Source organism: Hydra vulgaris, chromosome 11, assembly GCF_038396675.1.
Source record: "Hydra vulgaris chromosome 11, alternate assembly HydraT2T_AEP".
Lineage (NCBI taxonomy): Eukaryota > Metazoa > Cnidaria > Hydrozoa > Anthoathecata > Hydridae > Hydra > Hydra vulgaris.
The window spans coordinates 48,237,478-48,309,566 of record NC_088930.1 but is presented as its reverse complement, the minus strand read 5'-3'; the positions used below and the strand labels follow the sequence as shown (position 1 = coordinate 48,309,566).

The window sequence follows — 72,089 nt, the reverse complement described above, 5'->3', positions numbered from 1 at the left end:
TTTTGATTTTTAATTTTTTTTTTAATTTTATTTAGGTGCTCCAAGAAGTCCCCACGGTCTTATCACAGAGCACCGCGGATGAACATTTAACTGGAAGTTCATGCCTCCTTCCTAACCGATGTCGCAAAACTTACCCAGAGCACAGTGGGCCAGGTATATGGGACTTGGTGGACAAAACCTAATTATTACCCAATTGCTCCCCAAACCCATTTAGATATGTAAATAATCATTATATATGAAATAATATTTATTTTTATCAAGAATGTTTTAGTTTTTAATAACAAAATTATAATTAATAGGCTTAGTAAAACTTTTTTTTTAAATCAACCTCTTTTTCAAAATTCTTAATGATGTTATAACAGGATCACTAGATACAAGTAGTCTGTTAACCAGGTCGCGATTTGTATCTATTCTAGAAGTCTTTCTACTGAAATCTTCCCTAAACTTTTTAAAATCCTTGTTACGTGCCTCTTTGGCCTCCTCTGACATCAGTCCAGTTGGCAAGTACTGTCTAGCAATGATGGCACAGCCATGAACTAAAATTTTGTGTACTGATTGAAACACATATCCTTTGTTTCTGAGGCAAGTGCACTATCACTGTGCCACGGCTGCTCATTTTTGCAAACTTACCTGTTTATTGACTTTGTTATTTTTTTTCGCTAATTGCAATTTATTCACTCTTTTTTCTATGATTATATAAAGATTCCTTTGTGTAATCCTTAAACAAGTACTAATACAAAAAAAAAAAAAAAAGTGAATTTAAAAAAAATAAAAATCATTTAAAAAAATTTTTCAGAATTGAAATTTAAACTTTCTTAAAAATTATGGATTAAAACTTATTCATAAACATTTTTGTAAATATGTACTTATCTTATTTGGTCGCAACTTTTTAGAAGAAATTTATATACTTATTAACTAAATATATTTTTAATATTTTTATTTTAAAAATATCATTTTAACACTTAATGTTTACAGAACTTGTTAATATTTATCTGATGTTGTCAAGTTCTTTTTGTACAAACGTTTACTCTCAAGTGTTTAGAACAAAGGAGGGGTAATTAGTTATCTTTTGGAAAATATACCCATCCTTAACGTATTAAGATTCGTTAAATTCATTCGTTTATTAAATTTCACTAATTTCCAATAAAAACTATCAACTGATAAAAATAAAAACATGAAGTAATCAGGCTTTAAAATGTCAAATTTAAACTAACTGATCAAGTTGAAAACTTTCATCGTCATCAGCTCTTAACACTATACAAGAATTCAAATAGTTAATGAGAATTTGTATTGAAAAAAGAATAACTTGTGTTATTGTTGTCATACATTTTTGAGTTGTTTGTCCGCATTCCGATCCTAGAATCCTTAGTTTTAATTTATTCAATGTATGCGTGACGAAAGCAAAACAGTACCTTATTATAAACTCAAATATAGAAAAACATTTAACACCTCAACAGTTAAAGGAAACGATTTTTTAAACAAAAAAACTTTGAACTACTTTAAAGATCAGGACTACTTTGAAATACTTTAAAGATCAGGACTACTACTAAGATCTATCTTTACTCCATCAGAATCATATTGATTTTAATGACAATGAAAATAACATCTAATAATAATATCCATTTGGAAAAATAGGTAAAAACATAAAAAGAAACTACTGTTCTTAAAATTTATTATATACATATTACTAGACAAACAACTGTAGTTTTTTAAGGTGTTATTTACGTGTTATTTTAGACGAAAATTAATCGTGGAGGAATCATATAAGCATTCTTGAAAGAAAACTTTCAATAAAAATTGTAATTATGTACAAAGCAAAACCATTTTTACATATTTTTATATTTTTGCTTTATACCTAGCTATTTAACTTACGATAATATTGTATAAGCATGCACTAGCTACGTACCAAGCATGCACCAGCTACGCTAAGCTAAAAAAAAGTTATACTTAAACTCAATGCATTAATTGTGTTTAAAATCAACATATTTCTAGTCATACAGTTCATGTATAAAATAAAGCATGGACCGTCTCCAACGATATTCTATCCTTATTTTAGAGAAGTAAGCCATAAATACCCCACCAAGTTTTCAGAAAATAATTTTATTACTCAAAAATATAATCAAAATCTATGTTCTTATTCTATTCAGTACCAGAGACCAATTATATAGAAAAACTTTCAGCAAATTGTTAATATTAAAGAAAAAATATTTTCGCAATTCAAGTTTAAATTAAGACGTTATTTAGTACTTACGGATTTTAATATAGTAGATTTTCTCTGTCACTTTTAAAAGATATTAAACTAAATTAGCACCATAAATTTAAAAATCTAGATTATTAACTAAAAAGAACAAAATAAATATTAAGAATTTCAATGCTTTTATCAGACTTTAATTGTATTTAAAGTTTGATGTAAAATATTTACTTTGGAAGTTACCTACAATTTACTTTTATATAAGGTGAGTGTAGGTATTAAGGCCCAGCGGGTAATAAGGCCCACTTATCCAAAGTACGGGAAAATATAAAATGCGAAACTTTTTTTTGGCATTAATGTATTAGAGTTATCTGGTTTTGTCACTGGCAGCAAAAAGAAATCAGCCTTTCTTTACCGTGCGTTCGACAAAGCAAGATTACTTCGTTGGTTCCGTCAATAACTGTTCACGTCTAATTTTTAAGGTAAGTATTTTCACATTTTTAAATATTTTATAATGCTTCTATTCTTCTATATCTGGCAGGTCCAAAGCGGGTAATAAGGCCCACTAATAATTATACATCTACATATCTACATATGGTTTCAGTCGATCAACCCAGTCCCTCAACAGCTCCAGTCACTCAACCCGAAATGAATTTTAATGCAAGTTTCACTGATTTAATGCTGAGTCCTGCTAAAAAGAAAAATATGGCTATGGTCGGCCGCAAAAAAGTTTTAACTATGTTACTAAAGCCCTGACGAAAAAAGATTTTCCATTTCCACTTCTAAAGCTGTTAATAAAAAGAATAACGACAAAAGAAAAGCAAATGTAAAGAAAAGAAAGTCTATAAATGTGGAAGTGAATGATTGGTTTTGTTCGTTGTGCCAGCAAAAGTCTGTGGAAAGTATGCGACAATGTTGTAAATGTAAAGTATGGAACCATGAGGCGTGCATAGGGTATGATTCTGAAGATGAGGAAAAGTTAGTATGTCCATTATGTGAAGATTAATGATTTTCTTTGTAAGATTTTTTCATTGAATTTTTAAATTTTCTGTTGTTATTCAGTGTTGTATAAAAAATTGCCATTATAGTATTGTATTTTTGAAACTATTAAAAGTTTACATTATGTTGAGATATTATTAAAGTTAAAAGTTGTTACATTTAAGGCTGTTAATGGTTCGGGTTAAGACCCATTAACCATCAGAGTTGGGTGTGGCTCTCATAGTATTAACAGCCGTTTTACCCAGACCCGACCAAAACTTTCTTCACAATGCTATTCATAACTTTCAAGTTGCGCAAACTTTCTAATATTATTTATTATTAGACATATAATGCCGATAAAGATTTAGCCTGAAAAGGTCCGAGATTTGATTCCTGCTCTGACCATGTTCGCGAACTATTGAGAAAAAAGGCGCGAAATTTCTAGATGAACGGTGTTCTGCGACAAGACCATTAGAGCTTCTTGAAGCACTTAAATAATCTAGAAAAAAAAAATTTTTTATCCACTTTTTTCATAAAAATAAAATAAAAGCTGCATTATATTAAAAAGACATACTGAGCGGCAATGCCCCATATAAACAATCTATTGGATACTTACTCATTATTGTTTTTTTATTATGGCTACCTACTTAAGTTTTTAAGAATTTTCATCATTGAGAGCTGAGAAACATTTCAATTACATCTTTACGATTTGAGACGATGATGACACACATGATAAATGAGATACACACACGATACGATAATGACACACACGATTCATAAGTATCAGTTGATAAAATGCTAAAATAAAATTTTTATACTTTTTCTTAATAAATATTTAAATAAAAAATGTACTTTCATTTAATGCGACGAAAAAAAAAAACGAAATGTTTTTGTTTAACTTTCTTTTTTAATTTTAAATCTTTTTTTATTTTTCTCCTAAGATCTTCAATTATCCTATTTGCATCTTCAACTCAATTTTTAGGTGAGAATTTTTTTTTCTATTTTAAAAAATCTTTGTTTTATTTACTTTTAAAATTTTATTTAATTTAAAAACTTATTTGAAATTAAGTTTACCATTTAATTAATGTAGATTTAACCGAAGGATTAAATATGTTATCAAATTATTCGCTAAATTAATGATTTTGACCATTAATTGCTGAATTAGGCAAATCTCTCTTTCTCTCTCTTTCTCTCTCTTTCTCTCTGTATATATATATATATATATATATATATATATATATATATATATATATATATATATATATAAATAATAAAACAATATGTCTGACAAAAAATGTTGCATTAGATTATCAATAGCACCTGATGACTCCATTGCATCAGAGAGTTTATCATGATTTATTTGACAGTGGTGAACCTTTTTTATTCTCCATATTTTGCATCCAAATTGCTTTGACTTTAAAACCATATTTAAACACTTATCACCTATTGTCACTACCCCGAAAACTAATTACAGCTCGGGCATTTACATCAAATGTTTTGTGACCTTTGAAACAATTTCTGGTTTGTTATCTCACCTAAAGACAAAGCTAAATTGTTTGCTAAGAAACTTTCATTAATCTCATCTTTTGATTCTACTAATTGCAACCTACCTAATCATCATCATCATCATTATCATCATCATCATCATCATCATCATCATCATCATCATCATCATCATCATCATCATCATCATCATCATCATCATCATCATCATCATCATCATCATCATCATCATCATCATCATCATCATCATCATCATCATCATCATCATCATCATCATCATCATCATCATCATCATCATCATCATCATCATCATCATCATCATCATCATCATCACTTAGACTCGTCTACAGCTTGTGGTCAGCACAATATACCTTTATAGTCTTGCAGAAGTGTTCTCCGGAGTTGTCGTATATACTTTCGAAACTATTTTCCATCCTGCTGAAAGGCGGCATTTGATATTCCTATTTTTAAAAAATTCTAGAGAGCAATCTGACTCGTCTAACTACCGTCCCATTAGTCTTCTTACTATCCTAGACAATCTCTCATCAATCATATCACTTACTTTCTGATAATGAATATGGATTTCAATTTTCTCGTTCTAGAGCTGATTTGTTAACGGTAATAACCGATAGTTTTTATTGTGCATTCGATAGATGTGGAGTGGATAGGGCTATCACTCTCAACATTTCTAAGTCTTTGATAAATAGTCTTAAAGGTGTTATCTGATAAGGTGTATCAGGTAACATTTTAAAGACGATTGAATCTTTTCTTACCAATCGTAGTATAGAAGTTATCTTCGATGGACAGCACTCTTCTTCATTTCCTGTAACATCAGGAGTTCCTTTAGGTTCTATCCTTGGCCCTATAATTTTTTAATTTACATTAACGATCTCTTAAAAATGTTCACATCTAAGGTGGTATTGTTCGCTGATGATACTGCCATTTATTCCTGTCTTGAAAAGAAGCCAACACTCTTTGATTGGGAGGGTACATTAGAGCTTGAAAAGGATCTCACTTCTGCTACAGCATATGGTTTTCAGTGGCTGGTGAACTTTAACTCAGATAAAACCCAATTTTTTTCAGCTAATCGTTGTTGCAATAATCTATAACTTCCTATATTTATGAATGGTAGTGAAATCGATGAGTTATCTACCTTTTGTCTTTTAGGATAAACTTTTAATTTATACTAAATTTTAATTTAAACTAATTAATTAAATTGACTCATTGACTACGCCACATATTTGTATCATTTTATCAACGTTATGACAAAGAAAACGAGATTACCCGATTTATAACTATCGAGCATTAAAAGTTGTAAAGGTTTAAATGTTAGATCTGCAACTGCTTTTATTAAAAGTTTGCAAATCGAGTCGAACACTTTTTTATTACTAACTGGAAATAAATGTAAATTTGATGATATTGTAAACCATGGAGTATGGTGTTGAAATTTCGCTTATAAATTGAACTTTGCTTAAGGTTTTTAAATGCAATTGTGTTGGATAAATGATGATTTGAATTAAATGTGTAAAAGTTAAAAGCAGCATTGAAAAGTAATTGTTGAAACTCTTCAATGCAAATTTAACAATTTTTTTATTGATAAATTTATTTTTTGTTAATATATATTTCAAAGCATCTACAATAATCGGCATAAAACGTTCAAAACATAAAAAACCAAACTTCCTTTTTTTTTCAACAAATTTACCATCATGATATTCAAACTTTCTTATCACGCACATTTTATTGATTAAAAAAAAACTGAATCAGATATAATTTTTTCATTATTTTTCTTTTTAATTATTAATGTTTTTTCTTTTTTAGTTTTATGTAAAAGCATTTTAACGTTTTTCTAAGTCAATCACTTCTACCAAAAGTAAAAAAAACTCAATTTTTAAAATTGAATATAAATTGATTAAAGATATTTTTTTGTTATTTTATTTACATTTAAATTTATTTTTTGTTCCTCAGTTATACAACTTCGTGATTACATAATAAAGATTCGTTAACAGCAAATACACACATAAAAACAAAATTTGACAAATGTAATTTCACATAAATAATAAATAAACTTCTGTAACAATGTAAAAAGATCGCGGAAAACTTGTACAAGATCAAATGGTCTTATCACCAAGAACCGCTCTATATCGTCATACATATTAAAACATATTCACAAAAATTTTATATTAACTTTATATGTATGTCATGATAGTAAATGTTTTTGCAATTTCTGAAAAATCATGATTGCAAAGTTATTGCAATAATATGATGGTGGAATTTTTTTATTGTTTTTAAGGAGCTCTCAGATGTCAGTTTTATAAGAGCGCATCGAAGAAGAGCTTTTATCTATGAAATTTACGCTAAAACTATATTTTGAACATTGCGTTAGCAATGTTCAAAATATAGTTTTATATAATAAAAAATGTTATTTAAATTAAGTATTATGAAATTTATTCCAGATAAAAGGTGCACGATAAGTAATTTTAAATTGCTCAAGCTTATTTTTACAAGACGGGTCTAACAGGGTACTATTTGTGCGCAATAAATATTTATACTTGAACTTTTTTTTGTGTTTAACTATAGAAAACTGACGGACTTTTTTTCATTTTGTTATTATACATAAGACTTAAAACATTATATACATTTAGTTCAAAAAATGTTAATAAAGACATTTGTTCAAAAAGAGGTTTTGAATGTTCTTTTTATTTTAAATTGATCACTCGCATAGCATGCTTTGCACATGCACTCGTACATGCTTAATCACTCGTTTAGCATGCTTCTGTTTACGATAGAAAGTTTCTAGTTTACTGTTATAGGTACTATCCCAAGTTAACCCATGTTACCGTAATTTTGATAACTTTGAACATAGCTATAGCAGATTTGTTCGAGTAGTGGTTTTTTAAAAATAACGTGATTGGTAATATGCTACAATACTTTTGGATACTTTACTACCTGAATAGGCGAAATGTTTATACCAATTTAGATTTCCGTCAATAAGACTTTGCATTAAAAATTTGCGGCCGTGGCGCAGTGGTTAGAGCGCTTGCTTTATAAGCAGGAGATCCAGGTTCGAAACGAGCTCGAAAATTGAAAAAAAAAAGAATACCCACAAGCGAAATTGTTCTTATCTATATCATATTTCTACTTACATCATATTATATAACAAAATATTATTTACTGCGTTTCGTAAAAATCTGATAAGTTAACTGTAAAACTGTAACTGAGTAAAATGAAATTTAGAAAAATATTTTCTAGCGTGATTTCAAGATCCGCGTTATAGTCGTGATAAGTATGATTTCGAGATCCACGTAGTAATAATGGTAAGCTTAGTTTTGAGATCCACGGAGTAATTGTGGTAAGCGCAGTTTCGAGATCCATGTAGTAATGAAGGTCAGTTAATTTTTTTATTTTTTATTTTTTGTTGTTTTCTTAAATATTCAATAAATTTATACAATAAGATAGGGGTAATTCCGCATCAAATCACCCAAAATTTAGAAAATTTTGAACCATGGGTCTTCAAATTTTTTAAAAACCTCTTTGGCTGTTGCATCTTAAAAAGAAAAGTTAACATTTAAATTTTAGCTAAAAATGTTGAGAGGTTGACAAGATACTGCAATTTTATTACTGACCTGGTTTCCTAAAATGACCCGGTTTTCATAACACTCTGAAAAAACATTTTCCTTAAAATAATAAGAAACAAAAATGGCAAAAACATGAAAATAAACATATATCATGTTTTTTTGATGCTGAATTCAATAAATGTACTTAAAATGCTAAAATATAAAAGGAACATGCTTAAAAATTAATAAAACAACTAGTTTCTATAAAACAACTTTGGGGCCCAATATCTCAAAACACCCCCATCAAAAAAATTTTCTTTTGCTGTTAATATTTTCAGCTGTTTATAATCTTACTAGGCACAAAAAATCTAACTGGAAAAACGACTGAAACATACGGAACTTTAGTTTCAAAGATGTATCAAATTTTCAATAAGCTATTTAAAAAACTTTTAAATAGAATTCTGTAAAATATTATATTTAGTTAAAAGACTCCTTAAAAAAAACAAAACAATTTTGTTATATTTAAGGAAGTCTTAATTATATGATAACTTAGTTATTTGAACTTAACAACTGAAAAAAACATCCTGTTTTGTTTTATATAAAAACTGAATTAGTGTGATATGGATGTGCATTTGTTTTTAAAATTTTGACAACTTTTGTAAAAGTTTATAATAACTAGTTTATAAAAAGTTCAGTTAAAAAACAGCATTCGTAAATTTTATTTAAATTTAAACAAATTAACAATTTGATATATATATATAAATTGTATATATATAAGTATATCTATAAAGAAAATTAACAATATCTATCAGTGTAAAAAATTATACAACAGTGGGATTCTGAAAAGGTTTGAATTATTTCTATATTAAATTTTTTTTTTTACTAAAAATTAAGTAGGAAAATTCTTTTATTTAAGTAGGAAAATTCTTTTAATTAAGTAGGAGAATTCTCTTTTTTTTAGGAAATACATTTATACAAAGTAGTTTATTATAAGATGTGTTCTATTGGGTTAATGACATCAGATGCATGCAAAGGCCAACAAGATGATATTGGAACTTTAAGCAATGAAGAAAAAATAGCTATATCATTACGCTGTAACATTGAACTATCAAACTTAACAACATTATGTGAAAAACATGCTACAAATTATTTGAAAATGTATCCTATATGGCAGAAAGCATGCTGTGATCCATTCAAAAAACATACGAAGAAAATTACAAGTAAGTAAAAGTGGAATTTAAGTATTTTAGTATATATATTTTTTTAATTTGTGTTTTCCAAAACATAACAATGTTTTAAACAATTGTGCAGAAAGCTATTTACAACTATACATACAATTATACTATATACAAAATACATAAAGCTATATGCAATTATATATACAATTCAATTACTTTTAGAGTAGTTACGATAAATGAGTCACAAGACATGATGAGAAGTAGCTTAAATATTGCTCCTGGGAAGAAACTTTGCAAACCCTGTAAGCAAAAGATTGCCAAAAAAAAAAAGATTGAAAAAGAAGAGAAGCAAAGTCAGGGTGAACAAGATGAAGATTTTCTAATATCATCATTCAAATCAAAAAGACAGGAGATCAACGAAGAACTTGAAAATTTTAATATATCTCCTCTAAAATCTCATTCAAAGTCATCAAAACATATACTCTCAGAAGGAAAGCGAAAAGTTGCGCGCATCAACGAAATGGTAAGTAACCTTACTAGAAAAACTGAAAGTCAATTCAATGTTCCCTCAAAATTGTGTTATGAACCAAATGACATTAAAAAGAAGGCTGAAAACTTTGATTAAATTATGAGCTTGATAAAAGAAAAAATTCTATGTTCTGACAAAAGAACTATTGTTCAACTTCTAACACTGGCACCCTCAAGTTGGTCAATATTAGAAGTACAAAATAACTTTGCAGTTACAGAATACCAAGCAAAAAAGGCTAGACAATTTTTTAATAAAAAAGGATTGTTGGCTATCTCACCTTTGTATAAAGGGAAAGTCTTACAAAAAGTAATAGAAGATTCTGTTAAACTTTTTTATGATTCAAGTGATTTATGTAGAACTATGCCTGGAAAAAAAGATTATGTTAGCATTCAAAAGAACGTCCATAAACAAAAAAAACTGCTTTTGTGTAATTTAAAGGAACTATATTTATTATACAAAGAAAACAATCCAGAAATACAAATAAGTTACTCAAAATTTGCTTCACTTAGACCAAAGCGGTGCATTTTGCCAGGTGCAAGTGGTACACATTCTGTTTGTGTTTGTTCTTATCACCAAAATGCCATATTGCGAGTAGATGCTTTAAATATTGGACTAAAGTATAAGGACTTACTTTCAAAAACCGTTTGCTCAGTAGAAAAGAAAGAATGCATGCTTGCACAGTGTGATGATTGTCCTGGTAAAGAACCCCTCACCGAAAATTTGTATGAGATTTTTGGAGAATACGAAGATGATTTTGAGATACACTACAAGCAATGGCAAACTACTGACCGTGCAACACTATTAAGTTAAACAGCTGATGTTCCAACGTTTGTTGAACTGTTAGCATCTTGTTTTGAAAAGCTACCAGCTCATTCTTTTATTGCTCACTCTCAATCACAGTACCTTAACCAACTGAAACAATATATGGATCAATCAAACATTATCATTATTGGCGACTTTGCTGAAAATTATGCTTTTGTTGTCCAAGATGAAATACAGAGCTATCATTGGAACACCCAACAATGTTCTTTACATCCATTAGTCATATACTATAAAGATGATAAAGGTGAACTGAAACATATTTCTTACTGTTTTATATCAGATGACATTATACATGATGTAACTTATGTGTACAAAATATTCCAACTAATCATACCAATATTAAAAATAAAATTTTCCAATCTGTCCAAATTACATTTATTCACTGATGGTTGCGCAGGACAGTACAAAAATTGTAAAAGCTTTTACAATCTATGTCAACTAGAGAGCGAATTTTGCCTTAAAATTGAATGGAACTTTTTTGCCACGTCCCACGGAAAGTCACCATGCGATGGGATTGGTGGTACTGTAAAAAGATTAACAGCACAAGAAAGTTTAAAACGACCGTACAGAAACCAAATTCTCATATCAGAAGCTATGTATGAATTTTGTATTGATAAAATCAAAGTTGTTAACTTCATTTACATAAAGGGATTAGACTTACAGTTGTAACGTGAAGAGCAAAAAGAAAGGTACACTGGTGTAACAACTCTACCTGGTACTCGTAGCTTTCATCAATTTATACATCTTGGAGATAACAAGGTTGGGGCAAAGAGGTGTAGTACAGACACTAATTATACAATAATCCACAATCTTAAAAAGAAACAAGACATATCTCAACTTGATACTGTCACTTTAGGTTGTTATGTCGCTGTAGTCTGTGATGATAAGTGGTGGATCAGCATTGTAACTAAAACCATTTTAGAAGAAGTTCATGCTAAAGTTAAGTTTCTTCATCCAAATGGTCCATCAATCTGTTTTAACTGGCCTGAAAGAGACGACTACTGTTTTATTCCAAACACCAACATATTGAAAAAACTATCTGTTCCACAAGCTTGCTCTAGTTCTGGTAGAAACTATGTGTTTGAAAATGCTGAAATACAGGAAGTACAAGTAAAATGGGAGCAATATTGTAAACTATTACAAACACAGTCAAAATAACTTTCATCTTTGATACCTTTACAAATCTTGTATATTTAAGTAACTTTTTAAATTACGATTAACTTTATTTTATTTACAAATATTTTTTGGGAATTTCTTGAAAAAGTAATACATCTTTGAAATTAAAGTTCCGTATGTTTTAGTTGTTTTTCCAGTTAGATTTTTTGTGCCTAGTAAGATTATAAACAGCTGAAAATATTAACAGCAAAAAAAAATTTTTTTTGATGGGGGTGTTTTGAGATATTGGGCCCCAAAGTTTGTTTATAGAAACCAGTTGTTTTATTAATTTTTATGCTGTTCTTTTTATATTTGAGCATTTTAAGTACATTTATTGAATTCAGCATCAAAAAAACATTATATGTGTTTATTTTCATGTTTTTACCATTTTTATTTCTTATTATTTTAAGGAAAATGTTTTTTCAGAGTGTTATGAAAACCGGGTCATTTTGGGAAACCAGGTCAGTAATAAAATTGCAATATCTTGTCAACCGCTAAACTTTTTTAGCTGAAATTTTGCATGCAATATTTTTTTATAATTAGGAATAATGTGTCAAAATATAACACAAAAGGAAGACACATGGTTCAATGGACTGGGTGATTTGATGTGGAATTGCCCATAGTTAAGATAAAAATCGTTATACAATAAAAAAATATAACTAAATATTAAGGTATAATTATAAAAACAAAAAAAAAGAACGCGGAGACTTGCAAAAGACCTTCAGGTCTTATCATCCAGAACCGCTAGTGAATATTAAGTACATTAAATTAACATGAAATATAAAATTAAAAAAGTAAAACAAAATGTCGTACTAATAATTAACGAGGACATAAATCTCGTAAGAATATATAAATAAAATTGGTATAAAGAAACTTTTATATATAAATACAAAAATATTTTAAAAAGTACTGTTTTCATAACCACATAAGATGTGGATCAGATGTATTACCTTATGTAAGAAACTTCATATTGATTTTCAGAAGAATTTAAAAATGTAAAAATATGTTTTCAAAAGATAATATAATTTCTTTTAGTTTTTTCTTGAATGAAAGATAATTCCATTCATAAGAAAAATCAAAACTTTTCAAAACTATTTTGTTCCAAAAATAAGTTCCTCGAAATGAAATACATGACTTTCCAAAATTAGTTAGAGAAAAAGGTTGCCGAATTAGATTATCATTTCTTAAGTTATATTTATATTTATCTTTTAAGGTATATAGATTATAAAAAGAAACAGGAGATGCGTTGGTTTTACATTTGTACATAAAACAAAGTATATTAAAAATATTTAGCTGATAAATATTAAGAACTTTCATTTGAAATAATGGTTTGGCATGAGCAAATAGATCTTTATAATTGATAAGACGAGCAACAAGCCTATTAAAATTTTAAGTATCAAAAAAAAGTGACGAAGCTTGTAAAAGAGATATTAGAAGAGGTCGTAGATCGTTGACAAAGTCGAAAGATCAAAGTTAAAAAGTTGCTCAACTATTTAATTTATATCTTTAAGTAAAAAATAATAACCTTTAAGCAAACTTATTCTTGTTCTTTAGAAAACTTATGAAATTTTATTTAAATTTCAAAATTTAAGTTTTTTTTTTCATGTGTTTTTTTTTTTTGGTCACTTAATGTACTCGCTGAATTCTGTTTATACAAAGTTTTTTTTTTTTGAATCAATATATAATTGAAGGGCTTATTGTGAAATATGACAAGCCACAAAAACAAATATTTGAGAAAAATGATTTTTAAGTTTTATTTAAATCAGTGCTTACCTATTATTCTCTCAAATTTATACATCATAAAAATACTAAGGCATGCTATCGGAAAAATCTGCCCACCTTTTGCGGTGTGGTAAAGCTAGTTAACGGTCGTTTTTTGAAATTAATTTTTTTTGTGTAATTGTGTTTGTATAATAGAACATCTTGGCAGAAAAAAATAATTAAAAATATTATTTAGTTTCAAAATGTCAACCGAGCAAACTAAACAAAGATTTTTGATTGAGGACAAACACTCCAACTTAATCGAATAGAAAGTTGGCGAAATCATTAAAAATATCAAGAAGAACTGTAGATACTGTTCTTAAACGGTTTACAAAACAGAAAACTATTCAGAGAAAACAAGGAAGTGGTCGAAAAAAACGCACAGCAAATCCTAGAACTCTCGAACGGTTGGAGACTTCATTGGAAGAACATCCTGATTGATCTGATAGATATTGAGCGAAAAAACTGAAGGTTTCCAATTTTTTTGTACACAAATGGCGATAGAGACTTGGATATCAAAGTTTTAAAGTATTTTAAATGCCAAATCGAAACGATAAACAAAATTCAACCGCAATGAGTCGAGCTCGAAAGTTGTATGACAACTTGTTAACAAAACAAAATGGATGCATTTTGATTGATGACGAAACTTATGTTAAAATGGATTTTAAACAAATTCCTGGCGGTGCTACTATGCTTCTAAAATAAGAGGCTGAGTGATAAATACAAGTATGCAATGACTGATATATTGACTGAAAAAATTGATGATTTGGCAGGCACTTTGCTCTTGCGGCAAAAAATCGTCAATTCATGTTTGTTTGGGCACAATGAAATCTTCGGAATACTTGAAATGTTGTCTTTCTCGTATAAAACGACTAATTAAAGCTCATAGAATTACTTCAGTATTGTTTTGGCCTGATTTAGCCACAATACATTACTCAAAAGATGCTCAAAAGTTTTACGATGATAATGGAGTGATGTTGGTTCCGAAAAAGATGAATCCTCCAAACTGCCCCGAATTACGTTCTATTGAAAAATATTGGGCCATCATAAAAAAGAAATTGAAATTAAGTTGAAAATCAGTAAAATCAGCTACAGATTTGAAGAAAAAATGGGATTACGCTGCTAAAACTTACAAAAATCACTCTGTCCAGAAACTTATGTGAGGTATTAAAAAGAAAGTCAGAATTTTTCTTTCAAAAAACTTTATTTTTTTTTTGTTTTTTCCCTATTAATATGTAATCTTTACAGTCTTAATTTTTCAGAAATATATTGATTTAAATACATTTAAGTTTTCTTACATCCTTTTTTGATCAAGAAAGGTGGGCAGATTTTTTCGGTAGCATGCCTTAATGGATAATATATATTTGACAAAAAAAATAAATAAAAATTGCGTATACTATTTATGATTATAAAAATGATAATAACTCATTTTTGAAAAAAGTGTGGCTTGTCATTGTTTCACAATAAGCCCTTCAATTGATAAATAAAATGATATTAGCAGACTTTAAATGTCCCTGTTAAAAGTTGAACAAAAAAGGGTAAAAAAAAGCATGCATTTCTATAGAATTTTTACATGAATGATAAATCTTACTCGTCTTTTTTAAAGCTTTGTATTTGCGGAGGACAAAAATTTAAAAAAAGCTTCAACCAGCTCTCAAAAAAGAAATACTTTTACTACTTTGTTTAGAAAATTCTGACTGGTAGCCTGCTAAAGAAAATTATTTTGTATCTGAAGTTATTATGATTGATCTTCTCATTTTAAACATGACAAAATAAAATTAAAAAGTATATATGTTTTTGTTTTTCCCTACTTTTTGAACAAATTTAAGTGGTTTTAGGCCCAAAAAATGCAAAGTTCTTGGCAAAGATTTTTCAAAAAATAAAATATGTCAAGTCTAAATATTTACAGTTGTATACCTTTTAAGTAGATTAATGTTCTGAAATAAAAAAAGTTTTTTGAATGTTTCTAAACTTTGAAGCATCGTAAGTATTTTCTATTTGTCAAAATTTAGGTAAAAATCCTAACCCTTAAGCGCGCTTTATCTTTATTTATTTTTTATTCAACCATATCAATAAATAATTTACAAATGCTCATTGTAAATAAATAAAATTTGGCTAGATGTCACTCATATAGTAACAAACTAGTCAATGGAGTGACACCTAAAAAACATTAAAGGGAGAAAAAAAAGTAAAGATTGTTAAACAAGTAATAATGATATATGTAATAATTATAGTATACTACAAAATAATAACAATAAAAATAAAGTATCAATAATATTAAGAATAATTATGATACAATATAAATTGTATGTACATATCATAGAAAATAACTAAATATAGTAATAACATAAAATATAGCAATAAAAAAAATAGATAAATAAATATAATATAGGTAAATAATAAATAAAGTAAAAATCAAACCACTCGTTCGTTAAAGAAATTATATATCAAAGACAATTTAAGTACAGAGAAAAATTATAAAGAAATACACTCTAACAATATATTTTTAAATTGAATTTTGTTGAGCAGTAAATAATCCGTAACAAGGGGATATTTTTTTAAAGACTTTTTTTATTAATTCAGGAATACGCTGGTTCCATTGGGAAATGTTGTTTTATGGAAAACTTACCATAAAACAACAAAATTGTGTTAAAAAAAGAAGAGTAATAGCTTACTATTTTCTGTATTCCTGGTATGATGATTATGAATTTCATTTGTTTTAATAAAAAAATTTAAAAAAGAGTTTGGCAGTTTAAAACTTTACAAGATTATGGAGTTTTAGGATTTTTAGTTCAGAAATTTTTTTTTGGATATCGGATCTCATTAGTGAAAACGTCATTATTCTAATAGATGCACGTTGTAAACTAGCAATGCTATTAAGTAAAAAGTTACTTTTTTGACCTCAAACAATACAACAATAACAAAGGTGAGAAGAGAATAAAGAAGAATAAATCATTCGAAGAGTTTGGATACGAACATAGTAACGAATTAGAAAAAGCAAACTGTTAGCTCGTGTAAGTTTCAATTAAAATCCATTAATTGAAACAAACTGAATGCGATCTCTAATATATGAAGAAAACCAATGATTTGCAATACCACATATTCCGTAGTAGTTTAACTATTATTAGAATGTTGTGATCAACCGTATCGAAAAACTTTTTGAAGATCTATGAATACACCACAAGCAAAGGAACCACTGTCAATTGCACCGCGAATTATTTCAGTAATGCTAATAAGAGCATGAGAGGTGGAGTGATTTGAGCAAAACTCAAACTATCGAATATGAAAACAAGCAGAATTATTCAAAAAGTTGCAAATACGAGAATACATAAGTTTGATATACAAATATTGTTATACAAATTTGTATAACTTATAAGAACTTTTTTTCATTCAAATATTTCAGTTGATTATGAAAAAATATTTTGCTAATATAATTTTTTCTTTTAATATTACAAAATATCGAGCCACAAGCAAAACAATCATGAATAATGCCTGTTTAATCAGATGCATATTAGTAAGATTTGAGCCGCTATCTTCTATAACGCTGCTATCTTCTGCTAACTTCTGCTCTAACATTTACTATTACTTTTAATGATCCTTTACCAATAAACATATATCTATATGCATACATACATACATATTTGTATATAAATATGTAAAAATAATGTTTTACAAAGTATGTTTTCATAAAGATGATTATTAAAGTTTTCAATATAAATACCTGAATCAAATCTAATCTTTAGAAATGTGTTTTGTGGAACCTGCCCTTGATATTTCATGACAAAATCCAGAAATGTTATAATAACTTTAGCATATACCAAGTCTCTCTTAATTATAGCATAGTCGTTATCTTTTTCCCTTTCTTAAAAGTCTAATAATTCAGCAACATAATAGTTCGAAAGAAGTTTACTTTTTCCATCCAGGTTTTTCTCCATGTTTGACTCAAACTTTACACCACTTCACCTTAAAGTTTTTAACATTTCATTAGACTTAAACTGACTAAGTCCTAAGGTAACTACCAAAGCTTCTCTTTCATTGTAAGAAATCTTTCTCTGATCACTTTCTGGAGTACCAAGTATAATATAAGACATTGATATAAGACAACTATTTATTTTAAGAATCGTAGTTTATAAGATAAACTGTTACTTTAAGAATATATATCATAACTATTTTTATTTAATAATATCTCACCTGTTCTGTGAATGGTTTGAGCTCCTTGACTTGCTTTTGATCAGAATTAGTTTCTTTAAGAAGGGAAGAAGTTACCTGTTCCTTTACTTTTTTGGAAATTTTAGAAATACTCTCAGAAAGATTTGAGCTAGACTTAAAATATGAATATTTACATTTGTGGAGTTTACCTTTAGCAATTTCTCAGAAATACATTTATATTTAGAAATACAGAAATATATTTGGCAAAGTTTCAATGTTGAGCTAGTTCTCTTTTTTATTCTTTTATTTAATAATCTATTTCTTCCTTGACTGCTTAATATTGCTTAATATTGAGCAATCTCTAGAGGTTTTCAAGCTAGACAAATCAGTTTTTTTCAATTTTAGAGTACCTATGTCTGCAATAGTTTTACCAGCCTTACAGAGATATAAGTTTTTCTTACAACCTGGGCATAATCCTGTAGGATAGGCATATACTTTCAGTGAAAACTCAGGCTTACAGAAAACTTGAACTAGACCTTCCAAATTTTTATTAACTGGAATACATTTGTTGTTCTTTTCAAGGCAGCAGCACCAGATGATCTTTTGAAAATGTGCATGATCTCTTTTAAAACGATACTCTCTACTCTCCTTTAGAGCAGAAGAGTCAGAGATTTAATATATTAGGGATCTATAAAAATATATGGGTATCTAGTATCTATACTGTAATATAGGCTCAGATATCTATAATGAAATAAAAATAAAAAAGCGTAGTCAAAGTAAATATTGTCTATATATTTCTATACATTTCTTAAAAGCTTAGTAAAATGTTTTCAGTAAAAAAAAAAATTAGCAATAAAATAAAGCAAAAAAAAATTTGAATCAACTTGAAAAGACAAGTGATTCAAAATTAGATACTTCACAATTATTGATAAAAATAATGTATTAAAATAGAAAAAATAAAAAACTGAATAATTTTGTAAAACGAAATTAAATTTTTCTAATTAGAAATTAGAATTTTCTAGACAAAAGTCCCAATTCTGGTCTTAAAAATCTTCATGTTGGAAATGCTAAACAAAGGGAAATATCTGCGTATTTTATACTGTGTAAATATATCTATAACTTATTTATGTAAATTGCTATGCATCTATGTTCATGTGTCATTTATGTTTATTACTGCGTTTACATAAAATATATAGGGGCGGATTCAGTATTTCTTGATGTTTGAGATGATTGGAGGCTGGAAACAAAAAGTTCAAAAGTTTTAGACCTTTTGTTCCCAAACTCCAATCATAGTAATTTTTTGCAAAGTATCTTTATTTGACTAAGTATAAACATATAAATTTTTTGACTTTGCTTTAATGAAGTTGTATGCTACATAAATGAGGATTTAAATTAAAAGATTTTTGACAGAAGCTTGGAATAATCAAGTAATAATCTCAAACGTATTTTTATTTTGTTTTATTTTATTTTTTCAAATTTAAACTAAATAAATATTTATTAATATTAAAAATGTGTGATTCCTTCACAAGTTTTAAAATTTGTAAAAACTTTCGGTTTACTTTTCCTAAGCAACACACCTTTTTCAATTCACCGCAACACACCTTCATTCGACACCAGTATGAGCATTTAAAAACTTTAAAATTATTTATTTAGTTATCTCAAACACCAAAACATCCTGGATACGCCCCAGTTGTAAATAAGCCATTAATTATTTTAACCTTGATATAATTTGATGTTGCAATTATATTTTGATTGAAAATATGTTAAAAGAAAATGTTACTAGTGACGCAATAAGTAAATCATTAAAACCATCAACATTCTTTTTAATTGTTATGAAAATATATTTAAGACGGCAATTTATAAACCATTAACTTTGAATATTTTTTTTATTTTTATGTCCATTTATAAACAATGGATTGAACATTGTTTTGTGTTTTTTTGATAGTATCGTGATGAAATGATTTTATCAACTTGTGCAATGTTAAAACATTAAAATTGTAATTAAGGCAAAGTTATGGAAACCGAATTTTTCAAGCGCATGTTTTTCTCATACTTTTTATATTTTTTTCAGCGCATTTTTACTCCTAATTTTAAATTTTTTTAATATTTAAGGTTCATGCATGAGTACGACAACACTTTAATAAAATTCATAATTTCTTTAAACATCTTACCTTAAGGTAAAAGATTCTTATGTTTGATTTTTAAATTTATTAGGTTTTCAAATCAAACTTTATGAATCATTTTGAGCAGTGTTACTGATATTTTGAAACAGTTTATCTAACCTGAAGTATCATCGATACATAGCTGATGCAAGAACAGATAGATTAACTCATAGAATGGGGACACAAAAAAATGAAAAAGACTAAATGAAGCAATAAATATGTTAATCGAACTTTATGTAATACTAAAAAGGGCAATACCTAATGAATAAAGATATTTAACAAATAGATGTCGATATTGATAACCTTTAAAAAACATTTAAATAAAAGTTGTTAGTCGTGGAACTTATATATAATGTCAAGTTAGTAAACAATTTTCCTATTGCTTAAAATATGTGCTCATGTAATTTTTTTTTGTACATTAATTCATATTTTAAGTACATAAAAAAGATTTAGAAAAAATGCATTTGTGTATTCATAAGTTATTAATGGTATCAAAAGTTTAATTAAACAAAATAAATCATAAATTAGATCAGATAGATCTAATTTATTTATACGTATGATAAGTATTATACATAATTGCATATAATTATTTATAATATAAGATATTTATCTAAAATATCTAATATTATAACTTTTTATAGCTTTAACTATATTATCTTAATCATTGAAATTCTAGACAATTTATTTGTTTACATATAACTTGTAAAATGTTTACACATAACTTTTTAAAATGTTTACGACACTTAAGGTGTACTTTTAATAACGTTTTATTTTGAGTTTAGTGAACTTTTTTAATAAAGGTTACTGAAGTTTCCGGCCAGTAAATCGGACAATCGAAGTTATCGAAAAAACATTCATAATGTATTATAAAAGATTTAATACAAATTAAATGGTAAAAGGACTTCAAGAAGTAAATATTTGTCTCGTTTAAAAGAACACTTAGCTTACGGAAAGTCTAGACCTTTTCTCGTTGGTTCTGGAAAATAATCAGATTAATAAAGGCGCATCCTGTTAACCAAAAAATATCTGTAAATACTATTGTTGTCAAAGTTAAGTCAATCTACGAGTTATTCCGGTATACTTCCGTTCTTTATTTTATTACTGATTCAGATAAATCTTTATTCAAATAATAAAATGAAAACAAGTATCATACATGTCGTCATCGACGCTAATGATGTAAAGAGCTTTAATAAAAATTTGAAATAACATTCAGTTCGCTATAAAACTCAAGTAAATCTGGTCGAATATTTTTATTTTAGTAAAATAGTGATAAACAAAATAAAAAGAAAAAAATTCTAAATAAGCTACCAAAAGTGTTGATTAAGTATTTAGTAATTAATACCAAAAGTATTAACTACCAAACAAAAGTAAATTCTACTTCATTAAATATAAGTTTGTAAGTAAGCACATTAGTGGCAACAGGTAAAGTCAGCTGAATCAATTTATAAACATTAATTAATTGACAAACAGCAAAAAAAATTATTACGTCAACTATAACAAAATGACTCAAAACATTTTTTTATCAACACAAAAAATAGATTATCGCAGTTATTGAATCGCAATATTTGTTTATCGTAGATAAATAACATTTAGAAACTCGTAAATTTCATCTAACCGCAAGTTCGTTGTTTAACACTTTAGTTTACTAAATGATAAAGCACAGTAGGTGGTTAAATAAAATGAAAATCCGAACGATAGATACCGATCTATCAAATTATAGCACGCTATGAACATAAGTCATTAAGTGTAAATATTTAAAATCACGTCACAAAAACTTGATAACAAAGACGTGGCACATCTCAGTCAGGAAGATTTTTGTCATCTTCAAAATTTTAAAACATATGCGTTCATAAGATATACATGACGATCACTTTTAAACCAGACAATATTTTTTAATATCTGTTAAGCGTCGCCGTAATTGCTCTCCTTGTTGTGGACTAATCCTATTACTTCATTCATTAAACCGCACTATACAAAAATATTAGCCTTCTTGTTACATATATAAAGATTACACACAAACTGCATTCAATTAATAAAGTCAAGCACAGTTCGACGTGGACACTAACATATTCCAAAAAAGACCATAAATTAGAAGCACTACCATTCTTTTTATAACATTTAACGAAATAGCTCAAATATTCCGTAAAAATTGAAATCAAAGTTATTAATTTGACGTAAAATGGTTATGGCGGTTCAGGTTTTGCGACTACTTTGGATTAGCCTTATGTTAGTCTCGCATTCAAAAGAGTGCATCAAACTTCTTAATCGTAATTGGAAACAAAAAACACCTGCCGAGAGAACTAAAGATGCCGAATTCGTTCTGACTGCCAAGATCTTGTACACAACTCCATCACCACGCTATCCGCAATTTTATTCTGCAACATTTGAAGTCTTAAACGTACTCAAAGGATGGGAGTTGATTAAAAAACTTCATAATAAAAAAAGTACTTCTATTATAAGCTTGGATCCAAAAATTATTGCAACTGCGAATGGTTTTAGTGACAGCTTTCAACTCTGTTTTTCTTCCGTTGAAGTAGGGAAAACATATGCACTTTTTCTTGGGTACAAACGAGAAACCTATGAGCTTGTAGCAAAGTATGACGATCTCTTTGGTGCCGCAGAACAACTTTACAAACGTACAGAAAAAGATATTTTAGAGTCCTTAGGTAAGTTTCTTTTGTTGGTTTTAGAGTATACTTACCCAAAACAAAATATTTTTGTTCTTAAGAGGAAAAATTTTCTAAAAAATTAATTTTTTAATTAGGTAATATAATATTTTTATATAAATTGCTAAAAACGCAACTTTAAGTACGTTACAACTGCAAGTTGGGCAATATAACTTCATCTTGATTAACTAAGTACGCTTTTGTTTTAATTTTAGTGAAATCTTTTGTATAATATATTGTCACCTCCAAATATTTCAAAAAATAAACTCTGTTTATCAAAACGCTATTGTTCAACAAACATTCTTTGAAATTGTTTTGCAAATTTGTCGGACGATTTTTAATTTTTTTTGTTTATTATTTGTTAAACGTATACTCGTTCGACATTTTAAAAATAGGACTAAAAAATATTAAAACAAAAATCTACAATTATTAAATATTTTTATTCAAACATAATGGAACTGCTTTTTAATATAATGGTTGTTAATTTAATGCGTTTTAAACAAGATAAATGAAAGCCAGCTTAAGTGAAAAGCTTTGTACAATAAAAATAAACACATGTACGTAAACAATATGTTAATTTTACAAATCTAATTCTTAAAAAAAATGTAACCTTTTAATAATCTTACATTTGACAAGAGGCGGTAGAGGAGGATCAATGCGTTTTTTTAATTCTTGATTTAAAATAAAATAAAAAACGTAGTTTTTTTTTTTTAAATATAGCTTTATTTTCTATATCGTAAAAAGACTTAGACCCAATGTAGTATTTAAATTTTTTTTTAATCATGATAATTTGCAACTTAACAAAAACTTTTCCAAAGCAGAACTGGTTTGTGTGTGTGTTTATAGAGGGGGTGGGGTTGCAAGCAGAACTTTAAAAATGTTTGTTTAATAATTATACATAAACACTAGATTGTTGTGAGTAAACGTGTATTAAGGGGTGGTGTAGGGTAGCGGGGCAGTAATGCGCACCAATATTGCTTTCTGATGCAATTAACTATTAGGTAAAACTCTAAATGAGAAAGCTTCTTACATAACCAGGGCCACTATGAGGGAGGGGCAAAAGGGACAGTTTGTCCCGGGCGGTAGATATCCAAAGGGCGAAAAAAGAGACCAAAAAAAAAAAAAAATGGTCCTTCATCTATAATATAATAAAATTTTGATAAATACGGGCGTCAATTAGGGTTACTGTCCCAGGCGCGTGACGGCTCTCGGTCATAACCATTAAATTTGTCATATTTAAAGGTTAATGTCGATTTTATTATAGCTATGAATAAAAGTTTATCAGTTGTCGAGAATAAAAATTATAAAAAAAAACAAACAAGAAAGCAAATAAATGGAGCGTTGTAATAACAGAAACACAATATTAAGTACATGAATTCATTAAATAAACTAGCTTAGTTAACTTTCAGTTGAGTTATAAAACGCAAAAAACTATAAAGTTATAATTATGTTAGTGTAAAACCAACAACCAACTTTTTATTTATTGAATAAAGTTAACTTATAAAAGCTTTAGAATTATTATCATTGGGTTTTCCATTTTAAGTAATGGTTTAAAATACAAATTCAGCCGCTTTGAAAGACGATTTTTTGCCGCTTTGAGGGCACTAAAAAACTTAATCATTTATTTAAATCTTCATACGTACTTTTTAAGATGTACTTTTGATTCAAAGTCGGTGTATAATTAGAACTTTACCTACTTAAAAAATGGAGCCATTGCATTGTTTTGGATATTAGATTTAGAATTTTTTGCATAGATTTTTTTCAGCACCATTATTCAACGTTACTTAGCAACAGTAGCAGAATCTTAGTAATTAAGCAACACATATAATAAGTGAATATATTTTATATTGAAGACAAAAATAAAAATCATACCAATCAAAAATTAAAATAAAAAATTTTTATTTAAGTTAGTTTTAGGTTATTATTATTTCGTAATACAAAAGACGTATGTATTATGACATAGAATAATTGAGGTTTTCTTTTTGCAAAAACTAAGGCATACTTTTTTAAACAGCTCAATCTTTTGTGGGAACACAAATTACTTTTTTTCGGACCCTTTCAGTTTGCTTTCTTTATTCTTATCTATTTTCGAATAATCTATTTTCGAATAATCTATTTTCGAAATACAAATGTATGTTTCGCAATTATTATTCTATACTTGTAAATTTTAAACATTTGTATAATAATTATTATAGTATTGTAAATGGTACACTTTGGCTAGAATCAGAATCATGATGATCAGAATCAATCTTGTTTCAATAAAAAGTACTCTCTCTTGGAGAAAATATATTAACTGCTATAGGCTATTGTCTTTCTGTAGTCCTCCTAAGCAAGGATTTTAGAAGTATTAAAAAAGTTTCTGTTTCCAACTCTTGTACTCTCTTCTCATATAACCGGCTGGCGCAAATGTAAATCTGTTTTTCATTGTTTCCTGCCTAAGATGAATAATAGAAAATCTTTTTGACTCAGCCCATGGATTTTTACTTTTTCTTCCTTGATAGTGGCTACAGTATTGTTTCTGTAATTTATTAATAAGGGAGTAGCTCTAAAACTCTAACGAGCTCTGTGGTAGCTCTTAGAAAAGCTGGTTCCGTCAACAACTGTAAAAATCAGCGTATTTCAAATGATTTTGTAATAGTTTTTTTGTTAGTACTTTTTGTTTGCACTGTCAAGGCTGCATAAGAAGCCCATTGTTATAACTTTGGTTTGATTAGCAGGACTAAGGCAACTACATAACCTATTGCTTGGGGTCCCATGCACTATCTGTGATTCAAGTTTTCTAATAGTTTAAAACATAGCTATAATGCCAAGTCAAAATTCACTTAAAAAGCAATCTTGCGTAACTTCCCATTAGACAAAATTGCTTTCTGTTACCTTAACTGTTTACTACATTCACCTAGTTTTTTTCTCAAACATCAGTTTTTATGCTTCTTTTTTGTTTTTACTAAACTTTACAGTTTTTTAAGTGTTTTCCCAGTGCGCACAGTGCGTTTTTGAAACGTTTTTTGAATGTTTCTATTAGGTTTAAACTTAATAAAAATGTCCAAAGAACGTTTAAAAAATGCACCATGCTTGGTTGTTACCGTTTTCTTAAACTTTAAATCTCTATTATTGTTTTTTATTAACTTCAAGCTTGAATTGTGGTTGCTTGCAGCCTTGTTTGGAGTGAATTTCCTAAAAAAACAAAAATTTAACTTTACAATGTAACTTAATTTTTAGGTTGGCGCAGTTGGAACGCCTGGACAAATTGCAACAAACAATGTGATACGGGGATTCAGACACGCACACGCTCGTGTTTAAAAGAATCGCACAATTTTTGTCAAGGTCTATCCGAAGAAAAAAGAGAATGCAATACATTTTCTTGTCTCAGTAAATCTTTTTATTAACGAGCTTTGAAATATAGTTTTTAGTATTATTTTTAATATTGATTAGTTTATAATTATAAACGTTCCAACTTAAAAAATTATTAAATTTTTTTACAAAACTTTCAAAATAACACTTTAAATGTTTGTTTAGCTTCAAAAGATGCTTTATTAACTATGATAAATTTAAGAGAAGAGTCAAAAATATTTGCTGATCAATGGAAAGCCCGAGATGAAGCTTCTAGCAACACAAAAAAGAAATCGGATGTTCTTTCTGCTCCTTTCAATTTTTTGTTTCCAGATCAATTCCCTATTTCAAATGTTCTTCATATAACTTTTAAAGGTTAGTTATTTAAAAATAACTTTTTGAAAGTTGCTAACCACTCGTCACTCATACTATTATAAACTATCATTTAATTATAGGTCCGGTGAAGGACTCTCAGTTCATTTTTAGCATATACAGCGCAAATAATAAGATGATTATGGGAATAAAAGTTTCGCCATTCCAATTTACCATTGAATACGATCAAATCATTAACAATGCCGTCAACATTCGACATAGCAATCCGTTCCATTATAGCTTTAATCAAGAAATGCTGTATACTCTAGCATTTGTAATGAATCATGAAAATGTGCGATTTTCAATAAATTGCGAAGAATTACACATTAGCTCATTGGAAGACGAACTGTTTCGTGACGCAGATATATTTGGCAGTATTTTTATAGGTGCTGGTGATGATGCAGGAGATGAAAGCATACCAAAAGTATGAAAGCAGTTACAATACTTTTACTATAATTCAGATCTGATTTGTTTTTCAACTTCTTCATTTGCCATAACAACAACAGCTTTTGTTTTCAGGTGGAGATTTCTCAAGTATCTTTTTCAAGCGATAGAGAAAGCAGATGGCGTCAATGTGGAAAAATTATTCTTGTAAGAGAAATTAGTGCGTTAAATTTATTTAAAAGTTTATTTATAAAACAACTTTAGCTTTTATTTTAATTCTGAATTCGCGATGTTTAGGAACGACCACAAAGAAGCTATGACGCAAAAGGCTCTGGATCGGATATTTTAAACGACGGAAGTGGAGCCAATAACTTTGGGGATGATGATGAAAATGATGACGATGATTATGAAGACAATTTCGATGATGATTATAACGATGAAGATGAAAAAGAAAGCGAAAATTACAAAAAAACAGGCTCCGGAAATGGAAAAGGTTTATAATTTAACGCTAAAGTGTTTAAATGTTGTATAAATTTAATTACTTTTAAAATAACTTAAAAATTGTGTTACTATAGAATGTTTATGCCAAAACAACGGTAAGTGCAATGAAGATGGTACTTGCACGTGCCAAAATGGATGGAATGGCGATTTGTGTGAACTACGTAAGCTTTTTATCGTGTAATTACGTTTTATAGAAATGCTATAATGTTCAATTAAAAAAAAAATATTTTTTTTATGCAACATTTCTATTAATCATCGTCTTGTTTTTTCTGTTCCTTTTTTTTATGATTCGATAGTATAGCAAACTCACGTTTTGGTTTGTAAATTTGTAATTATTATTTACCTCCAATTTTTTTGTAGCGATATGTATTCTCCCATGTCTTAATGAAGGTAATTGTTCAAAGCCAAATACTTGCACATGCAAAGCCGGCTCCAGCGGAAATTATTGTCAATTGAGTACGTAGATTTTTCTTACCCAAATGATTTATTAGAAACTTAAACCAAGAAATAGAATAATAATTTTTATTTTATTTTTTACATTTAGTTTTGTTTCTTCATTATTTTTTTTTTTACTTTACAAGTCTCCAAATATATTGTTTTTCTATGTTAATTGTAAAATGCTGAATTTTGTGTTTAAGGCGAATGTTCTCACCCTTGCGTTCACGGGGTATGTGTTGGACCAAACCAATGTCGATGTGAACTAGGCTTTTCTGGTTTACAATGCGATAAATGTTGGTATTTTTTATTTTTTATTTGTTTTCAGTTTAACAAATTTTTTTCATTATTGTTTAACATACGAATCACATTTTAAATGTAAACAGATTTTTAATTACTATTTAAAGACATGATTTTTAGCCTGCTTATTTACTGTCAATTTAAATTGTATATTTATAAATTGTATACTTATAAATTGTATATTTATAAATAACTCTTTGAGTAAAATTAATCTAAGCCTAATGGGAAAGCTCCTAATAATAACTTTATGTATTACTATTATTTTGTGTCATAATGGAATAATATTAATACTTTTTTTTTTGTCGGTTTAACGTTCAAAGTGCCGTACTTTGTCTTTGCCATTACCATTCAATAATACATTGTTTTTTAAAGTATGACCAAACGTACTTAAATAACCTTGTCGAACAGTTTTATTTTTAGCAAATCGCATAAATGTTTTACTTTTAATTATATTTCGTTGTCGTTGAAATGAATTAGTAATGACACTTAGTGGATAATAAATTAAGAAAAAACAAACTGCATACGTAATTGAATAGCTTAGTTTATTTATTTTTTAGCAACATGTGAGAACTTATGTCTTAACGGGGGAATATGTGTAGACAATGTAAGCTGTAAATGTCCAGCTGGATTCAAGGGCGATCGATGTGAGGAAACCGAGTAAGAATAGCTAAAAATCTTTTACTTTATTATTTCCAGTTTATTATATTTACTATAAAAATCTACTTAACTCTAATAAAAATGTTTTTATATATGACTATAATTAGTATAAATACAATTTATTATTCTTTATTTAGTAAATGTCGGCGTTATTACACTAAGTTAGTAACGTATTCCAAGCTTTCAACGCAATACATAGATAAAATTGAAACGATTCCATGCGCTGACAATGAAAAGAGTCTGTGTACAAGAAAAAGGTTTAATTGTATTTTCTATACTTTAAAACTTTTTTTTTTTTTAAATAATTAAAAGACTGGGGCTAGCACAAAACGATTTTTACATAAAAAGTAGTTAGTATAAAAATAACGGAAAAATAAATTCTACTTTTTTTTTTTTTTTGTAAAAACGTAGTCACGGCGATCACGGTGATCGTAGTCACAGATCGCCGTGAGTAAGTCAACGCAATATTCTAATTCGTTCAATACATTCTTTGCTTTTATTTGCTTTAGGTTAGTTTCACAAGTCATCAATAAAGTATTTTACAGACCAGAGTATGTTTGTGATTGATGAAAAGTATATTTAGTAGATTGGCGTTTCAAAGTATTGCTTTTAAGTATTCTGAAAGCATATCAAAGTTTTGTTATGAAGCATTCTAAAGGGCTTTAAGAGATTCGATAAGATTTCAACCAAGATATGCTCACCAGAAAATCCAGAAAGACAAAATGGCTATGTACATGTTTTTTATATTACATGTTTTACATGAAAAACGCCGACTAACATGGTTCTTGTCATAAATATGAAACAGAGTTAAAGTTACGCAAAGTAAAGTCAAATACTGTTAGAACATAAAAGAAGGTAATTTCTAAACAATCTTCTGAAAAAAATCTTTTAAATACCGTAATCTCATAGATTATAGATGCTCTCCGCATGTTTTGTATTACAAGTAATGTACAAGATAATATTTAAAATGTAAAATACTAGATATATGTAATATTAATAATAATAATATATATATATATACATGTATAATGTTATGAAAATGTTTATCAAATTTGACCAATCAATAGATGATGAAGTATTAAACTCAGTTGTTTTGTAAAATATTGCCCTTAAGCCTTTCTATGACACACTTAACAAATTTAAAATCTTAGGAACAACTCTAAAAAAACTACAGTAAAAGACTTAACAAGTATTAAATAGAGATTATTAAATAGTTTACTTTAAATTTCGGTTTACACTTATCAGCTTAACTTTTTTTGAGTAATCATTTAAAAGTTTAAATGCTCGTTTTTTGCCTTTTGCATTAACAAAGTTTTTTAACTAAGTCTTGGCTGCAATCGATACAAAAAAGGTTTTGACTAAAATTTTGTCTGTACTGCCGAAATTGTTTAATTCGGGCTTCAACTGTCTTCTATGAAAGCTGGCCTTGTATGAATTCTTATTGTATTATGAATTTTTTTTTTTTTTGTATATTAACGTTTATTAAATTGCTGGTCCCGTTTCTAGAACTATAATATAAATAACCAACACAAATAAAGTACATTTAAACAAAAAATATATAAATTTTGTGCAACGGCTGCACCTGTAATTCTAGCATCCCTGCATGGCAATTTTGGGATATATTGCAATTTTAATAATACATTGATGTTCAATATGTCATCGTCTTCACAGAATGCTGGTGTTGACGATAAAAAAACTAACGATAACAATGCTCTAAAATTCATTTTAGAGCAATGTTATCGTTAGTTTTTTTTGAGTTCTTTTATAATAAATTGTACCCGTTTCCCTATTCAACTTCAGGCATCCCTGTCAATGGTTACAGGTCTGTTTAACACACACAATTTTTCCTTATGTTAGGCAACTTAATAAAAAGTAAGTTTGTAGAAAAAACTCTCTTTTGATTGGTATTAAAATTCTATTGTCAATACATTAAATGTATATCTTTAATGTTACGATATTTAATTATCATATTAAAATTGTAACTAAATAAGATTTTCTTCGGCAACATGCATCACAACTTTATGCATAAGACACTAATCGTAAAGATTTATATACATTTTAGCAGTTTCATGAGCAAATGTTAAATTTAAAAGTATTAATCTAATGTCCATTTGAAATAACTTGAGAATTCCTGATATAAAAAAATTTTCTTGGCGTAGTGTCGTCATTGATATTTTAAAATCCTGCTTTAGGTATATCTTCTAGAAACCCTAATTCTATTTTAAAGAATCTTTGTATTTTGTTTTCTGCTTCTTTGACAACTTTTTTTCTTTTACTAAACTTTACTTTTACAAAGATACTTTTACTTTTGTGAATGTATTTTATAAATCAAATGAAGATTCCAAGATATTTCCATAAAGAATAGAGTCCAAATGAGACTTATCTTCTTTTTAATAAACTTATTACATTTTTTTAACTTAATAAACTTATAAAAAATTTTTAAACTTTTTACTTAATAAACTTTAAATTTTCAAACTTTTTAAACTTTTTACTTAAAATTTTTGAAACATTTTAGTTAATAAAGTTATAAAAATTTTTTAAACTCAATAAACTTATTAAAATTTTTTAACATTTGTTCCCAAATATAGCAACTTATAGATGTAGCATCATTTGCAGCATTGTACACCATTATCATTTACCATCTACTATTTTAAAAAGCAAGGTATGCTTTATTTTCATTGGGTACCTTTGTTTCCCTAAGATATGTTATTTAGTTTTTCACGTGTTTTATCTTGTCCTTTGTAATGTCTTTAGACTTAATAATAAAACATGTTTCTGCACCTTAGAGAAAAGGTAAATGGGCTTTGTAATATTATCTCACAATGCAATGTGGTCTGATCAAGTAATGCTTGTTGTTGAATTTTAGTTTTGGTAACTTTTATGGATTCCTCATCAGGGTAACATTTAATTTTGCCTGTTGTATCAATAAGTAGCAGGGGTAGACATTTCTGTTTCTACTTTAAGTAACTTCCACTGTTTTTTAATAAAATTGCCTTCTGCAACTAGAATAAGGGCCTCTTAAGGTGTTAATTTCTTGAACATTACTTTTTTTAAAGCCGAATTAAATAATTTTTGGTATTTCATTATACCAAAAAGTATTATATTTTATATTATCAGTATTTTTTGAAGCGCGCTGACTCACTCTGGCTCTATACGTCAACTCATTATTAAATAGCTGCTTGCGGAGATCCTTAGTTTTTCTTCTCTTATGTATATGTAATAGGATCTTCCAATAACGTTTGTTTACATCTAGCTTTGTAAAATCTTTGCATAAAAAAGTCTAATTGATATTTCTTCGAAAGCAGGTAGCTTCTTACGTTTTCTTTTCATAGCTTTATTTAAGTCTCATAAATCCAGAGAGAATCTTATCCATTAGGTTTTTTCTTCAATAAAAAAAGAGTTTACCCATTCGATTGGTTCATCTGCTTTTGTTGTTACTTCGATTTTTTTCATTTAATCAAACCAGTTTATTTTCCTCTAAAGCTGAAAGGAAAATTTCTTGGAGAAAGAATAACAGGATTTGAGTCGTCCTTTAATTCGATATGATATTCAGGTCCAATCATCGATTCCCAATTCACCATCATAATAAATAATTTCAGATACATTTTTATTATACCTATTTATATTTGAAATTTTTTTCTTTGTTTTCCTTTAATTCGTTTTACTATGTTTAGAGTAGATATTTCTTTTAAGAACAAGTTTGCTTTTTGCTTCCACTTCACTGCACGTTATCAATTTTTTTCAATTTTTGTAGTAACACATCATTTTTGTTGTTCCAATCACTGGAGTGTTATTGCCACCATGACTACATAATTTGATTTTTGTATTAGTAAGATTATTACGTAATGTTATTAGTTAATTCTTGACTCTTTTTGGCATAAAGTTAACTTTAGCTCTGATGTCGATTTTTCTACGTAAGATTTTCAAAATTCAAAAAGATTGTAAAAGCTTCGTTTTAAAAATTTGTTTTACCAGATTCAACATGGTATTCAACAGCAGAGTTTTCGTGTACATTTTTTATGTTGCAGCAGTTGTTCAATAATTTTTTTTTCATTTGTGGAACATTTGACCAAGCGCTAGACAGTTTCTTGGTTCATGCGTTCTATTACATTTCTTATACAATTTTTGTTGTGACTTTTTTTTGAAACTTTTGTCTTCTTATTCCAGTTTTTTTTTCATTTGATTCGACCTAATCTGCTATTTTTTTTGGACACCTTTTGTTATTTAAAAATTTTTTCCACTTCTGTGTTTCGCAATATCACATCAATAATCGAGAAAAGAAAGACTAAAAGTACTTACTGATAATTCTCGTGTACCACGTCGAATGATCAAAGATTTGGATATTACACCAATTTTGAAGTTAAAAAAGCAAACGTTTAGCTTTTCTCCAGCGTGGAAACATTGCGGTATATTGTTTAACCAAAGCTCGAGCTCGACCATAAAAAATATTTTTGTTTAGAAAAGAGATTAATACTGATACTGATCATTTCTCTGTCGTACATAGTGTTCTGAAAATAACTTTGACGGGTAAATTAAAAAGTTACTTCCTTATTAGTAACAACATAAATATTTTCAGGATGAAAGAAGGAAATATTTTTCAAAGTACCTCAAAGAATTGTGTCGAAAATGGTCAATTTAAAACCTGTTTGAACTTTTTTGAACTTAATAGAGATATTGCATTGTGGTTAAGCTCTAATTTGTTGCCGCTCAACTTGGTGGCACGTGGAGGATAGTTAAGCAAAACCATAACTCAAACTTTGTTTTACTTTTGTTTTATCACAAGATCTTTGCAATGACACCGCAAATGGCGGAGGTGTTTTTTAACGGTGAAAAAGAAGAAAGAAAAAAAGAAGAAAAATAAAATAAAAAAATCATTTTTAGAATAGAAAAAAAAATCAAACAAAGATAAACAAAGTAAAAACAAGACCAATCAATTTAAATAAATAAAATTACTGAAGAGAAAAAAAAAAAAAAACAGAAAAAAAAAACTAGAAAAATATTAAAAAGTTAAATGTTTAAAATAAAAAAGTTCGATGATGGAAAACGATAATAAAACGTTAATAAAAATATCAAACAAAGTTTTTACAGCGAACTTTTCAGCAACAAACTAACGAAAAAGAACAATTTTTTAAATGAAATCTTTAAATTATTTTAGTGTATTGTTTATATTGTTATATATTTTTATGTATTGTTTGAATCGTCCTGTATTTTTTTTAGGTTGTTTATTTTGTTATGCATTTTTGTGCGCTGTTTGCATTATGTACAATATTAGACAGTTACAAACAGTTAAAAACCTGATAAAACGTAACAACTAACAATGAAATAAAAAAATTAATTAAACAGAAAACAAGAAAATAGGAAAACTAACTGTAAAATTAAAAATAATAATTCCAATGATAATAATAATTATAAAAAAAATAACAATAACAAAAAAAATTTAAAAATAAGAAAAAAAACAACATAAAATGAAGTAATACTATCAAAAAATATTATCTATATATACAGATATGTAGATAAATAAACGTACACACACACACACACACACACACACACACACACACACACACACACACACACACACACACACACACACACACACACACACACACACACACACACACATACACACACACGCCCGCACACACGCACTCACACTCACAAAAACGCGCGCGAACACACACGCACACAAACGCACGCACACACACATACACACATGTATACATATTTTGCATATACACATTTGCATACTTTACATGTATACATTTGCATACATGCGAGTCGGGATAGCTCAGTTGGCTAAAGCGCTGCTAATAGATCGGAATAATTATTGGCTGTAGCTGCAGGGTTGCAGTTTTAAAGCCCGGTTCCGCCTACTCAGCGTATGAGTAGTACTTCGGTACGGAAAGGCCTCGTTTCGATTAGCTCTGCTATTACGATGTTTCTTTCTCGACAAGTAAATAAATAATCTAGTCGAGTAAATGAAAACTATCGTTATCGTTATAGATAAACAATCTTACGTTTATTATTATAAATATTATTTTTATTATTATAACCACTGTTAGTTTAATCATTTTCATAAGGTGTTTACTTAATGTTAGTAATCTCACTATTTGTAAATAACCTTGAAATGTAACCAACTATTTCCGAAATATATTGATTGTTTTATACCATTTTAGTATAAAACAAAAAGTAGCCGACTTATTCTTAACGTACTATTAGTCATAAACTAAAACTACTATTGGTCATGAACTATTATTCTTATAGTAGTAAACACAAAAATTAACTTTGAAGTATTAAGCAAAAAGTAGTAGCCAACAAGTATATTAGTCGTAACTCATCCTTCATGTATTTTTCCAAAAGTACTACATTTCATAAAATATTTTTAAAATGTTTTTAACAAAATTGATTTTAAATTAAAGTTACAATTTTAGTAAAAATGTAATTCGCGATTGATGATGCAACTGTTTGAGCGGTGTGACCATGCAACAGCTAGTGTTTTGTTTAATTGACTCAAATTCATTTGATTAGAGGTTATAATTTCATATTTTTATTGATGTGCTCTGCTTTACTAGTTCATAGTAACTGATTTATGAGTACTTAAATATTGATTTAATGATTTATGAGTATTTATATGTTGATTTAATAATAGAGCCTGGCTACAACACCGATATTCCAAAAAAAACAAACAGGTAAATTGGAGAAGTAAATAAATCTACCTGCAAGAGTGAAATAATAAAGAAAGCTCCGTTGCTGGAAGCTCCTACTCAAACTACACTAAGAAGGATATGCCTATAAGAAAGCCTGAAGAAAATTGCAAGTAATTTAAAAGATATTTTTAAATGTACTTTGTGCATACTAATATTGCTTGCATGCAGCTAAAAAGACAACAATTTTCACTTAGGCTTACTTGTTTTGTTAATGTATTTGAGGAACAGCAATTTTAATTTAAAGACTGATCTTTAGTGAGCCATGAGCAATTTACAATTACTTATTTTACAGACACGAATTAAAAAAGTCTTTTTATTAGGCTTTTAATAAAATATGCAAGTACTTAGTTAAAATATAATTTCTAAAATTCTAGTACTATCAGGATTTTGTTGCTACAATAAATATTTAGATCTACAATGGAAACCTACTTAGTATAACATTAATAAAATAAATGTTATCTAACTTAACTTAACCGAGCATAACCTCTACCTTACCTAAACCTAACTGAAGTAATTTAACCCTGTTTTTTTGTGCTTTAATTACTTAGAGTACGCCAAACTATAATATTTTCTTTTGTTTTTTAACGGTGCTGAAGAATGTGTTGTGAAATCATTGTAGAAGATGAACGACTGAAGGTATTCGAAAAGTTTTTTAGTCTTGAAACTAAAAACGAGCAGGATTGTTACTTGCATGTTCTATACTAGTATCGCTAAACAAAGTTAAGATTGTGTATACCACTATTTTCTCGTTAGAGTTTACTATTTAACTTCTTGGTCCGGACTTTTTTGTCCTGTAAGTTAAATTCAGAAAACTTATAGGGTTTATAATTTAAAATAGTAAAGTAGCCAGATTTTGTCATCCTCCAAGAAAAATGTATTTTCTGTTGTTATTGTAAAAAACACCGACATCGTTGATTTTATAAACTGGTCAAGTTTATTAAAAAAAAATACTGCTATCTAATGAAACAGCTGGGCGCAATGTGGCCAGGATCAAGAAATTTCAATTCAAAATTAACACTTTAATGCATATTAGCGAGAAAGCTGAAACAAAGGAGAAAACTCCCCACCCCCTCACTCAGTAAAATAGCCCGTGATTACCCCCACTGTCATCCTATAGATCCTACCTTTACATATATTGTATAAACTAATTAAATATCATTTTCCATTAAAACAAGAGGTCAAAATTTTTAATAAAAGTGATACAAAAATTACATAATAAATCAAATTTTAAACAATGTTCTGGAATATAAATAAAATAACTTTTCTCAAATAAATGGACAATTGGTTTATAAATAGTCCGGTTTGTTTTGTATTAGAAAAATAAAAAAAATAAGAAATACAACTCAGACTCAATATATTATTATTTATTTAAGTATAAAGTTATTAATATGAACAAATTATTTAGATTAGTCATTCACCCCAATTTTTTCATAAAATCAGGTATTTCCGGAAAGTATGATGGATTGGACGCTTTTTCTAAAATAGATAATTACTATTTATTTTAAGATAAAAAGCAACAAGGTCTAATATATATATATATATATATATATATATATATATATATATATATATATATATATATATATATATATATATATATATATATATATATATATACATATATATATATTATTGATATATATTTCGTCATCTTCATAATAAATTATTTAGAATATTTTTTTTGAGTTAAAATGTGACGGGAGCAGGCAGAAAACAAAAGTCTGATCATCCAGCTCAGTTACATATTAAACAAAAAAATCTATCATATAAAAAAATATTACAATCTCAGTAAAGTAATATTAAATACTTTTAAATAAAAAGTGTTACATTTTTTTTTTTTGAATACAGTACAACTTAAAATAAAAAAAATAAATGAAACTTAAAGGTAAGTAACGATGTAAAGGGTGATGTCGCTTTTTAACAAAAGAAAAAGTTAAAAAATAAAAGAGAATAAAAAAAAAACTGGGATCGTTTTGAGATACGTCATAATCAAGTAAGTGTTTATTTAAGATGCAATGTTACAATACTAATATAGCCATGAAAAAATGAAAAGTAAATGGGTTTTAAACAGTTTTTATCCAATATATATCTAAATTTATACATAATTCCAATACTTATTGAAATTTTATTTTCTACTAGGTTAATATGCTCTTTACAGCTTATTTGCTTGCTCCCGTATATTTCAATAGAAAAAACCAAATTGCGTTGTAATTTTTTTATTTTATTGAAATATCCAGTTTTAAGGCAACGTGTCAAGATTTAGAAAAGAGAGTATATTTACTTTGGGTAGGGTTTATAGAGTGTTTGTTGGCTTTAAACCATTCGTTAAGGTTATCAAGTTCATGATACATAGTGGTAAAGATTGTCTTAATATTATAGTGAGTATAAAAAACTTGAGTGTCGTCAATAAAAAGATTGAAGTTTAGTATAATAATAATACTGATAATAAGTAAATATCGTTGATAAAAATAACAAACAATAAAGGTCCTAAAATAGATCCCTGTGGAAATCCGCAGTTAATGTTTTCTAATTTATTGTAGGTTTTGTCATAAGAGACACATTATTTGCGATTTTTATCGTTGGAACAAAATCATTTAAAACTATTATTTTTGACTCCATAATTTTTAAGTTTGTAAAGAAGAACATCATGCCCACAGTATCAAAGGCCTTTGAGAGGTCAATAACACTCCAAGAACCACTCTAGCTAGTTTCAAAAGATCAGGAAAAATTTTTAAATAAAAGATTAAAAGTATTAAGTAAGGGATATTCAATAATATCAAAAACTTCTTTTACAACCCTAGGGCTTATACCATCAAAACTGCGCTTTTGTTTGGTTTTATCATATTAAAAGTAAGCCGAAGTTCATCATATATATATATATATATATATATATATATATATATATATATATATATATATATATATATATATATATATATATATATATATAATATAATATATATTTATTTAAATTCCAATAAATTTCATTGTCTCAAAATGCTTTATTTAAATACAATTTCAAAAAATATACTAATACAATAATTTATATTTTAAATTTATTAGCACTAGAGGTCTTTCAAAAAATTATCTGTAGAGCTTTCTTTGTTAATGTTCCAAAATTACTTTAATACAAAAAAATGTAAATTACACCTGGTTACTATAAGCAACTATTGTAAATAATAAATTTTATTTTAATACAGGAAATATCAATTAAAATACAGGAAATATTAATTAAATCATGCTTTTGATTATCTAGGGGAGGATGGGTAGGAGTGAGTTACGGGTAGGAGTGAATCATTGATCCCAAACCAGAAAAGGGCCAAAATATGGCTTCAAAATTTACCAAGTAATTGTTGAGACAATCCAAATTTTAACCGTATTTTAGTGCGGGTATTTGCATTAGCGATGTATTCCACTTGTTTCGGTGCAAAATAAAAATTTTTGATACTTTTTGAAAGTTCTTTAATAAACACATCTTCCATTACAAGACATCAGATAGTTATAGAAAAATAACTTATAAGCAATTTAGTATCTATAACAAATTGTTTTTTATTCATAAACCTCGTACTTATTGTTGATTTAACACTTCAACACTAGTCCAGTTGCACAACTTGGGGAGGAGCGAGCCATTCCTTCATGGGTAGGAGTGAACTGCGGCTCACTGGTACTTTAAGTACACTTTAAGTACACTAATAATGTAAATTTTATGTTAAAAATAGTGTTGTCTTTTGCATAAAAACATGATCAAGTTTGACTTTAAGTATTTCAAGTGTTACAGTATCTCGAGTGTATAGAAGAACCACTTTAAAAGCAAAAACTTCCACTAAAGATATGAAAGAAGCATTAATTTTAATCCAAAAATTAAAAAGTATTAGAGATACGGTAAAAACTTTCAACATCCCATTTGCAACGCTTCGTCGTTATTGGAAAAAAATGCTGTTTGATAAAAATATATTAGATTGACGGCGGACGTGTAAACGGTGCACTCCCCTAAGTTTAAAACGCGTTTTATCGAAAATAATATTTTACTGACCTAGTAAAATTTATTAAATTAATTAGAGTGTAATTACATCAATGACCATAAGTGATGATGGAGTTGAATCTACATGCTTTGACTGACCCTTAGGGATTGACACAACAAAATATACATTCATTAATTGACCCTAAGGATTAGGACAGTAATAGTCACGATTATTAGTAGTTCATAGGGGTGCGCCGTTTACACGTCCGCCAGATTGACTTCAAACTATTATATTAAAAGAATATTCAGAGATGAGCAAGAGTTACAACTGAAGGAATATATTCTGACTTGCTCAAGAATGCTCTATGGCCTTCAAATGAAATAATGACATATTAATGACATATTAAATATGACATATAGCTTTTGAAATGGCAACATTTAATCAAATTAATATGCCACAAAAGTTGTTCAAGGACTCAAAGGCAGGCATCTAATGGATGAACAATTTTAGAAAACGACATCCAGATTTGTGTCTTAGAACACCTGAAGGATGTTCTGCAATAAGAAAATTGTTAAAATTACCAAAAAAATACAAGCCAGTTTACAGAGCAATAAAAAACTAGCAGAAAAAGATAAGTCGGTATTGGACAGAGATGCGGTGTCCCAAAAGGACTCAGGCTTTATATCTCCATTTTTTTCAGGTCTGTAGTGTCTAGAAGCTCTAAACATGTTTGTAGACTTATGATCTGCAATAAGAAAAAAATTCATGAGATTTAATAACTTATTGTTTTTAAGCGCGGAGTCCTGGAGTCCCGGAGTCCTTGCCGCCATTATACCTAAGGAATCCAGGTTAAAATATTAATTGTTTCTCTTACCTAACAGTCTTTTTTTTTCTATTACGTTGTCCATAAACTTATCTATATTTTATGAGCTCCTGGATACCAAAAACTAGGAAAAAGTAATCTTTTTTTGACTTTAAATCCGGAGTCCTTTTTAGGACTCCGCATCCCTGGTATTGGAGCATTTGGAGATCTCAGATGGGAAAGGTTTAATAACCCTAGAAGATGAATTTTGTGACTGTGATATTAGCCCTAAAGAAGAGGACTTTGTATTAGTTGAATTTGGAACTGCAAAAAAGACTACGTTTGTATTGGAAAGGTATTGTATTCAAATTCTGTTATAGAAGAAGTTACAAACAACTGACTGTAACTTCTTCGCCTTGTTTTGATTGTAACTTCTTTGTCTTTGCAAAAAAGGTGATAATTTTAGGATACAAATAGAACTTTGGACTTTCTTAATATTTGTAATTTGTTTTTTGATATTGCCGTTGTTTTTTGTTGTTGTTGTTGTTAAGACATTAGTAATACAGAATGTGAACAAATTATTTTTGTAGTTTATAAATTTAAGTTTATTAGATGAGTTTAAAATAATGCTAAAATTTTTTGTTACATTATTAGTTAGTTTTTATGCTTGTTAGTAAATTATTTTATTCTTATCTAATTTTTAAATAATCAGTTTAAGACAATACCCAACTTTAATTTTCAGCTAAATAAAGCTAATGACTTATTCCTACCCGTTCCTTGGTTCACTCCTACCAGTGTATGGCTAGAAGTGAATTAGAAAGAACACCTGTATTATTTTTTAAGTTTATAAAAATCTGAAGATATTTTGATACTTTTTTTATTTCTATTAGAATTTCAATACACCAAGCTACTTTAGTACTTTAACTGTTACTTTAGGCTCCTTATCCTTTTTTTTTACTTTTAGTTTCTTTGTTATAATCATTTAAAAAGTGGCTCACTCCTACCCGTCCTCCTCTAAATTCTTTTCATACAATAATGAAAAAAACTTTATTAAAAAATATATTATCAGGATCATCTTCAATTTGTTTCAATATATGAAAAAATAAGACATGAATCTGACAAAAGAGTTTTTAAAAATCTAATTAATTTGATTTAAATGGTGGTCTAGTAACTTTAAATGGAGTAATAACTTTAAATGGAGGTCTAGTAGCTTCCATATAATTCTTAAAATTCACAATTGGGAAGAAATTATTGACAAGGTAAAATTGTCCTATTCTTTATTTATTGAAATGAAACCATTTGTTACAAAATTACTATATACAAAAAAATTACATTTTTTTGTATATAGTAATTTTGCAACAATTACAAAAACAGCTGATGATTGAAAAGCCTCTAGCGCTAATAAATTTAATAAAGTTAAACTTACATGGCTATTAATCAAATTTGTAAAACACGCATACACAAGTACATTTATATTTTAACCGAACACACAAAAATTAACATAATTTAAAAACAACGTTTAACTGAGTAATGGACCAATATGTTTTAAAACTAGTAAAATTGCCAATTAAAGCAAAAGTAATCAAAAAACAAATAAAACAAAAGCGTCATTAATTTAAAAACTGTATAGTAAACAAAAGCATTATAAGATTTTACTGACCTATTTATTCATTGGTATAATCAATGTATGATTAAGAGTACAATCATACAATCATGTCATCTAAGTTTCATTGATATTATCATAAGATATTCATCATCATCACAGTACATTTTCAAGTATTCCGTTAAAAAAATAAAATGTCAGAAATATTGTTGGAAAATGCTTCCTAGCGTAAAGTTTTTTATTATTTATTGGTACTGTGGTTTATCCTCCTCCGGCTAATTGCCACGTGGAGATCACATTACCAAGGACCGCAAAGACAAGTTCGGCTCCAAAAGGAGCGTCATAACCCGCTCTACGGACCAAGAGTAAAGTGATTTTAGGAAGAACGAAGATATGTTAGAGTGAAAGATAGAAGTAGTCGATTTAGAAAGATACATAAAGACAGCGGACAGGATTGCACGCGATGTTAGAAGGTGCAATTAAAATTTGTTCGCGAATTAATTTTTAATTAATACGGAAGATTTTTATTATTTTTTATTATTTATTGGTATTGTAGTTTATTCTCCTCCGGCTAGTTGCCATACAGAGACCACCATACCAAGGCAAGCAAAGACATGTTCAGCCCCCCAAGAAGGAGCGTCATAACCACTTTACGGCCGAGAGTAAAGTGAGTTTTGGAAGAACGAAGTTATCTTAGAGCAAAAGATAGAAGAAGTCGTGTTAGAAAAATAGCATAGAGAAAGCGGACAGGATTGCACATAATGTTAGATTGTGCAATAGGTGGAAAACATGATGATATTAGGTTAACCTAATGACAGCAGTTACGTATTAACTGTAAACTATTTCGAGAATTAGTTTTTAATTAATACGTAACAACGTAACAATTTTTTATTATTTATTGGTACTGTGGTTTATCCTCCTCTGGCTAATTGCCATATAGAGGCCACATTACCGAGGACCGCAAAGACAAGTTTGGCTCTAAACGGAGCGTCATAACCCGCTCTGCGGACCAAGAGTAAAGTGATTTTAGGAAGAACGAAGATATGTTAGAGTAAAAGTTAGAAGTAGTCGATTAAGAAAGATAGCATAAAGACAGAGGACAGGGTTGCACGCGATGTTAGAAGGTAAAATTTGTTCGCGAATTAATTTTGAAAGTAATACGTTACATTTTTTATTATTTATTAGCATTAGACTTTACCAGCATTTGAAAAACAAGTAGTTTATTACTACTAATGCCTCAAAGTGACTGTAGTACTTGTGGTGTTGACTTTTATTAAACCATGATGTTCAGGTAGAGGTTAAGCTATTTTTTAACAAGTATAAAGTAGTATGCCAATATTTATTTTACAAGCTCAATAAAGAAGAAAGTTTTTTTAAAAGTGGCATTGAAATTATAACTCGTTATGTTATTTTTTTAAACAAAACAATCTTGCATAAACTGTTCAATCTATTGCTTCCTCATTGGAAAATTATTTTATAAAAATATTATACCAAATACTTGATCTGTCTCAGCTCTGTTCCATTCTTATTGAAGAGACTTTTTCTATACGTGCTTGCATGACGCTCCTCTAGAGTTTTGAAAATGTAAAATTTGAACTCCTAAATTAGGTTTTTGCGGATTTTTTTATTTCACAAGGAAATAAATTTTATATTGTCATAAGTTTGTTGTCTTTTGTGCTTTAGATTGAAAATAACCTAAAAGAACTGAGTAAATCAATTTAAACCTATATTTAAAATTTAATTATTTTTGTTAAATTTTTTGATACTAGTTAATTTTAAAAACTGCTTTGTCACTAAGAATAAAATGATTTATCTTGTTAAGATTTTAAAGCATATTATGAATTTATAGATTTAATTATATAATATGAATGGTTAAGCGCCAAACCAACCTATACAACAAAAATGTTGAAATGAGATAATTTGACGCGAAGTTTAAAAAGTTTTTAACAAAAGCCACAAAACCGAAAAAGTTTAGTAATTGCAGTTCAGTGTGCAGTAAAAATTTTAATTATAGTATTTTGGTGTTTGTAAAGAAACACCACATAAATCATTTTTTAATATAAGCTAATTTTTTTCAACTTTGTTGTATAGGCTGGTTTGGCGCTTAACCATCCATATGTAATAATCTTAACTTACTTTTAGATTCTAAGTCAATACACTCATACTAATCCACTGGTGCCACAGATGTCATTTTATCTTATGACTTTAAAATATTGAGGCATCATCACTTCATTGTTGTCATACTGAACAACAGTTTTTTCTTTTAAAAACTTTTTTAGTTTCTGTTTTTAGAATAAAAAACTAAAAGCCTCATTTAAAGATAGTAAACGTGTGTGATAGAATGTTTATAAAAACACAGCTCTCGAGAGGTATAATATCCAACACCAGACTGCCTGGGCTCTAACCATAAATTCACGAGTTATTGACACTAAAAAAGATCACATTTGTTTGTGTGGTTTGACTAAATAAAATATTTGTCAGCATTGATGTGCTTAGCTTCCAATAGTTCTGAGTACTCATAATGTGTCTAATGCAATAAGCACATGATTATTTCTCACCATGGTAGATAATCTTAGCCTGATATTGATTAGCATAAAGCATAAAGTTAAAAAGTACTTCAGTTAATGTAGTTTGAAAATTTGAGCTAAATTGATTCTGCTTTTTTTAACTTGATGAACAATTGGTAGTGAAATATCCTGACTCTTAGCACCTGTTATACCTAATTTTCACATTTGTTTCTAGGAGGACTGTATGTATTTACTTTTGTATATTTCTTTTAATAAGCATAGATAAATTTTCAATATTTAAGAGTTATGTAGACATTCTTTTGTACCTCTATACGGTTAGCAAATTGCTGCAATGGTTGATAGTTAAACTTTGCTTTTCATTGCCAATAATTATGGTAGTAGTGTAGTGGTAAAGCACTAGCTTTGAGTTCAATTCTCATCACCAGCTTCTATGCTCTTTCTACGTTTAGCGACCTTGTTTCTCAAGACTCGTCTACAGAAGCTAAAGGATTGAAAGGGTTCTAACAACGTCATAAAACAGTTGTTGTAGCAACAACATGAAACAGTTGTTGCAGTGATAACATAAAAAAAGAGTTTCTTTTAATTTTGTGACCCCAAAACGTTATAGCAAAGAATAAAGTAAAAAAAAAAAATGTTTAAGGAGCTCTGCTGTTACCTGTTGAGTCAATTTAAGAACATAACAATTTTTATAATGCATTTAGCAGTAAATTTTCTATCGTAAGTGTATTGAATACTTCTTTTTTAATATTGAAATCCTACGCATTATTGTTTTGTTATTAGAACTTAAACTACATTCATTGCACTGTGATAAAGTTGAGTCAATTCAGTTATTCAATCATAAAGTTGCAAACAGTTATTCCTTCATAAAATTGAGTCAATTCAAATAAACCTCTGTCACTTCTAGTGTCATTTTAAGATTACAGATATAGTTATCAGTGTAGTAACAATTTTTAGTTGAATTGATTAATTCTTATTGATTAAATCTTATTAATTGAATATTTCTTGCAAATTTTTTTTTCATAAATTTAAATTGCAAATTTTTCATAAATTTAAATTGCAAATTCATAAATTTAACTTGCAAATTTTTTTTTCATAAATTTAAAATTTTCCGACTAAAACAGATAAAAACCTTTGAATATAAATTGAATAAAACATATTTAAAATATTTGCAAATGTTAATTTATCATAATTACGATTTTAAACTGCATTATTGATTCGATTCATTTTGATTTATAAAAATATCACTAGCTCCAAAAACTAATGGCGGTATAAAATTTATTAACATTTATTAACAAAAATTCAAAATTAGGAGCAGCTCTAACTTTAGGTTTTGAATAGGTTTATCCAAATACGCCTACCTGATAATTCTGTGAAGAAATAAAACTTAACCCTAAACAAATTATTTTCCGAGATTGACTTGTTTGACCAATTTTGTCCAGATTTTCAATTGCTCAATTTCTTCTTAATAATGAATTTGAACTTTCTTTCACGAAAAGAAAGTGAAATTGGTAGTTCAAGAGTATTTAATAATGCTGTCCTATAAGCTGGTACTAATAGGGAAAAAAATAAGTTTTTTTTTTGTTACTCATGTGTGTGTTTTTTGTTTGTTTGAAAAATCATCTTATCTTGTCTAAAAAGTAGCAACTGCCAATTTTATGCCTACAGGATAGATAATTTATTAGTTCTAAAATTATAACAATTTTATATAAAAGTACTCAAACTATTTCTTCTGATATACATAAAATATATTTATTGTTGTTTTCTTTTAAATAATAACATTAAAGTCATCAGCCTAAAAGTAAACTGCTTTTAGATAGCTTTTATGAATATCCGAAGACATAGATATAAGACACTGATATAATATATAGAAGACACTGATATAATATATATATATATATATATATATATATATATATATATATATATATATATATATATATATATATATATTTATATTTGTTGAATTTAATTAAAGACAGCAGCGTATAACCTTTTTTGTTTTAAATATAATTTAATGTTATTATATATTTACAATATTTCGCTGTCCTATAGCGGTCAGCATCATCAGGTGCAATAAATCATTACGCTGACCGCTATAGGTCAGCGAAATATTGTAAATATATAATTTCATCGAATTATATTTAAAACAAAAAGTTTATACGCAGCCTTATTAATCAAATTCAACAAATTACACCTGATGATGCTGCCCGCTATAGGTCAGCGAAATGTTGTAAATATATAATAACATCAAAATATATTTAAAACAAAAAAGTTTATACGCTGCTGTCTTTAATTAAATTCAACAAATATAAAAATATCGTATAACAAGAATATGATTTTAAAAGATTTATATATATATATATATATATATATATATATATATATATATATATATATATATATATATATATATATATATATATATATATATATATATATTCATACAGAAACAGATAATGTATTATTATGGTATGATAATATTACAAATACTCTTTTGTGTTGAAGAGTGCTCAATACTATTAAGTATTAGAGCAATATTTATTTATATCAAATGAATAAAAACAATTATTGATAGAAAAAAATTTGATGAAACTCAGAGTTCCATCAAAAGTTGTTTTTATTCATTTTATATATACACTTACGCACGCACACACACACACACACACACACACACACACACACACACACACACACACACACACACACACACACACACACACACACACACAAATATATATATATATATATATATATATACAGAGGTGACTCTAAAAGTAAAATAAAGAGAGGGGGGGGGGGGAATCCTTAAAAGTACCTTAAAAATATTTGTGTTATTCATATTGCAAAATTACAATTTTACGAGGAGATGTCCTTTTTTTTTTTTTTTTTTTTTTTTTTTTTGTTCTTTTTATTTATTCAAAATAAGTTTTACAATATAAGAATGAATAAAATACGTATAGTCAGAACTACAATTTTGTTAACGTTACAACAAGAACGCGGATACTCGCAGAAGATCATAAGATCTTGTCATCGAGAACCGCCTAAACAGATTTTAAATAATAAACAATCCTTTAATAATTAATTAACTAAAAAGTTAAGATAAAAGATTTTGTATATATAAATTACGATAAAATATTTCCTAAGAGTATTAATAAAAAACAAAACAAACTTAAAAATATATCAGAATGTTTTCAACTGAGAAAAGAATTTCTTTCAATTTTCTTTTAAATAAGAAAAAGTTCCATTCATGAGAGAAATCAAAAAGTTTTAACACTATTTTGTTCCATAAAAATGCTCCTCTAAATGAAATACAAAATTTACCAAAATTAGTTTTGAAAACTGGTTGAAGAATAAAATTTTCATTACGCAAATTGTATTTATTTTTAACTTTTAAAGAATATAAATTGTGAAAAGAAATTGGAGATATGCGAGACTTACATCTAAACATAAAACACAATACATTAAAAATATTAAGTTGATATATATTAAGAATATTCATTTCGTTTAAAAGAGGCTTAGCATGATAAAATCGATGTTTAAAATTAATAAGTCGTGCAACATGTTTCTGTTGGCGATAAAGTGGTTCTAATTTAGTTTTACTTACACTACCCCAAGCCGCATTAGCATAGTCTAGATGGCAATGAATAAAAGAGTGGTAAAGCTGAATTAAAGTATGTTTATTTAGCATGCTTCTTATTTTAAATAGTATTCCTATACTTTTGGAAATTTTAGAGGATAAGTTTTCAATGTGTTTTTTCCATGTCAGATTTTCATCAATAAAAACCCCTAAAAAATTTGTAGCCGTTACTGTTCTTAATTTTTATTACAATTAAAAATCAAAGGCTGCAGCAAAATTGTTCCGAAAATTTTACAGCTCATCAAAAAACAAAAAACATTTTTTTACTACTTTATTTTATACATAAATATTAATTTCAGCGTTTTCTGCTCTTTTTGCAATGAATATGGGTTTTAAACTAATAATTGTTATAATAATATCAAATAATAAATTTTAATTTTTAATAACAAAGTTTTTTTGTTATGTTTTAATGTTTTAAAGATAATAGCTAGACAACTTTTTATGAATGATAATAATGTGATGTGAATAAGACAATTCCTCCAGAACAATAAAAAAATTCCTCTAGAACAATAAAACAATTCCTCCAGCCCAATAATACGATTCCTCCAGAACAATAAAACAATTCCTCCAGCCCAATAATACGATTCCTCCAGAACAATAAAACAATTCCTCCAGCCCAATAATACGATTCCTCCAGAACAATAAAACAATTCCTCCAGCACAATAAGACAATTCCTCCAGAACAATAAGGCAATTCCTTCAGAACAAGAAGACAATTCCTCCAGAATAATATGGATTTAGAGAGAAATCGAGTTGCGAGTATGCTCTTTTTAAATGTTGTGGGCGTTTGGATGCGTAGCGTTGATCAGGGTAAATTTGCATGTGCTATTATGATTGACCTGTCTACGGCATTTGACTCCGTTCCACACCAACTTCTTTTTAACGAACTATTCAAAATAGTTTGTAGCTTGAGCATAATATCCTGGTTCCACAGCTATTTATCTGATAGGTAGCAGAGAGTCATTCAGGCCAATCAAGTAACCCAGTGGAAGCTAGTGTCATGTGGACTTCCTCAGGGAAGTGGATTTAGTCCCAAACTTTTTATTATTTACATCAGAGATCTTCCAACTTGCTCTAATTCTTATATAACTTAGTTTGCTGACGATATTACCCAATCTGAGGAAGTGTAGGCTCGTATGTACAAAAACGATATTGGTACATATATTTTATAAAACCAAAAACTTCTTTACGTCTTACGGCCTCACGATAAATTCTTCAAAGACACATATAATATTTAAGAACCCTAGAAAGAAACTGCCGGATAATTTACAGATGGTAGTAGGCGGTTGTATAATCAATCCAGTCAAAACAGTTAAATTGTTAGAAGTAACCCTTGACTGACATCTAACCTTTGGTCCTCATATAAAAAATATTTTAAAAAAATGCCATGGTATCTTGGGAGTTCTTTTGAGAGCTAGTCGTTACCTAACTAGGGACCTTCTGAGATATATCATTAGTAAGATCTCATAAGATCTCAGCTTGAGTATTCTCGTGCAATTCTTGTATCTGCATCACCATCACAGTTAAAGAAACTAGACATTGTTCAAAAAATTGCTTCACAAATTATTTGTGAAGCAAATTGAGATGCCCATTAAACCCCTCTTCTTACTAAGTTAAAACTGGACTTACTAAAGATAGAAGATAAAAGCATGTAACTGAACTTGTTGGTTCTATTATAACTAGAAATTTTCCTCCAGCCTTTTACGACCTATTGAAGATCGTAACGAGGGGGAAATTCATAAATAAATCAACTCTCGTATTAAAACTGGTCAGAGACGATTTGTTGTAACTGGCCATCAGATATTAAATAATAGTTGAGCAAACTGAGAGAGAAATACAAAATAATAAAAATTACAAAAAAAAAATAAAAATATAAAGAAAAAAAATTAAAAAAACAATACAACAACAACAACTCGAGGAGCGGAAGAAGGATCGGTTATTTAAACTATTGTAAATAAAACTTAACGTCACTGTATCCAGCTCTTATCAAGTATAAAAAAGAAAAAATTTATATATATATATATTTATATGTATACATCAACCAGTTAAATTATTAAAAAAAAATACTTACTGCATGTAGGACAACACTGTCCAGCTTGTTTATAGATATCGGCACCTGGGCAATTTAATGTAGGGCATTTTACTATCTTGCATACGGCGTATTTTGAATTTAAAATACCTTTGCACTCACAGTTACTGCATGAATTACGACGATCTATAATAAATTTTTCTCCTAGCGCATATCTAGTATCTGCGGTATCAGTGCAACCTATAATAATTAGTATAGCAATTATATACTTTTAACATTTTAAGAATCTTTAATAACTTTGTTTTATTACTTTGTAAAAAAAACTTATTACTTACCACAACGGGGACAGCATTCGTTTGGAAGATTAACAACAGAATGACAGTGGGAGGTAGATGGACAAAATATATTCTTGCATGGATCACTAGGTGGTACTAAATAATTTTTAAAAAAATAATATCAATTTCTTAATAATGGGAAAAAAGAATGATTACCAAGTTTATTCTTGAATTTAGCGCTTAAAAAAATTGAGACTGCTATACAAAAAATCTATAAAGTTAATTTTTAAAAAGTGAGGGTTGAACCCCGGATGTGTGAAGTGTTTATTGTTTAATAAAGGTTTTCATTGGTACAGTTTTTTAGATTGGTACAGATTTGCAAGTTTAATAATTATATAGATAAAGTTTTTTTTGCACGTTGAGTATCGCGATTAACAGACGCGTTTTTTTATGAAGTTAAATTTGTTAGATGATATTTAAATAGTTTTTATCACTTTAAATTTTTTCATAAAATAGTTTAATTATAAATAATATATAGAATATATAGATATATTATACACAAAGTATATATATATATATATATATATATATATATATATATATATATATATATATATATATATATATATATATATATATATATATATATATATATATATATATATATATATATTTATACATATATATATATTTATACATATATATATATATATATATATATATATATATATATATATATATATATATATTATATATATATATATATATATATATATATATATATATATATATATATATACATACACATATATACACATATATATACACTTTTTGCAAATAAAAAAAATTTACAGTCGTAACTTATAAAAAATAGTTACATGACCGGGACTAGAAGAAGACAAATTTAGTCTTATCATCATGCCCCAAAAAATGCGTCGTTATTAGATAAAATATGGTTTCAATGTATATATCTCTGATTTATTATTATAAAAGAAAATGTAAATATATTGCATAGCGTTTAAAATTTATAGTTTTTCAAAGAATAAAAGCAAAAATTTAAAAATTGTTTTGTAATATAAAAGAAAAAAAAATTAATAAAATATTAAAATGACAATTATGTATTAATAATAAAAAGTAGTTAACAATTAATTATTGATTAGTGTTATTGAATAAGTTATTTAGTTAACAATTAATTATTGATTTCTAATTTAATTCATTTTGAGTTAACAAAAGTAATTGCTTCAGTTTTGTTTTGAATTGGTTTAGAGAATAATTAGTTTTCAGTTCATTATTTAATATTATGTTCCACAACTTTGATCCTCGGTTTACAATAGAGAATTTAGTAGCGGAAAAATAAGTTTCGGATTGAATGTAGTTGTATTTTGAAAATCTAGTAGGGTATATGTGATTTATTTTTTCAAAAATTGAATAAAATAAGATTGGTGATATATTTTTTATCAAGTTTAAACATAAAAATAAGAACATGATAGAGGTTTAGTTTATATACATTTGAAACTATCTGCGTTTGAAACTATCCTTATGAAACTATCCTTATAGCCTGTTTTTGTTAGCTTAGCATTTTTTTAGTTTCGTTTAGTTAGTGCAACACATAGCAATGTTCACATAAGTTAAGTAGCAATGAATAAAGGAAAAGTAAATGTTTTTTAAACAAGATCGATTTATTAACTGCTTAGCTTTGTACATTATACCTAAATTTTTTTGATATTTTATCTTCAACTACATCTATATGATCCTTCCGAGTTACATTTCGTCTAGAAGCACGCCTAAAAACTTTATTGATTGCTCTCTCTCTATTAATTGATTATCAATATATAAACAGTATTTGACAAAACATTTGCAACCAACATCGAACGATGCTAAAAAGTGTTCCTAATTTTACATGTCTTAAAAACAAAACGAACTATACTACCACAGCAAACAGTTCAGGAGTCTGGAGTCATAGCATGCCATGACATGAGCAATCAGCTGACAGGTGACAGAAAACAAGCAGAATTTCGTTGACAAGTGCCTTTTTGAAGCGGACAAAACAAGTGCAAATTTATTGGTTTGTTTCATTTTCTTAAGTCTGGTCCGTGTCAACGTCATGGAAGTTTTTTAATAATTAAAGGAAGTGTCTAGAAGTTTCCAAAAGTTTCCAGAAGCATGCAGAAGCTTCCAGAAGTTTCCAGAAGAAGCATCTGGAAGCATCTGGAAGCATCTGGAAGCATCCAGACGCATCCAGAAGCTTCCAGAAGCATCGAAAAAAAGTATCTAGAATCTTCCAGAACAGGTTCACAAAGGTTCATTTTACTATATAAGATACATGTAAATTGACATGTAATTCAGTCAGTATAGGGAAGTCAATTATCAGTCAGTATTATCAAGACAGTTTATCGAAGTGAGTTTTATCAAAGTGTTATATCGAAGAACATCAATACAAGAAGTGAAATACAACAAGTGTTTCATTACATCAATACAGTCCACATCCAACCAAGATGTTGAGTTCCACAGAGCATTATTGTATCATCACAAGGTAAATGTAACACGGTAAGCCTTGAGAAGCGTGATGATTTATTTTTATTATTTTTATGACTTCAAGTGCAAAAATGGCTCCCGACAGTCTTGGATTGGAACTAAGAAAGAAAATTATTGGCGATTACATAAGTGGAATGTCACAAAAAAGTATTTGTGATAAATATCGCGTGAAAAAATGGACTGTATCAAAACTATGCTCCAAATATCGTTCTACGGGGAAGTTGGCAGCAGATAACAAAGGTGGAAGACGGGGTTCCACCACTTCTAGAGAGGATTCTATGATTTTCAGATCCGTCACGAATGATCCCTGGATATCATCAGTCGAGATACAAAAGCAATTAGAGCTGCCTGTATCGGACTGAACAATCAGACGACGTGCTGTTGAAGCCGGATTGTTTTTCGACGCCCTGCAAAGAAACCGCTGATTTCACTAAAACACCAGAAGAAAAGACTCCTGTTTGCTACATCTCATATTGACTGGAATGTGCAGAAATGGCGAACTGTCCTGTTCAGTGATGAATCGAAATTCAACATCATTGGGAGCGATGGTATTTGCCGTGTACGTCAACCGGCCGGAAAACGCCTCAATTTACGTTACTGCCATAAGACCGTGAAGCATGGTGGAGGCAATGTAATGGTCTGGGGGTGTTTTTTCTGCTAACGGTCTAGGTCCAATACATCGAAACGATGGAATAATGGACCGTTTCATGTATAAAAATATCCTGAAAGATGTTATGTTACCTCATGCTGAATGGAATATGCCAATAAAATGGGTTTTTCAGCAAGACAACGATCCGAAACACACTGCAAAAATAGTCAAGCAGTGGTTTCAAGACAACCACCTATCGGTGATGGATTGGCCGCCTCAATCTCCGGATCTCAACCCTATCGAGAACCTGTGGGAGATCGTCAACCGCAGAATTAATCGTGAAGGTGTTCGTAATAAGGATCAACTGTTTGAACAAATCCAAAAGGCCTGGGCAGCGATTCCACAAAGTTTCATTGATCACCTGATCGAATCTATGCCTCGAAGATGCAAGGCTGTGATCGACAACAAAGGATTCGCCACGAAGTATTGATAGCGAAATACAGCTTGGTCAACATTTTGTCGAGTTGCACTTGTTTTGTCCAGAAGGAAACCAACATTTTTTAATACTTTTGATTAATTTATTAATTTTCGTGTACAAATAATGAACTTTGTGATGAATAAAACTTAAAGAACTTTGTCTCTAAACAGTTGCATAGTTATTTCTCTAAATTGAAAAAATGCAGCACTTTTATATAAAGAAACTAAATTAGCATTATTTGGTTGCACTCGTTTTGTCCGATACTGCATATATATATATATATTATATATATATATATATATATATATATATATATATATATATATATATATATATATATATATATATATATATATATACATATATATATATATATATATATATATATATATATATATATATATAATATATATATATATATATATAAATATATATATATATATATATATATATATACATATATATATATATATATATATATATATATATATATATATATATATATATTTATAGATATATATATATATATATATATATATATATATATATATATATATATATATATATATATATATATATATTTATATATATATATATATATATATATATGTATATATATATATAGATATATATAGATATAGATATAGATATATATAATTATAAAGTATTTTAAATTACATGTTTGATGATCACTTTTGATGATGATTTAAAATGTTTTTTTGATTTTAGCTCAACTTTTACCTTTTTTTTTTAACATCAACAAGCTCCCAACAAGGCTGCAAGCAACCACTATAAGAGTTGGAAGTTACTGGAAAAGAAAAAATGAAGATTGTAGAGCAAGATAGCGATTGACAGACGACTTAAAAGATTGCAAGTTGTATGAATCAGGAAAGCAAGACGAAGGAAGCCAATTCTAAAGAACTGATGTTCTAGGAAAAAAAAACTAGAGGAATAAGAGTTTTTGGAACATTTAGGAATAGTCATAGTAAAAGGATGAGACTTAATTGAATGACGAGTAACACGAGAATGAATTTTAGTAGTTGAAACAAGTGACGCAAGCTCTTTAGAGCAGTGCCTATTTTAGTACTTGTAGAGAAAAGAAAGAGAAGCAACATTACGTCGGTGTAATAATGGTTGAAGGTCTGCTGCAAGAGCAGGTCCAACTATGTTTGCAATACATTTTTGCACCTTGTCTAAAAGAGAACGGGAATCATAAGAAGATCCGCCCCAGATATGGCAACAGTATTCGATACAAGGACGGATTTGAGATTTACAGAAATAGAAAATAGAATCTGGAGTAAGAAGGTGTCGAGCTCGATAAAGAGATTTAACCTTAGCAGATGCTAATTTTGCAACTGACTTGATATATGGTTTCCAAGAAAGATCAGAAGTATGAGTTAATAGATTCAAGATGAGAGATTAAGTGTTTGTTAATTAAATATTCAAAAACCCTGCTTATCATAGAAAGAAGACAAATGGGACGGTAGTTAGACAAATCAGATCGCTCTCCTGAATTTTTGTAAATAGAGATAACAGATGCCGCTTTCCAGCAGGCTGGAAAACAAGACTCTGTTAAGCACATGTTAAATAGTTTTGAAAGTATAGATGACAGCTCCGGAGAACACTTCTGCAAGAATGTATCAGGTATGTTTTCCGGGCCACAAACCGTACAAAAGTCTAAGCAGGAAATCACTTTAGATACAGAAGCTGGAGTGATAGGAATGTCAAGCAATGGATCAACCTGTTTGACGGCTAAATCAGGTAGAATGTAACTAGTGGAATCAAGAGATGACAGTGATGACAAGTTCTTAGCAAACAATTCAGCTTTGTCTTTAGGTGAGGTGAAAAAGTCTGAACCATACAAGAGGGGTGGAATTACAGATTTGCCCTTATTATTGATACTATCAAAGACTCCCCAGAAATCACGAGAGCCTAATTTTTTTGATAAAACGCGAGATTTCATGATTAGAGAATAGTGGGTTTTGGCGTTAGACAAAACCTTTTTACAATGGTTTCTGGCAGTAATAAACAGACGTCTGTTTTCTGGACAATTGTTTTGCTGATCGATATGGAAGTAAAGGCTTCGATTTTAAATTGCAGCAGCACAATATGAGGAAAACCATGGAGAAGAGTGAGGTTTGACCTCACTTAATTTCCTCATATCCAAGATTCCATGCCAGCCTGAATCCACGAAGTTATGTAAGAAGCACATTTGTCTGCAGGAAGACAAAAAATTTCTACCCAACGGCCATCACGAAGAAAATCATGGAAAGTGTCCCATCCAGTTTTAAGGTAGATGTAAGAGGTACGATAATAGGGGGATTCTGATGATGAAGAAAAATGAGATAATAGTTTTAGAGAGATCAAACCGTGATCACAAGCATCTAAGGGTGAATATGGAGAGACTGAGCACTGACTAGGATCAGAAATAAGACATAAGTCGAGTAGAGAAGGTAAATGATTCGGGTTGACTAGGTAGTGAGTTGGAAAGTTGACTATTGAGTTAGTTATTGAGAAAGGCAAAAGTTGTAGGCTTTAACACCTGCAGAGTTGCTAACATTACAGCAAAGCCATTTAGTGTGATGAGTATTAAAGAAACCAACAACAACAATATTGGCTGATGAGGCCAAGCATGTGACTAATGGAGTCTTTTTGAATTAAAAGAAGAGACTCATCAACACTAAGATCACAAGATGATACAGCTGAACTCAAATTAGTCTCAAAAAGAGCATGTAGGTCTGGTGAACTTTGCAAGACTCAACATAAGAAAAGTTACTTCGAAGACCACGAATATTAGTGAATGAATGATTTAGAGAACTTGGTGATGACGATGTTTTTTGGTGTTTTATAAACTAATTAATCACCCACGAGGAAGTCGGAAAAAACAATTGGCGGATTTGAAGTCTATGTTTTAGAAGACTTGTGAGATTTAAATAATTTCGTTGTCATTTGAATTGGCCATTTGAAAAACAACATATGTTATTTTTTAAACGTAATTAAATTTTAACATTTTCAAGATCTTTACAGGTAAATTCACCGTTGGCTGTACCAACAACGTTAGCCAGCTATATATAGCTTTTAGTTCTATGCAGTTGCGTCATATTATATTAATTTTAAAAAACACGTAAGTCAATGACTTATACTATTTTTTTAGTAAACGAGTTTTTGAAACGATTTTTTGACTTTTCAATTGATTCAATTAGAAGCTTTGAAAGTCTGAACGTTAAAATTATTAGTAAAAAAGCATTGAAACAATTTAATTAAATGTGTTTATTCTCTACCATGCGGAAAATCTTTCAGAACTTTCATTAAAATACTAGGAACGGATCCAGGATTTTGTTATTTAAGTTAAGAAACTTCAAGGTAAATTCTAAGCACCAAGTTTTTTTATACTTGTGTGATATAGGAATGAGAGAACTTACGTAGAGGTTAACTTTTAACTCAAATAGTTAAAAGTTCTGGAACTCCATCTCTGAATGCAACGGTGAAAATAAAGAAAATGAAACTTTATATTTGTTGATGTCACAAAGCTCATTGCTCTAACTTATCAAAAAATTTTCCAAATAAAATCTTTCTTTGATTTGCTTTTTCAAATTAAATGTCTTGTCTGCTATTAATAAATCAACGCGATTCATAAAAACCTCGGTGGCAGCAATAAATAATGTTTTTATTTTCAATTTCCTAGAAACGGTATTTGAAACTGAAATATTTATAATTTGAAATTTGAAAAAATAAGTAATAATAATGAGTTAAGATGTATACTAAAACAAGAAACGTTGATCAACTTAAATGTCAAAAGCTTGAAATACTTTTTTAAATAAATTTTTAGAGTACTTATACGAAACCTGGCTGTAAGACCTCGAACAGACTTCTCACGGATGTTTTGTGGCTTCAAGAAGTTTTAGAAATTAAAACAAAAACTATTAATAACAAAATAAATATTTATTTTGTTATTTATTAGTTACATAACTAATAATAGAATAGATAAATCGCTATCAAAATGCCGGAAAAAAAAAAAAAAGCTAAAACAAATTCTAAAAGCTAAAACCACTAAGAATGAGAAAAGTTACAAAAATTATAAAAACTTCCACAAAAATACTAACAAACTAGATTGACAAAATTTGATTGAAAGAAAACATGATCCCTCTTTAATGACATAATGGGAAGAGAAAAAATAAATTCATAACTGATATATAGGTTTTCATAACTGAATATATGACCTTTATTTTCACTTTATTATTTTTTTGAGAAAAACTCATGAAATATTTTGTAAAAATTGGTTCAAATTTAGCTCACAAAATAATTTATTTTTGAACATATATTTTGCTGTTCATATAATGAAAAAATAAAACAAATCACAAAAAACATTTACGTTTTAAAAGGAGAGTAGGGGAAGGTTGCGTAAGGTTAGCATGTTAACAGTCTATTGTTTTTTTGAAGCCGAAATATTATAATATTTATATTTATTTTTGCAGATTATCATAATTTAATCTTTCCTTTTAAAGAATATAAATGAATAGTTCATTAAAAATCTTTATACCAAAAATTGCGTTATTTTTAACACACCCAATCATCCCCATTGAAAACATTGTTTATTATGTTAGGAATTGTTATGGCGGCGTGAGTGAGAGCTTTTTTAAAAATACAAAGTATTTTTTAAAAAAAGCTATTAAAGAAAGAAAAAAGAATTTCATTATTGGAGACCTAAATATGAACTGTTTTCTATGCAGTGAAGATGATAAAGTAAAAAAACTTTACGATTCTTTTTTTGAAACTGGAGCAATCCCCTTGATTAATCGTCCGACGAGAGTAACAAAAAACTCAGCGCCTTTGATTGATAATATCAATAGAACAGATATATCCGACAAGTGCGTGTTTTAACTTCATTTGATTTGGTTATATTTTCAGAGTTTGATTTAAGCTTGATGTTGCTTAAATCAAACTCTGAAAATATAACCAAATCAAATGAAGTTAAAGCACGCACTTTTAACGAAACCAATATTATTATTATTATTATTATTATTATTATTATTATTATTATTATTATTATTGTTATTATTGTTATTATTGTTATTGTTATTACTATTATTACTATTATTATTATTATGTATTTCGCCATAAAGAAAATATTTACAAAATTAGACTTGAATTAAAATGTATATACACGGCTGGGGCAAGAAGAAGACAAATTCAGTCATATCACCAAGCCCCTTCAAAACAAGAATATAAATAACAAAAAAAAATATTACCGTTATCACAATGTAATAATGCATATGCATATGCACATATGCACATATGCACATATGCACATATCCATATATACATATATGCATATATGTATATATGTATATATGTATATGCACATATGCATAAAATGCATATATAAATGCAAGTATAAATATAATTTATATATATAAATTTTTTCTTCGAGATTTTATTTATTAAGATTTCGAATTTAAAAATAGATAAAAATGCGATAAAATATGAACATCAAAGAAAGGTCAAGATTCAGATTAAAATCAAAAAAAGTTTGATCAAAGATAAAGTAAATAACAAGTAAAAAACAAGTGATTACTCCTATTTAAAAGTTTCAGATGAAGTTCGTTGTCAATTATCAAAAGTTTATTTTTTATTTTATTTTTAAATCGATCAAGGGAAGAAAATCTTTTTTACTTATTATCCAATAGCGTGTTCCATAATTTAGGTCCTCTGATTGGAATTGAGAACTTCGTCGCAGAATAATATGTTTTTGGTTGAATATAATAATTATATGACAATTATTGTCATTTGAAAATATTGTTGGGTATATTGCTGTTCATATAATGGAAAAATAAAACAAATCACAAAAAAACATTTACGTTTTAAAAGGAGAGTAGGGGAAGAGTATTGGGTAATGATTTATTTTTTCAAAAAATGAGTTGAATATAATGAGTGCTATTTTATTATCTACTTTGAACATAAATATAAGAATATGATATAGATTAAGTCGAAATACGTTGAGTATTTTAAATTACTTAAAAAGAATTTTAGCGTGCGAAAAGCGTTTCCATTAATTCTTACAGCGTGTTCTTGTTTAATTAGAAGCTTTAGATTTATTTTTAGATACATTAGTGCTGCACCAGGCAATATTGGTGTAATTTAGATAGCAATGAATAAAAGAAAAGTAAATGAATTTCAAACAATTTTGGTTTAACATCTGTTTGGCTTTGTATAAAAGACCAATATTTTTTAAGATTTTATTTTGGATTAAACGTATGTTCTCCTTCCACGTTACATTTTCATCTAAAACTACACCTAGAAACAACAAAGAACGAAGAAATATTAAACAATTTAAAAACCAATTACCACTCATACACTGGAATCATATTAACTTTAATGATAATGCAGACAAAATTTACGATAAATTTTTTGAAACATTTTATTCCTTGTATGATGCTAACTTTCGTATCATCGTAAAAACAATAAATCCAAAAAATATATATTACCCATGGGTGACCAGATGATTTAAAAAACCATCAAAAATAAAACAGAAGCTTTATATAAAATATCCTAAAAAAAATCATCTGCAAATGAAAAAATATATAAAGTTATATATACAAATACCTATTTGTATATATTACTATATGAAAAATTCTATAAAAATAATAAATACAAATACCTATTTGAAAAAGTTCGTAAAAACTTGAACAAAATTTACTATTCAAGACTCATAGATAAATTTGAAAATAACTTAAAATGCTCTTTGCAAATAAAAGATGAAATTAGTGGTAGACAAAAAAGATGCTAAGGTTCCCTCCCCAAACGATTATAGTTGATAACAAGCATATATGCGAACCAAGAGCTATAGCTCATGAATTTAATAAATTCTTTGGCATTCCACAAGGTTCCATTTTGGGACCACTATTGTTCTTGATTTATATAAACGACCTAAATAAAGCCTCAAATTTAATGAGTATCATGTTTGCTGACACTAACTTATTTTTTTCCGATAATGATATTTATAAACTCTTCTATACTATGAATGATGAATATATATGAAATATATTAAAATGGTTTAAATGCAAAGAACTAACTTTTAACATTGAAAAAACAAATAGGATTCTTTTCCACCTAGTCTCAAAAAAGTTAATTTACCTTGAAGTTTGCCTAAAATTTTTATTGATGATGTTGAAATAAAAAGACATAATGTAACATAATTTTTAGGTGTTTTTCTTGAGAAAAACATCACATGGAAAACGCATAACAACTATATATTGGTACAAAAATTTCTGAAAATATTTGAGTTTTATATAAAACCAGAACATATTTATGTAAAAAAAAAGTCTAACTCAACTTTATTACTCATTAATTTATAGTTATTTAAATTATGTTAATGTTGCGTGGTGAAGCATTGAAAAATGTAAGTTGAAATGCCTTTAACGCTGTCAGAAATATGCGATCCGTTTAATAATTTTTGCGGATTGATACACTCTTTCCAAACCATTTTTTATTGAAATGAAAGTTCTCAAAATTTATGAGCTTAATGTTTTTAATGTTTTGTGCTTTATGCAGGGCCGAATTAAGGGCCAAGTGGGCCTGAGGCTGCAAATTTAGAGAAAGCCAATGGCCTATTATTAAAAAAATACAAAATTTGTAGAGTAATGCAATAAAAAAGATAGAAAATGTTTTTTTCATAATATTTTTTAATAACTATGTTATTATAATTCAATGCAGTTAACATCATTTTCAAAATATTTACTGTAAACAGTAGTTTTTAATGCAATGAAGAATTGTAAAAAATTAGTAAAACTAGTATATCTATGCAACAAATTGCAAATCATTCCTCAACGATATTTCAGTTTTCTTAAGTTTGAAATTTTTTTTATTTGCTAAAATCTTAGATTATTAGACGTTAACTTTTCGAGAGTTTTTATGAACGAACTTTTCAATTACAGAATCTAAATCAAGCTGTTGAAGTAGTCTATTTTCTATACGTAACAGTAACATGGCGTTTAAACGTTCTTGGTCCATGGTTGATCTTAAATCGTTTTTAATGAGCTTAAGTTGAGAGAATGAACGTTCTCCGCTGCAATTGCTTACCATTAAAAGATACATGCGTAGTGTATCTTTTAATGGTAAGCTTATGCTTACCAATAAATACGAACATCTGTAATTCTCTACTTTGCTTATACGAATTTTATTTTCAGTTGACGTGGTTCTTTGTTAAACTATTTGAAAAAAGCAATAAATTGGACAATTTCATTGGATAACCAAGGCTCAAGGTCTTCATGGTATATTTCAACTAATGCACAGCTTTGGTTCGCAAATCATAAGATTTTAAAGTAGTAACTTAAGACAAAAAACCAAATCTATCATCAAATAACACTGCATGCAGAAATTCTCTGATTCAAGTCTTATAAAAGCTTGTCAATAATTGAAAGAAATGTGTGTACTTTAAACTTTTCCGAAGGCGTGAATCCAGTGTCAGCATCATTTGCTTCTGCATCACGATAGTTTCATTTTCTGTTTTGCTTGACTTTTATGCTCTTGTTGATACACAATTTATTCATACTTACATTAAGTCCTTTTGCTTCCAATTGCGTAACAGATTTTTTAGTTGTTGATTCAGTTTTATTGACAAGAATCTGTTGAATTGTTTTATACTCTTTCTGCAGTGCATTAACTGCGTTGTGGTTAGTAGACCAACATGTATCCGAAAGTCGTTTCAATGTAGGTATTTGTAAAGGAGTAAAGCCAGTTAAAAGTAGATTCCATCGGCGTGTTAAAGGAGAGAAAAGTACAAATAGTTTTTGAACAAAATCGAAAAAAAAACTGCAACTGGACAGCTGTCAACAGCGTTTTTACAAAAAAGATTTAGAGAATGTCCACAACATGGAATGTATTCAGCTAAACTTTTTTTTTACGAACCCAGACTTGCATACCATTGTATTATCCACTCATATTTGATGTATTATCATACGGTTGTTCTCTACAGTTTTTAATGCTTAAGCCATTCTCTTCTGAAAAATGTAAGGTGTATTTTTGCCAAGCTCTTACCAGTATGCTCATATATCAGAATAAACTTTATAAAACGTTCAACTGGTCCGGTTGCTAATACATATCGAATTATCAATGTTACCTGGTCTTAAAGCAAATCATCCGGTGTTGAGTTTACTGAGACAGAATATTATTTTGCATTTTTTATTTCTTGTATGACCTGTCTCATTAACGGATCATTTATAACTAAAATAAATTCATCACAAATTGTTGATGATAAATATGATATCAGGGTTCTACCTTTGTTAGCGCGTTGTTGAATGTGTTTTGAAAGAAATGGATCATACTCCGCAATTAACTACAAACATCCTAAATAATTTCGATTGATGACAGATCCATTATTCTTGTTATTTCCTCGAAAAGCAAGACTTTTTGCCGACAATAAATTAATTAGAAATAAAAAACGTTTGAGTAGTTGACGCCAATAGTTCCTTTTAGACATGTACTCTTCTACAAGACTTTTATCTATTTGCTTCCCTATAGTTTTTATATAAATAACTTTTTTTAAACTATTTTTGTGCAAAGTGACTTCATGGCGACATTCTTATATCATCAGAAAACTTTGTTTCTATAACTGCAAGTTTATCACACTGCATTTCCACTTTCACCTCTTCTGCTTGACCTTCTACTAGTGCTGGTTTATCTTGAAGTTTATGTTCATGATTTATATTTGAGTTGAGTTGTGTTATCTAATACCTCCATACCTATTGCTTGGTCATGGTCATCAGTTTGACAAGTTTCAGTTTCAATAGCGCTACTTGTACCAAGTTCAATATTCGATTCAGGTAATCGATAGAGTTCAGTGATCTTTTTAGTTACTTCCAGAACTTTTTTTAAAGTTTCTCTTCTTCTTTCTTAAATTTTGCTTTCTTGCATTCGCTTTTTTATTTTTTCATGATTTTTAATTTTTATTTAAATATAAAGAAAACATTATATAAATAATATAACGAGCGAACAGTCAGCACTAAATTTTTTTTTTTTATTGAATTGGATATAAACAAAATGAAAACGAGAAAAAGACAATTTATGCTACGAGGTAAAATATATTGTTGCAGTGTCTAGATTTCCGATAATTTAACATCCGATAGATAAACATTTTTTTTACCGTTTCTAGATGATCGCTAGTTAAATATTTAATATGTAAGGCCGCGAGCCAAATAATTGTTGATAACTTGGTGTTTTTGGCTTTTTGATATTTTTAAACATGGGTCTTTTTATTTGTGGATACTTTTTTCTAGGAGTGGGCCTATATTTTATAATCGTTTTAACTTTTTTTCAGTGGGCCTATTTTTTGTAGTAGGCCAGTGGCTATAGCCTCCTCAGCCTCCGCTTTAATACGGCCCTGGCTTTATTTATATGTGGGAAAATAACATATCTTTACCCGTTTTCAAAGGTCTCTTTTGTTTGAAACCAATAAACAAATATATATTTGGAAACAATAATTTCATATGTGAACAAAATTGTTTTGTTCAATTTTGATATGCATTTTACTTTTCCCATTTTCAAATAAAAACTGAAAAATTCAATTAACTTAATGGATGATGTAGTCAGGTTTTTTTAATTGTAACTTTATATTTTCTTTAGAACTTTTATTGTTGATTACGTTTTACTTTGCTGATTATGTTTTGATGAAGTTTATATACGCACGCTTGTAAAAGGTTCTGATGATAAGATCATTACGATCAGAAGCCTTGTTTGTGTTTGTGAAAGTAATTTGTTTGCTACGACAACTAATATAAACTTAAAAAAAAAAAATTACTATAAGCATAATTATTAATTGAGTAGCTGTTTTTTCTTTGCCTAGAGAAATTTGAACAAAGATAAATAATGACAATCATAACCTATTTTGAATCGACCAGTATTAGATCGTCAGTTTAGTTTATTTAAAAAGTAGTGTAAATTTTTCTTGATGTGTAGCTAGTCCCTAATTAAAGTATTTTGAAAGTTTTAGTTTCAAGCAACATGTTTTTTTTAGAAGTTTGTGTTAGATGAATTTTTACAAACTTATTTGCTTTACAGCAAAAGAGAAAGTATACAAATTAAAGTTATCATAGTAAAACTTTTGGAGTAAGATTTTTTAAATAGCATATACTAATTCAAAGTATTAGTATATTTTTATTTATATAAAGATACTATTATATTTTTATTTATATAAAGGTATTATAAACATATGCTAAGACATCATATTTAGGTATTTCTCAAGTTAAGCGTATTTGCAGTCATTGAAAACCACAAATTACTTAAGAAATTTTCATTTACGTCATTAATAATTAGTTAACGTTAAAAAAAAAATTGAAACAATATCGGCAAGAACTACATTTTTTTACTGTTAACATTACAAAATGGCGCTTTATCGCTAATTACCATGTATTGTAATTTTTAATATTAACCATTTTTGTTTACTCGTTGTAACAATGTAATAACTTGTTGTACGTATTTTGTTTTAGACTACTCTTGAAAATAATACAACACTTTCCTATTCTAAGTGAGTTAAATTATTTCTTTCACACCTCGAAAAACAAATCTTACCTATTCAAAAAATGATTTGAATGTAGTACAAATGTATACAGTTGAGCACTTGTATTTATAATTTGATCCTACATTCAATAATGACTCGTTTTAGTGGATGCATACTGCCATTACTTTATAAATATAAGTATAAAAAATTTTGTAGATTAATATGTTGCAAATTATAAAGTGTAGCTTTAAAAATTTACAATAATGAAAAAAATAGTAAAAAAATATAGTAAAAACCAACTAAGTGGTTGGTGTCTATTTATGATTATAGTCTCAATAACGTAGTATAATATATATTATAAATATGATTATATAATAAGTATCGCATATCTATTCAATTTTAATTCAAGTAGTTTTATAGTTTAATGACAATTGTTAATTCTCACTATTTTGGTTGTAAGACAAAATTACCAATATCTTTTTTTTTATTATTTTCTTTCTCCCATTTTCGGGGGTCACTGTTTTATACAAAAAATATATTTAAACTATTTTTGTTTATGTACCCTTACTACATTTAAAACTGTTGCCTTTTGCTTTCAAAATTTAAATTTTTAATTGAGCCTTACGACGAAAATTGGTTCTTTCGACCAAAAGACAAATAATATAGTTTGAATACAACGTTTACTGACATTTATGACGAATTTTGACGAATACTGACAATTATTGAGTCTGACTTTTGAAATCGACACTTTTTGTCTTTAAGATATCATAACTTCACCTAAGAAGCTTATTGAATTTTTTGTTAAAACAAGCTTTAAAAGGTAATGGAACCTACTTGTTTCTTTCCATTCGGCAATCATCAGCCATATTATTCAAATATAAAATAAAAACCGTTATAAAAAATGCAAGTTTAGCGTTGCAACGGCATTTCTCGTCAAGTATACGAGTCCGATATTTGCCTAAATCAAAGATAGATAGTAAATCGCCGAAATCAAAGTTAAATAGTAAAATTTTTTTCGTATGCCTACAAGCAGAAACCAATTCACTTTTTTTGTTAAGTACTAATCGACTATCAAAAGTCATAATAAAATATTTTCCATCGATGCAAAGGTTACACTTTTTTGTAGATGGGTTATAAGATTATCATCTTTTAATTATGTTCCACTTAATTAGACATATTCATATATATATATATATATATATATATATATATATATATATATATATATATATATATATATATATATATATATATATATATATGTATATATTATATATATATATATATATATATATATATATATATATATATATATATATATGTATATATTATATATATATATATATATATATATATATATATATATATATATATATATATATATATATATATATATATATATATATATATATATATATATATACACAGAGGCAATTCTACGAATAAAATGAGGGGGAGGGTGAATCCTCAAAAAGTACCGACTAGTTTCTTATGTGTGTGTATATATATATATATATATATATATACTCTTCCTCTTCCTGATGATCCAGCAATGGTGAAACTTCAAGTCGAAGATAAAAGTTAGATAAGTGTTTTTTACTAATTAATTATATATATATATATATATATATATATATATATATATATATATATATATATATATATATATATATGAATATGTCAAAATAAATAAGACTTGAAGTCTTTTTTAATTTTTAGGCATTGATTTTTTTTACTTTTTATTGAGGTATTTATTAAACATTTTATTTTTCTTTGAGTAAAATGGTGTACCCAGATGTATGAGGATTGCCATTACATAGTTTCTTAAGGCTTTGCAGCAAATAAGTTTCTTGATTACAGATTTTTACATCCGCGCTATTATATTTTAACTTCTTACGTTGCAAAAAAACATTTTTGCTCTAGATTAAAATTTAAACACTTTAAATTTAAAACAAAATTTAAACACTAATTTGAGGCATTTAAATATTTGGTTAGTGAAAATAAAACAAAAAACATATCTATTTGAGTGTTGTAGTAAAGTTTTTAAAAATTCATTTTTCTTTTTTTACTTCAGGTCATTGTTTAAATTTCTTAAATACGTATCCGTGAATTTTCTTTTTTTTAAGAACTTAGAAAATGCATTTTAATTGAGAAAATAAATTTTCCATTTCGTTATGAACAGCAAATATTTATTTACCATTTGTAAATTTGTACATAAGTTATAAATGTAAATAAATATATGAATTTGAAGCGCTGAAGTTTATAGATAAAATCCGAGACAATGATAATCAAACTTAAGTGATCAGTTTTACATTCATTAATTTGTCATGTCGATCTCTGTTTAGATTTTTTCTTTCAAAAACATTGGTTACAATAACATGGTTAAAAAATTTTACGCGTAAAGTTTAAGTGTAATTAAATTAAACTGGTTTTAGTTCTATGAATCTAATTATAAGCAAAGCATGCAAACAATTATTTTGTTGTGGGGTAACTCAAAAACCTGTATCTAGTTCTTGGACAAAAATGTTTCATTTCCGGGATCCAGGATTTGACCGAATTTTCGTATAATCAAAAGACCTGCCGCCAAAAAGTTCTTTCCGATTTGATTGATGACGGTGGGATAGTTAATAGAGCATTATATAATTTGTCTATATTATTTAAACGCTATTTTATTGCATCAAAAACAACCATTTCTTTTGTAATGTTTTAAACGTCATATAATACATCTTCTGTACTCTAAATTTGGCTAAAATTCGTAATAGCAGCATCTAATTTCTGATAAAGTGTTAATTCAGATTTAGTTGATAAACTTGGTTCGGCCATAAACGACGCTTCAGTTCCATCATTACTGCATTCTAGTTCTTCAATATCAGTTATCAATATCCTCAACAAATAGCTTGGAAAATAATTTTTTAGCTACGTAGTTTGAAGCACTGATCTGCAGGACAATAATATTATAAAATCTATGTTCTATTATGATTATTTTAACATTTTAGTAAGCCAACTAAATTTTTATTCCGTCTTTCAACAATTCTCTGTTACACATAGTGCAGCATTTTAACCAAAAAGCAATCTTTATTTTTGTGCAAAACATCTAATATAATTACTAATACATCCTCTGCATCAAGTTGGGATGCGCTGCGTCAGCCAAGTCTTTCCATTCCGAGTTTTATTGCTTGTAACGCCATTACTACAGTCTGCACCACTAAATATTGTTTCTCTGAAATATTTTTAATATCGTTGTGTTTAAAATCTATTGATGCTTTAAACATACATGTTTTTAATACACGAATCACCCCAACATTACAAGAAGACTATTCCACTTTGTCTTTACATCCAATATTGACTAGAGTTCTTTAGTGTATTCAATTTTTAACTTATTTTTGTAAAATTTCATTTTTGAGTGGTGATTTACGAAACATTTCACAATTATTTTCATCAGAACTCTGGCTGGCGAATGCATAACAATCACTGCCCGATGAATTTAAAATTATTGATTTTTTGTAGAGAACATCACAAATTACTAAATGTAGCCAATGGGCATAGCAAAGTAAGTGCTTTGTCTCGCTTAATCTTCCAAAGTTTTTCATAACTGATGCACCATTAGCTACGCTTGAAGTTATATGCTTCTTTCTAGATTATATGATTATTATGTCGTATAATTTATTTTGAACCATATCAACAATTTTTTCATTTGGAAGCAATCCAAGTATTTGAATGTTATTTTGGAGCCCGAAGGTTCAATGCTAGCCTTTGAAAATTATAATGAAGCAATTTGTGTCGTTGACCAAGCAATTTTTTTTTATCGGTATAGTACAAAAGTGCCTCAACCACTTTGATGAAAGAAAGTTAATGGGCTACAATGTCTTGCATAGACGGGTCCTTAGTAAATGTGCAGCTATCTTTGCCAAGCCTCTTTTCTTATCTACAGGTGCGCGTTCTCGACTAGTGTAGTTTCCGACTTGTGGAGAAAATTGAATTTAACGCCTATTTTCATGAAGTAGAGCAAACTATTTGCATCAAACTACCAGCCTATCTCGCTCACATCCATTTCATGCAAAATGATAGAAAGTATTTTTCAAACAAGTAAAATGGAACACTGTATTGCTAATGGCTTATTTAATCTAAAGCAGCATGGCTTTGTTCATCTCAAGGGTTGTATCTCAAACCTGCTAGAAACTCGGTACATCATGACGGAAGCAATTCATTGCAGCCACGCAGTAGACGTCACGTAAACACTCTTTGCGAAGGTGTTTGACAAAATGACGCATAAATGCATTATTCATAAGTTAAGAGCTTACGGTATTCAAAAAGCACTCGTAGACTGGATCTCAGCTTTGTTACGCGACCAAAGTCAACAAGTGGTTGCTCTCCTCCCTCCCACCCCCACCCCCTAACAAGTAATTGTCCTCCTCTTTATAAACGAGTTTTGTATGAATTGTCACAAAACCACCAACCCTTTCCCTCATTCTTATATTCCCTCCCTTCCTTCATATATATATATATATATATATATATATATATATATATATATATATATATATATATATATATATATATATATATATATATATATATATATATATATATAAATTGAAATATTTACTTTAATAGGCATCTTATATTTTTTTAATCTATATTGCCTGTTCAATGAAAATAGTCTCATTTTAAATAGTAACAAGTAACATTTAAAATGAGACTATTTTCATTGAACAGGCAACATTGAAAAATGAGTTGGAAAAATGAGTCATAAATTTGTATTTTTTACCTAGGTTTACCTAAAATTCTTCATTACCCTGTAGGACAATTATTTTTTGATTTAATTTTTACAGTCTGTCACATGTCTTGAAAAAGAAAGGTAAAAAATCAATTCTGGCATTCCGGCCTGAAATATTGTAAATCCGGCCGGAACCGGAATGAATTAAAAATAACAATTCCGACAGAAACTCCGGTTGGAACAAAACTCCGATTCATCCTTTGTAAAGACATTCTTTTTTAGTTAGCAGATTAGAATAAAAACTGCAAATAGTCGGAAATCCACTTTCATTAACTACTGTTAAATATCAGAAAACAGATCGCTGTGTTAAATATTAAAAAGTATTACTTTTTAAATCTAAGCAGTTTTATTTTTTGCAATATTTCTAAAGAGGTATTTTTTCATGTCTTAAAAATTTGTTATAACGGTTTTGATAAAACATTAATGACGTATTAAATCTTGTACTTACTCGTAACTTCTTCAACAATATTTGTGTAAACCTAAAAAAAAATTTATTTTGGTAACAGTATTAACATTCGTACTTATTCCACTTTACTAAAAAATCTGGTAAAATCAACGAATCTGTTACCACTCCGTTGATTTGACACCTACAGTGTTAATCTTCTCTGATAATAATAGAGGATTAGGTTTTCACAAATATTTTTTTAGAGACTAATTTTACAATAATATCATTTTTAGTAGGAGTCTAAATGTTACATCAAAAATGGCTCACCTGGAAAACCTGGCTTGACAGTACAAAGAAAATTCCCCAATTTTTAAAACACATTTTTGTCAAAAACAAAATCAGTTTCCTTTAATTGCAAGACTGTTTGTTCTTAAACAGCTTCTTTTTAATCCTTATAGAAATTTTTTCTTATTTGATCTTTTTTCAACAACGGGATCAAAGTAAAAAACGCCAACACGCTAAACAACCACCACGATTTTAACAATAAAAACAATACAGCTGTAGCCAAAAAAGATGCAGCTGGGATAACTGATTTTGTCTTTTTAATATTTTTGAAAAAGAAAATAAAAAACCGCTTCTTGCAAAAGTATGCATATATTTACTTCCAAGCATTAAATATACTCAAAGTGAAATTAATAAAATAAAAGATTATTATTTACAAACAATTTTGTCTTATTTTAGCTCTTTTGTTTATCCCATGTGAATACTCAAAATGGCGTGTTCATGTTACGCGAATGAAATAACGGTGACGTAGATTAAGATAACGGTGACGTATATTAAGATTAACAGCGTTAAAAAAAGGATTAAACGGAATAGGAACACGACGGTAAAAAGTTAAAAACAAGAGTGAATGGAAATGAAAATAAAATTATCTTATTATAAGTAATATAAAATCTTTTGTATAAATCATCTTAATTAAACTCAATTGCTTATTTTACATTGTTTTAAAGTTTTATATATGCAGTAGTATATATTAATACAAAAATATACTATAGTATACTAAAAAAAAAGTGTATAACCACTTTTTGTTTTCCGATTCAATTAGCTGAAAGTGATGGATATAATTGAATTGGGTTCAATAAATTTGTTTTAATAAGTTGCTTTTACTAAAAATTTATTATAGCATAAGGTAGAGCTCTACTTTCGTTTCTTCAGAAAAAATTCAAGGTTCAGAAAATTCAGCATTTAACAAAATTCAGTTTTAAATTAGTTTTGAATTATATTAATTTACAATACCACAGAGTTCTTCCAACGTAGTATTGTTTTAACATGTTCAACAGGTGATTAGGTTCATTACAGTTTATTGCATTTCTTCTTTTATGTTTATTGTTTAAAAATGATTCGCTTTCTGATTGAGTCATTGTTCCTTCGAATTGCAGCCTTACTTGAGCATTATTTAAATTTACTGCTTTTGAATCCACTTGATCGTTTTTGCGTTTTGTTGTCAAAGCCACTAAAAGTTTAATCACATCCTCTTGTTTTGGTAAGCTATTTCTAATAAATTCTTCACACTCCCTTTTAATTCTTTCACTAAAAAATTCTTTTTCGTTTTCCAAAGTTTGTATATCCATTGTGCTGAACCTTAGTTCTTCTTTATTTCT

The 72,089-nt window shown here is 28.1% G+C and overlaps 2 protein-coding genes across 3 annotated transcripts; one reads left to right on the top strand and one right to left on the bottom strand.

Moving 5' to 3' along the window:
• The first annotated feature begins 20,669 nt into the window (after window positions 1–20,669).
• On the top strand, window positions 20,670–29,602 carry LOC101241166 (uncharacterized). Of its 2 annotated transcripts, XM_065809048.1 has the most exons (12): window positions 20,670–22,648; window positions 25,868–26,017; window positions 26,165–26,353; window positions 26,434–26,774; window positions 26,870–26,941; window positions 27,032–27,227; window positions 27,310–27,396; window positions 27,596–27,691; window positions 27,874–27,966; window positions 28,528–28,627; window positions 28,765–28,884; window positions 29,137–29,602. In XM_065809048.1, the coding sequence occupies exons 1-12, from the start codon at window positions 22,162–22,164 to the stop codon at window positions 29,192–29,194; spliced, it is 1,989 nt and encodes a 662-aa protein (XP_065665120.1). In that variant the 5' UTR covers window positions 20,670–22,161; the 3' UTR covers window positions 29,195–29,602. The 2 variants fall into 2 exon arrangements, 1 of the variants encoding a protein (XP_065665120.1); XR_010641533.1 differs by lacking the exon at window positions 29,137–29,602 and having other exon boundaries at window positions 27,874–27,970; window positions 28,765–28,814.
• Window positions 29,603–36,683: 7,081 nt separating this feature from the next.
• LOC100201353 (BMP-binding endothelial regulator protein) lies at window positions 36,684–70,913 on the bottom strand. Its single transcript, XM_065809047.1, has 5 exons — window positions 70,756–70,913; window positions 70,492–70,522; window positions 50,231–50,326; window positions 49,938–50,135; window positions 36,684–36,810 (listed from the first exon to the last, which is right to left on the bottom strand). The coding sequence occupies exons 1-5, from the start codon at window positions 70,807–70,809 to the stop codon at window positions 36,749–36,751; spliced, it is 441 nt and encodes a 146-aa protein (XP_065665119.1). The 5' UTR covers window positions 70,810–70,913; the 3' UTR covers window positions 36,684–36,748.
• Window positions 70,914–72,089: the final 1,176 nt, after the last annotated feature.

What these genes read in the sequence shown, in the direction of transcription:
- LOC101241166 (XM_065809048.1), top strand. Translation starts at nt 22,162, where the DNA reads ATGGTTATGGCGGTTCAGGTTTTGCGACTACTTTGGATTAGCCTTATG. An exon ending in GATCGATGTGAGGAAACCGA is followed by an intron (nt 28,628 to 28,764) that starts GTAAGAATAGCT and finishes TTCTTTATTTAG; the next exon opens with TAAATGTCGGCGTTATTACA. An exon ending in AGTCTGTGTACAAGAAAAAG is followed by an intron (nt 28,885 to 29,136) that starts GTTTAATTGTAT and finishes TATTTGCTTTAG; the next exon opens with GTTAGTTTCACAAGTCATCA.
- LOC100201353 (XM_065809047.1), bottom strand. Translation starts at nt 70,809, where the DNA reads ATGTGTTTTAAAAATTGGGGAATTTTCTTTGTACTGTCAAGCCAGGTT. An exon ending in CGAATGCTGTCCCCGTTGTG is followed by an intron (nt 50,136 to 50,230) that starts GTAAGTAATAAG and finishes TAATTATTATAG; the next exon opens with GTTGCACTGATACCGCAGAT. An exon ending in ACAGTGTTGTCCTACATGCA is followed by an intron (nt 36,811 to 49,937) that starts GTAAGTATTTTT and finishes TATCTATTTTAG; the next exon opens with AAAAAGCGTCCAATCCATCA.